The sequence below is a fragment of the Mobula birostris genome, chromosome 7 (genome assembly GCF_030028105.1).
Source record: "Mobula birostris isolate sMobBir1 chromosome 7, sMobBir1.hap1, whole genome shotgun sequence".
NCBI lineage: Eukaryota > Metazoa > Chordata > Chondrichthyes > Myliobatiformes > Myliobatidae > Mobula > Mobula birostris.
The window spans coordinates 8,532,511-8,604,599 of NC_092376.1; the positions used below are offsets into that span (position 1 = coordinate 8,532,511).

General features: G+C 42.6%; 1 protein-coding gene across 2 annotated transcripts; it reads right to left on the reverse strand.

Annotated features, from left to right (window-relative positions):
• Positions 1-20,194: 20,194 nt before the first annotated feature.
• LOC140199997 (52 kDa repressor of the inhibitor of the protein kinase-like) lies at positions 20,195-54,961 on the reverse strand. Of its 2 annotated transcripts, none has more exons than XM_072262588.1 (5): positions 54,719-54,961; positions 38,170-38,290; positions 27,166-27,279; positions 27,042-27,078; positions 20,195-23,822 (listed from the first exon to the last, which is right to left on the reverse strand). In XM_072262588.1, the coding sequence occupies exons 1-5, from the start codon at positions 54,808-54,810 to the stop codon at positions 20,212-20,214; spliced, it is 3,975 nt and encodes a 1,324-aa protein (XP_072118689.1). In that variant the 5' UTR covers positions 54,811-54,961; the 3' UTR covers positions 20,195-20,211. The 2 variants fall into 2 exon arrangements, with proteins under 2 accessions (XP_072118689.1, XP_072118690.1); XM_072262589.1 differs by lacking the exon at positions 54,719-54,961 and adding an exon at positions 42,712-42,835.
• Positions 54,962-72,089: the final 17,128 nt, after the last annotated feature.

Genomic DNA, 72,089 nt, shown 5'->3' on the forward strand with positions numbered 1-72,089 from the left:
GTTTTAATTGGCTTCAAGTTTATTAAAGGACCCAACACAACAGCATTGGTATAATTAATTCTAAAGACAAAAAAGGCATGAACAAGATATTTAGGAGCACATACACTTGATTAATGGCAGCAGATGGTATATCAATGATATCGTGGCACCCTCCTGTTCTAAGTATGGTCATGCATCCTTTAAGACACTTTGTCTCATGAACCTACCTCTTTAACCTTAATGACCAGCTTTAAAGTTTGAAGACTTTAACTTGTGTTTTCCATCTCTGCAGGCAGCCCCTCTCACCCTCAGCAGAGCAGAGTGCAATAGCTCCAACCTATTCCAGGTGTTGTGTGGTCTGAAACACAGTCTGCGTGCTGAGCCTATGCCGTCGTTGTATCATCTTTCTCTCCCACTGCGTAGGTGCTTTCAAAATGATACATGCAGCTTCCCTGCTGTCTAATGACAGTTGATATCAGCTGGGAGGCCAAAGGTTAATATTAAACAGCCCATCTCTCCAAATCCAATATCTATTTATTAAACACAGTAACTGCTTTTGGAAGAGAGGTTCAAGATTCAAGATTGTTTAATGTCATTTTCAGTACACAAGCACAAAGAAGAATGAAATAATTGTTACTCTGGATCAGATGTAGCACGCAAAAAAAAATCACAATAAGATAAAGAACACAATAGTAACTTTAAAAACACAACAAACATAAATACACACGGTAGTTTATCTACATAGATAGATTGTATCTGCATGAAGTAATGTTAGGCACAGGAGTATCTGTACACCCCTATGTCTATTTTCAGAGGAAAATGTTGTTGGAACTGTCCAGTAGATGGATCTGACACAATAATCAGGAACAAAAAAACCCTAACTTACAGAACAAACATTTATTCTCAGTTATGAAAATCAACACTTTCTTTAGTATCATCACAACAGAAGATCGTAGGCTTGAAGAAACCGTTTAGGATCACAGATTTTTTTTCAGGACACCCAATTTCTTGTGCAATAGATTTCAAAGTATAGGTTTAGACAACAGATAAGATTAGCTTTATTTGTCACTGAGTGTGGTAGAACGAAGGGAATCTGGGAATACAGGTCCATAATTCATTGAAAGTTGGTCACAGGTTGATAGGGTCGTAAAGAAAGCTTTCGGCACATTGGCCTTCATAAATCAAGGTACTGAGTACAGGAGATGGGAAATTATGTTGAAGTTGTTTCAGACATTGGTAGGGCCTAATTTGGAGTATTGTGTGCAGTTTTGATCACCTACTACAGGAAAGGTGTAAATAAGTTTAAAGAGTATAGAGAAAATTTACAAAGATTTTACAAGATCTGGAGGACCTAAGTTATAAGGAAGGATTAAAAAGGTTAGGACATTATTCCTCGGAATGTATAAGACTGAGAGGAGATTTGATAGAGGTATACAAAATTATAAGGTGTATAGATAGGGTAAATGCACGCAGGCTTTTTCCACTGAGGTTAGGTGGGACTACAAATAGAGGTCATGTATTAAGTATGAAGATTGAAAAGTTTAAGAGTAATATGAGGGTAAACTTCTTCACTCAGAGGGTTGTGAGAGTGTGGAACAAACTGCCAGCAGAAGTGGTACATGCGAGCTTGATTTCAATGTTTAAGAGAAGTTTGGATAGTTAACATGGATGATAGGGGTATGAAGGGCTAGTCCCGGTGAAGGTCGATGGGAGTAGGTAGTTTAAATAGCTCAGCATGAACTTGATGGGCTGAAGAGCCTATTTTCTGTGTTGTATTTTTCTATGACTCGATGCCCATTGAAACATGCACTGATAAGTGTCATTTGTGTCAAATCCAATCAGTGAGGATGTGCTGTTGGCAGCAGCAAGTGTTGCCATGCTTCTGTTGCCTATGTAGCATGCCCACAACTTACCAACTCAAACCAGTTGGAACGTGGGAGGAAACTGGAGCACCCAAAGGAAGTCCATGTGCTGATGGTGAGAAAGTACAATCTCCTTACAGATAATGCTGGAAGTGAACTCCGATGCCCTGAGCTGTAACAGCATCATGCTAACCACTATGCTACCGTAGCGCCCCAAACAATGGCATCTGAAGCATGTCGATACTTGTGGTCTGCCCCTGTACTACCCTCACTGATTTGACGCATATGACGAATTTCACTACGTGGTTTTGATATACAAGTGACACATAAAGTTAACATTTAATCTTTTAATTCTTTAAAAATCTGGAGCAACAATCCATTGGAGGAAGCCAGCAACTATAGAGAAAGGAACTGTCGGAAGTTTTAGCTTAAAACATTGAAGCAGGGCACTGGTGATCATGACCAACCCTTTCCAATTATGACATTAAAATTGAGCCAGTGTGATCATGCAAGCTCTCTGTAAAAGCAATTCACTTGTCCTGTCCTGTAGCCTTTCAAACCTTTGTTGTTTAAACCACATACTCAATGTAGAAGTTCACTTGTCAGCTTCAGGCTCTTGCGTGAGTGACGTGAGGAGAGTGCTGCATGCACGGAGAATTCTCCTCCAATCCACCATGCAGGCTATGCCTTCTTCTTGCTACTGTTGCCGCCATTGGGAAGGAGCTGCAGGAGCCTTAGGTCCTGAACTAGCCTGAATAACTTCACTCACCTCAACACAGAATTGATTCCACAACCTGTACACTCACTTTCAAGGACTCACAACTCATGTTCTTATTTGTTTGTTTAGTTCTGTATTTGTACAGTTTGTCTTATTTTGCACATTGGTTGTAAATCAGCCTGTGTGTGAAGTTTTTCACTGATTCTATCATATTTATTTATTTTACTGTGAATGCCTGCAAGAAAATGAATTTCACGGTAGTATATAGTGACCTACATACATGTACTTTGATAATAAATTTACTTTAAACCCCCCCCCCCCCCCACACACACACGCCTCTAAGACCAGGATTCTCAGATTTGCTCAATAGCAAGAGATGTCAGAGAATGGGGGCTTAATGACAGGGATAGTGAAGGGAGAGCACAGGAATTTGAGGAGGGGGAGGGTAGGGACAAAGAGGAGAGAGGAGAGGTGGAATAGAAGAGTGGTGAGATGGCTAGATTGTAGGTAAGAACATGCCCACATGTATATCCATCCACACATACACTAATTCCATGCTGCAGAGCCTAGTCACCAATCACTTTGGATCTCCTTGCTAAGAGACTAAAACCCTTGGGCATTTTTCCCCTCCCTTTCCAATCCAGTGAATGGTCTCAGCCCAAAACATCGAATGTTTAATTTCCATTGATGCTGCCTGTTCTGTTGAGTTCCTCCGGCACTTTGTGCATGTTGTTCATTCTGTTGAGACACATAACAATGTCTCCCACTGGCACGGTCAAGTCTCCAGCTGTTGTGAAGGTAGGTGTCCTATCTCTGAGGGTCTGACTAAGGGAGAAGTTGACAGTAACATTGTGGTCATGTCACTACACTAGTAATACGAAGGGTCCAGTTAAAAAAACTGGGGATATGAATTCAAATTCTCAACCTTTCAGGCCATTTAAATTCAGCTAATTAAATAAATTGAGCATAACCAGCCATCTGGTTCACTTTAGGAATGACCTACAGGGAAAGAAACCCCAAATCCTTACCTGGTCTGGACCATATGTGACCTTAGACCCTTAGCCTTCTGAATAGCCCAGCAAGCCATAATAAACTGCTGTAATTACTTCAGAAACATGGATCTAAAAAAGGTCACATTACCGTATTTCAAAGACAAGCACGGAAATTCTCTGTGGTGTACTTTACCCCTCAAATAGCAGCTCTAATCAGATCAATTTCACATTTTGTAAAACTTATTTACTGCACAGGATCAGAAAAGGCTGCAGTAAGTTGCAAACTCAGCCGGCTCCAACATGGGCACTAGCCTCCCCAGCGTTGAGGACATCTTCAAAAGGCGATGCCTTTTAAAAGACAACATCCATCATTAAGGACTCCCATCACCCAGGACATGCCGTCTTCTCATCACTACCGTCAAGGAGGTGTACAGGAACCTGAAGACACACACTCAATGTTTCAGGAGCAGCTTCTTCCCATCTCCCATCAGATTTCTGAATGAACAATGAATTACTGTAGACTACCTACTTTTTTCTCTTTTTACACTACTTATTGAACTTGAATTAATATATATTGCACTTACTGTAATTTATAGTTTTATTATGTATTACAATATACTACTGCTGCAAAAGAACATTTAATATCAGTGATATTAAAATGGATTCTGATTATTATATCCCATTTTGAGGGACATTACTGTGTGTAAATTGCCTGTCACATTTCCTGAAACATACCACTGGCCACACAAGACCAACGGTGCATTCGAAGGGGGTGCTGTTTTGTTTGAAAGTTTGTGGCAAGTGCTGTTCTGCAGGGTCTTTTGTGGTGTGTGATACACACTCAATGGCCACTTTATGAGTACCTCCCTGTACCTAATAAAGTGGCCACTGAGTATATGTCTGCATGTTCATGATCTTCCGCCACTCTGGCCTATCTGCTTCCAGATTTGACGTGTTGTGCATTCAGAGTTGTTCTTCTGCACACTACTGTTGTAACGCGATTACTTGAGATATTGTCACCTTCCTGTCGGCTTTGAGCATCACCTGGGTTTCATCACCTAAGTTACAGAGAAAGGTTGAACAAGTTCGGTTTTTATTCCTTGGAATGTAGAAGGTTGAGGGGGGACTTGATAGAGTTGATGTGGATAGGCCTTTTCAATTGAGAGTGGGGGAGATTCAAACAAGAGAACATGAGTTGAAAGTTAAAGGGCAAAAGTTTAGGGGGTAACATGAGGGAGAACTTCTTTACTCAGAGAGTGGTGGCTGTGTGGAACGAGCTTCCAGCAGAAGAGGTTGAGGCAGGTTCGATGTTGTCATTTAAAGTTAAACTGGACAGCTACAGGGACAGGAAAGGAATGGAGGGTTATGGGCTGAGTGCTGGTTGGTGGGATTAGGTGAGAGTAAGAATTCAGCACAGACTAGAAGGGCCAAGATGGCCTGTTTCTGTGCTGTAATTGTTATATGGTTATATTTTGGCTATTCTCCTCTGACCTCTCTATTAACAAAGCCCACAGAGCTGCTGCTCACTGGATTTTTCTCCTCAAATTTTCTACAAACACCAGAAACTGTTGTGCATGAAAATCCCAGGGGATCAGCAGTTTCTGAGATACTCAAACCACCCCCCTTCTGGCACCAACAATCATTCTGCAGTCAAAGTCACTTAGATTACATTTCTTCCACATTCTGATATTTGGCCTGGAAAAATTAAACCACTTGAATATCTCTGCATGCATTGAGTTGCTGTCATGTGATTGGCTAATTAGATATTTGCATTAAGGTGTAGAGGTGTACCTAATAGTGATGTCCAAGAGGCATTTAACAGAGAGGAGGGATATGGAACATGTGTAAGTACATAGGTTTGGTTTAATTTGGGATCATGGTTGAATAAACATCATGTACTGAGGGGCTGTACCTCAGCTGTACTGTTCTATGTTCTTCACTCTAGGTTATGCTGAAATTGAATTATTTAAGAGATAAAGTCTTTCTTCTTTACAGAATCCTGGATGGAAGGCTATTTGGCTATCTTGACTAATTATAGTCAGTCACTCCTCCCTCGCCCCATTTTCATTCCTCCACTATCAGTGCTTTCTTCTCCTCCTCCTTTCTTTCTCAGACAGCCACAAGTTTCCCCTGCTGTTAGCTCAATTGCATCTTGTGGGAACAAGTTTATACCTCTTTCTGAGCAAGGTTTCTTATCAATTCCTTGCATTTCTACATGTTTATTTGGTTACAATCCAACATCTTTGGGTAGTGTTGGTTGATAAATATATAAATCTGAAGTGGAAATATTTCTTTCCATGTCCATCCAATCAACACAAAGAGATTCTACAGATGCTGGAAATCCAGTGTAACACACACAGAATGCTGGATGAAGTCAGCACATCAAGTAACATCTATGAAAATGAATTAACAGTCAAAGTTTCAGGCCAAGACTCTTCATCAGGACTCAAAAGGAAGGGGGAAGGTATCAGAATAAAAAAGGTGGGGGCAGAGGGGAAGGAGGCAAATTTAGAAGGTGATAGGTGAAGCCAGATGGGTGGGGAAAAGTAAAGGGCTAGAGAAGAAGGAATCTTCTCTGGGAGAGGAGAGTGGACCATAGGAGAAAGGAAAGAAAGAGGCCACCGGGAGAGGGCGAGGGGGGTGATAAGCAGGTGGGGAGAAGAGGCAAGAGGGAGTGCAAATGGAAGCACAGGGAAGGGCGAGCGGAATAGGAAAAAGAAGAGAAGGAAAAACTACCTGGAGAAATTAACATTCTTGCCATCAGGTTTAAAGGCTACCTAGACAGAATACGAGTTGTTGCTCCTCATATTCCATAAGCAGCAGACATCCACCTTTCATCTCTTTAGTTGGAAGCAATAAAACTGCTATTCAAGCATTTTATGAAAAATGTATTAACAAATTCAATTTTTTTTGTTCCATAACCTCTCAGATTCAGCCAGGTGCATAGTCGTCATTCAAGAGACTAATCACAGATCCAGATTTTCAGAAGGGATTACAAGATCTCAGTCAAAAGCAGGAAGGAGATAAGGAGAGACTTTATCTTGGACCTCCAAAAAGTGTCCACAGCATGGGTGATTGGTAAGTTCGTGGCCTAGGGTAGAAGGAGATGAATTATACAGCTCTCCGTACATGCACTTGCAGGTCATATCGGAGTGATTATGCAGAAAGTTTGGTGTTAATAACTCATCAGTTAATAATGCATTGGGGTGATTGATAAGTTTGTGGCCTAAGGTAGAAGGAGATGAGTTATTAACTTCAAACTTTCTGCATAATCACTCAGAGTTGAACTGCATGTGCTTGTAACGAGAGTTGTATAACTCATCTCCTTCTACCTTAGGTCACGAACTTATCCATCACCCATGCTGCGGACACTTTCTAGAGGTCCAAGATCCGTATGCTCCACGACTGCTGCACTAAGTGTGTAAATGTAGGAGGGGGCTACATTGAAAAATAAATGTGCTAGGTTTTCTAAAATAGACTCCTTCTACCTTAGGCCACGAACCTATCAATCACCCCTCCTAGGAACAATGTGAAGGCTTTGGAGAGAGTGCAGAAGAGATGCTGCCTGGATTACAGGACAGATGCAATAAGGAGAGGTTGGGCAAAATACAGATCAGATAGAAGTTTATAATATTATGAGATGAATGGAAAGAAAGCTGATATTCTCTTGCCCATGCCTAGTCAGTACCACATTCCCCCCCACCCCTGCCAGAGTTAATGCCTAATGCTGGAGGACATGCATTTACAATAAGAGGGGAAAAGTGCAAGGCAAGTTTAAAAAAAAGCATTTTCTGTAGTGTGTGCCTGGAATGTGCTACCAAGGGTCGTGAAGGAAGCAGATACGAGAGGTGTTTATGAAGCTCTTAGGCACATGAATCTACAGAGAACAGGGAAATGTGGGCCAGGGTCAAGGCAGAAAGGATTAGGTAAATTTGTTCGGCACAACATTGTGAGGCATAGGCCTGTTCCTAATGTACTGTTCTGTGTTATGATTCAAAAGTAACTATTTAGCCATAAGGACATGGAATGCTGTTTTACATGTTACTAATACCTGTTTTAAAAATATATTAGCAAAATATATTTAATACCATTCAAAAACCTATGATGCGAGTTGTATTGTACACACGCTAGATTCACATATTTTTCAGTTGGCCAAATTTCACTCCACAGTTTATTAAAGGTGCTCTTTCAAAGTCACTGATTACACTTGAATTTTTTCTGTTTGCCTGTCAGTTCTGATGTTATGTCCTTCTTTGATCTGCTCCTGCACAAAGCTTGGTCAGAGAGAGGGTTGGTCCTGGAAACGTCAATGAGGAAAATAAACTGAGCAGATGGAACACTGAGAATAGCTTATACTAACCTCTAGACCTAGTGCAACTGTAGTTTTAGGGTAATAATATATGACTTTAGATGCAGAGAACCACAAGAGAGCAGCTGGATGGCAAATGACCACCTTAATCTTCCAGACACCATCATTGGGGTACCACTTTGTTCTTTCTTTTCAAATCTTTTTATTGTTATACACAGGAAAAAATAACATGAGTACATCGAAGTAAGAACACTTACAATGCCTCAAAAAAAAGCATTATCTTAAAGATTGAAAAAAAAATTTTGTGGTAACAAAAAAAACCTACTAAGCAGAAAAGTGAGAAAAAAGAAAAGACCGTCATTGGGTACCACTTTGTTGAGCACCTTCACTCCATCCACCACAGAGGGGAAGCTTTTCCAGTAGCCATTCGTTTTAATTCCTATCCCCATTCCCACATATCAATGCACAACCTCCTCTACTGCCACAATACCACTTTCAGGCTGCAGGCACAGCACCTCGTATTCTGTCTGGGTAGCTTCCAACCTGATGGCGTAAAGATCGATTTTTCTAACTTCTGGTAATTTGTCCCAACTTTCCCCTCGCTTTTAGCTCTCCTCTCACCCATTCTCTTCTCCTCACTTGCCCATCACCTCCCTCTGGTGCCCCTCCTCCCTCCCTTTTTCCCAGGTTCACTACTATTTTACTACTTCTTCAGCCTTTACCTCTTCCACCTATCCCCCTCCCCATCCACCTTTCTTCCTCCTCAACTTCCAGCTTGTACTCCTCACCACCCTTATTATTCTGGCCCCTCCCTTTCCAGTCCCAATGAAGGGCCTCAGCCCAATACATCGACTGTTCATTTTGCTCCATAGATGCTGCCAGACTTGCTGAGTTCCTCCAGCATTTACTGTGTGTTGCTCAGGATTTCTAGCATCTGCAAAATGTCTTGGGCGAAGATGTCTTTACTGATATATCAGAGAAAATCTATCAAATGAGCCATGTAAAATTCAGAGTAAGCTTAACAAGAGTAGATGCAGAGGATGACTAGAATCAAGATGCATACAGAAGGGATTTAGTCTCTTAAATACAATATGGGGGGGGGTTAATTTCTTCTCTCAGAAGACTGAATTCTTTAAATTTCTCACTTTCAAAAAGTTTGAATGAAGAATGAGTGAGGACATTCAAGGCCAAGATCAATGGATATTCTCACCTAAAGGAGAAATAAAGGGTGATAGGGTTGAGGATGGGAAATTAGTCTAAAGGCCCTGTTAAAGAGGTAAATAACAGATATAGGCAGGCAGGAATAAATGAGGGACTTAAGTATAAGTAATTCAAGAAAACACTTAGAAATCAGGGGGGCTAAAAGAAGACACGAAGGTGCTCTAGCAGATAAGGTGAAGGGGAATCTTAGGGCTTCTACAGATATCTACAGTGCCTGTAAAAAGTATTAACCCCACCCCTGGAAGTTTATTCTTTTATAACATTGAATCACAGTGGATTTAACACAGATTAACAGAAAGACGTTCATGTCAAAGTGAAAGTAGATCTCTACAAAGTGATTCAAATTAAATTACAAATACGAAACACAAAATAATTCACTGAATAAGTACTCACCCCTTTTAATATGACAAATTATCACTGGTGCAGCCAATTGGTTTTAGAAGTCACTTAATTAGTTAAATGGAGATCACCTGTGTGTTTCAATTGATTTCTGGGAGTTATATTTGATTCACGATTAACATGGGTAGACCATATCAGGAAAGTTGAGGAGAAATGTAAAAAGGTAATAAATGTGATGAGATGTTTGACTGGTAGGGAATGGGGAGCAAGTTGTTCAGCTTTGAAGAGAATGTATGTGGCTTTAGTGAGATCTGTGCTGGACTATGGAAATATAGCATATGGATCAGCAGCTAGGTCCCTTATAAGGAAACTGGATGTGATTCAGGCTCAGGCCTTGAGAGTGTGCAGTGGGGCTTTTAAAATGTGACCAGTATCAGCCCTACAGGTAGAAATGGGAATGATGCCTTTGGAACTAAGAAGGATACAACTGATGGCAAACTACTGGGCTAAATTGCAGGGACACAATGATTCTCACCCTGCTAAAGGAGTGTTGCAGGAGTGCTGGGAAAATGGGAGGTTTCAGAAGGATACCTTTAGTCGGGTAGGGAATGATATCACGAAAGAATGTGGAGTGTTTGATCCGAGGATAAGTCCTTCAGTAGTTTATCCGGTTGTAGCTCCATGAAAGCTTGTATGGCCTGACATAGACTGGCATTTATTATAGGTAAAAAGGAAAGAAAGATATAAAACAGATTTGATAAATGCATTTAACTGTCATGTGATGGAAAAGTATAGTGATTATACTCACATTTATACGGATGGTGCGAAGGAACCTGAAACAGGAGTGACAGGGTTTGGGGTGGTTATACCAGCAAAAGAAATTGGAATCAGTAGAAGAACATCTAATAAGTTAGGGGTGTTTACAGTGGAGATGCTGGCGGTGTTGGTTGCGTTGCAATGGGTGCAGAAAGCCAGACAAGTCAAAGCATCGATATGTTCAGATTCATCCTCAGTTCTAGCAAGTTTAAGATCTTTTCACACAAACAGTCGGCAAGATATACTTTATGAAGTCCTTCAGTTAGTTACAAGAATTGCAAATCAGGGAAGTCAGGTAAAATTTCTATGGGTTCCAGCACATGTAGGGGTGAAGGGGAATGAGAGGGTGGATGAGTTGGCAAAGAGGGCGTTAAAGAAAGGAAATGTGGAAATGCACATTAGTATCAGTAAAGCAGAGGTTAAGTGTGTAATCTGGGAAAAAGTCAACTGAATGTGGCAAGAAAGATGGGACAGGGAGGCATTTATATCAAATACAAAAGTGTTGTAGGTACTAGGGTAGGTAATGGAAACAGAAGAGAGGAAATTGTGTGGACTAGGTTAAGGCTGGGGCATTGTGCATTAAACAAAACATTGAAAATGATAGGGAAACACCAGACAGGATTGTGCGAGGAATGTCAGGAAGAGGAGTCAGTAGAACATGTAGTTTTGTGTTGCAGGAAGTATGGGAGACAGAGAGAGATGATGAGAATTAAACTAAGGGAGTTGGGGATGCAGGAATTCACATTAAAAGGGTTGCTGGGCATAGGTGAGAGAGCACGTCCGGGTATTTTTAGCGTTTTTAATGGGTACAGGGGTTTTTTATAGGATATGACGGATAAACAGGAATAGGGTACTAGGATGGTCAAAGATGGGAGGGTAAAGTGTAGGTTTGTGTGTGTGTGCGCGTGCGCGATTGGGTGAAGGGATTTAGAATATATGTCTAGTTTCAATTGATTGTAGTAAAAACTACAACATAAAGACAAAAGAACACTCCAAATAACTCTGTGAAAAGTTTATTGAAAAGCACATCAGGAGATAGAAACAAGGAAAGAATATGGAACGGAGACATCTCTTTCACGCTTGAGAGAGTGAGAATGAGAGAGAATCAGACAGAATCTGTGGTATGTTGAAGACCGGGTGAATGCGTAGTCTTTGGAGTACTGCAAGCCTGTGGCTTTGCTGTTGCTTTTGCTACATGAGTGCTCAGTGGTGGGTGCCGATGCTTTTTTTTGATGGGGGGGGGGGATTGTTGCTTGCTGCCGTTTATGCGCGGGAGGGGAGCTGGGGGGGGGGGTTCTTCAGGGTTCTAATGTTTAACTGTCATTCATTATTTGGGGCACTCCTCTGTTTTCGTGGATAGTTGTGAAGAAAAAGCAGGATGTATATTGTATACATTTCTCTGACATTAAATGTACCTTTGAATATGACACAGCTGTAAATCTGCCTAGAACAGGTCGTCCTCAAAAACTGAGTGACCGTGCAAGAAAGGGGACCAGTGAGGGAGGCACCAAGAGACCTATCACAACTCTGGGAGCTACAGGCAACAGTGGCTGAGATAGCAGACTGCGCATAAAACAACTGTTGCGCAGGTTATGTGAGAGTGGCAAAGAGGAAGCCACTGCTGGGGGGGAAAAAACTCATGAAGATCCCAGCTAGCTTGCCAGAAGGCATGTGGGAGACTATGAAATCAGCTGGAAGAAGGTTCTATGGTCTAATAAAACCAAAATTGAGCCTTCTGGCCATCAGACAAAATGGTATGTTTGGTATAAGCTAAACACTGCACATCATCAAAAACATGCCACCTCTACCATGAAGCATGATGGTGGCTGCATCATGCTGTGGGGATGCTTCACTGCAGCAGGCCCTGGAAGGCTTGAAGGTAGAAGGTAAAATAAATGCAGTAAAATACAGGGAAATCCTGGAGGAAACCCTGATGCAGTCTGCAAGAGAACTGCAACATGGGGGGGAAGATTTGTTTTCCAGCAAGACAATAACCCCAAGCATAAAGCCAAAGCTACACAGGAATGGCTTAAAAACAATACAGTTAATGTCCTGGAGTGGGCAAGTCAGAGTCCAGACCTCAATCCAATTGCGAATTTGTGGCTGGAATTGAAAAGGGCTGTTCACTCACAATCCCCATGCAATCTGACAGCAGTTGAGCAGTTTTGTAAAGAATTAGGAAAAATTGCAGTACCCAGATGTGCAAAGCTGATAGAGGTCTACCCACACAGACTCAAGGCTGTGATTCCTGCCAAAGGTGCATCAATTAAATACTGACTTGAAGGGGGTGAATACTTATGCAATCAATTATTGTTTTATATTCATAATTAATTTAGATCACTTTGACATGAGTTTTTCTGTTGTTCGGTGTCAAAAAAGCCAAATTAATGTGTGATTCAATGTTGTAAAACAGTTAAACATAACCGTTTCCAAGGGGAGGCAGGGAGGGTGAATACTTTTTATAGGCACTGTACGGGTATATTAGGAACAAAAGGATAGCAAGGGACAAAATTGGTCCTCTGGAAAATCAAAATGGTAAACTATATGCAGAACCAAACAAAAAAGATGAAGACCTTAAATGTTTTTTTTGGATTTGTATTTACTTGGGAAGCTATAGATGTGAGGCAATAAAGCAGTGAGGCCATGACCATATACAAATCACAGAAGAGGAGGTGTTTGCTGTCTTGAGGCAAATTAGGGTGGATAAATCTCCATGAACCCTGTGGGAGACTAATGCAGAAATTGCAGGGCTCTAGCAGAGATGTTTAAAACATCCTTAGCTACAGGTGAGAATTGGAGGATAGCTAATTTTGTTCCACTGTTTAAGGCTCTAAGAATAAGCCAGGAAATTATGGGCCAGTGAGCCTGATATCAGTGGTGGGTAAGTTATTCAAAGGTACTCTAAGGGACCAGATATACAAGTGTTTGGATACAGGGACTGATTAGGGATAGTCAATGTGGCATTGTGCACAGTAGGTTGTACCTAACCAATCCTGAAGCTTTTCAAGTTACCAGGAAAGTCAATGAAGGGAGAAGCTGATGAAAGGGATGAAGGTCCTCTCATGGGAGGTTGGTCAAGGTTCAGTCACTTGGAATTCAGGATGAAGTAGTAAATTGGATTTGACATTGGCTTCATGGGAGAAGCTACAGCGGTGGTAGATAGTTACCTCTCTGACTGGAAGCCAGTGACTAGTGAAGTGCCACAGGAATCAGTGTTGAGTCTGTTGCTTATCATCAATATTAATGGTTTTGATAATGTAGTAAACTGGATTAGCAAATTTGTGGATGACACCAAGATTGGGGGCATTGTTCTCAGTGAGGAAGACCATCAATGCTTGCAGTAGGATCTGGACCAAATGGAAAAATGGGCTAAGCAATGTCAGATGGAATTTGAGGTCTTGCACTTTGGGAGGACCAACCAGGGTAGGACTTGCACAGAACAGTAGGGCACTGAGGAGTGCAATAGAACAAAGGGATCTAGGAATAGAGATCCATAATTCCATAAAGTGGCATTACAGGTATGGTCATAAAATACACCTCTGACACATTAGCTTTCATAAATCAATGTACTGAGTACAGGAGTGGAATGTTGAATGTGACAAGATGTTGACAAGACCCAGTTTGGAGTATTGTATGTAGTTCTGGTCACCTACCTACAGGAAAGATGTCAATGAGATTGAAAGAAAAATATACAAGGATGTTACCAGGACCTGAGTTATAGGAAAGGATGAATAGTTTAGGACTTTATTCCGAAGAATATTGGAGAGGGGAGATTTTATTGAGATATACAAAATTATGAGGGGTGTAGATAGTCTGCTTGCATTTACCCTCCTCTTTCCCGCCCCCCCCCCCCCCCCACCGAGGTTGGGTGAGACTAGAATTAGAGGTCATGGCTTATGGGTGAAAGGTGAAATGTTTAAGGAGAACATGAGGGGGAATTTCCTCTCAGAGGGTGGTAAGAATATGAAACGAGCTGCCAACAGAAATGGTGGACACAGGTTCAATTTCAACATTTAAAAGAAATTTGGATTATCTATCCATAGGATGAGTATGGAGAGCTAAGGTCTAGGTGTGGCTCAATGAGACTAGGCAGATTAATAATTTAGCATGGAGTAGATGGGCTGAAAGGCCTGTTTCTGTGGCATAGTGTACTTGCATTGGACTACTGACCTCCAACATGGGAGGGGAAACAATCCAATATAGTCACATAGTCATTGAGTACTACAGCACAGAAACAGGCCCTTTGGCCCACCTAGACCATGCCAAACTGTTCTACTTCATCACTTCTACTGGCACCTGTAGGATAGGCCTCTATATAGCTCTCATCCATGTACCTAACTTCTCTAGAATGTTACAAATGAACCAGCATCCATCAATTCTCCTAGCAGCTCCCACCAAACTTGCATCATCCTGAGTGAAGAAAATCCCTCTCAGATTCCCCTTAAATATTTCTGCTTTCACCCCAAATGTATGATCTCTAGATCTTGACACATCCAAAAGAAGCAAGAATATGTTAACCCAAACCTGAACACCCAAATCTGGCTTTCATCTGCTGAGCTGGACCTTACTACCAGTTGACTACTCTGCCACTAAGATGGCAGGATTACAAAATCCACAGTTAGTGCAGAAAACATTCAAAAGTCACAAGGAGTTAATTCTTTGCCAATTCAGGGAAGGTGTCATTTGAGTTGAGACTTTCCAAATTTGATATTACAGATAGGAGGAAAGATCAAGGAGTGACTCTTTCATGGACCCAACAAGCAAATATAATGAAAGAGTAACGCCTATAAAGCGCTGGAGGAACTCAGCGGGTCAGGCAACATCCATGGAAAAGAATAAACAGTCAACATTTCAGGCTGAGACCCTTCATCGGGACTGGAAAGGAAGGGAGAAGCTAAATCATCATCAGTAAAATAACTATTACTGAGTTGTCTAGTGAAACACTTTAGGTATAGTATATGAAATGAAAAGGTTTGAAATCCTTTCACTTATGAACCAAACAGCAGTCTTGAACAAGTATGTATGCAGATTGGCCAGAACAGAATCAGGGTCATCAAGACTGGAGGTAATAACAATATGGATGAAGGTTAGAACAAAGATAAACCAAGGTGAGATAATGTGGTTGGAAGCTCAGAGGAAGGTCAATAGAATAGCAAGGAGGAAGCCTGTCATTTCAATTGGACGGTGGGTACGACTGGCCTTGTGAATATGATGCCATGTAACGACTTCTGAATTGTATATTCAACTGGAGTAGAGTTCCACTCAACCAATCCTCAAATCTATCAAGAAGGATGAAACGGGGGCAGTTAAGAGATAATGTTACATATACAGAACATTACAGCACAGAACATGTGCTTCAGCCCACAATGTTGTGCTGACCATTTAACATACTCCAAGGTCAATCTACTATTTTGGTCCTACATAGCCCTCCATTTTTTCTTTCGACCATGTGTTTATCTAACAGTCTCTTAAATGTCCGTAATGTATCTGGCTCTACTATGACCCTTGGCAGGGCTTTCCAGTCAACAACCACTTTTGTAGGGGAAAAAATTGCCTCTGACACCCCCCCCCCCACCCCCCATACGATCCTCCAATCAGTTTAAAATTATGTCCCCTTTTGTTGAATTTAGCACATCTGGATAGGGCAAGTTTCAAATCATTTAACAAACTACATCATGTGATAAAGGCCTCTTACAACAGAATAGAGTTCCATTATTTCTAGGAAAGGGGAAGATTGGGAGAGGGTGGTCATGGGAGGCATCTGAAAAGAAAACACATCAACCTTCTACATGTTCAATTTATTGTAAAATACAGTTGCACGTATTCAACATCTAGACAGCAGAAATAAGCCTAAGTAACAATAGTTTTTTGCAACACTGAACATAAGACAGAACACGAAAGTGTGACTTATTCCACCGTATTTACGTACCACAAATGGTAACAATTCTGACAAAGTTCTTAATAATTAATGGAAAAAAAGTTACAGGATTAAACAAGTGCAGGTTTTTCTCAAGTACTTGTAATGAGAGGGTCACTGGTGCACTGAAGTACAGAACGTGTAGCAAAGCATTTACAAGAAACGTCCCTCACAGTGTGTAAAAAAGTGATGAACTTGCTAGCTATTCTTAAGGAAAACATCAGTACCAACACAAATGATCACCGATACTTACACCAGGAGCTGTTAGTATGTTTCTGAAATATTTTCTTTTAAAAAGACAAAACGGACCAACAAACTTTACCAATAAGCTAACAAGCTTTGCAATTTGAAAATATAGGCTGTTTATTTTATTTCTGATGTAAAAAGCTAATTGTGTTGGTGCAAGGGAAAAAAAAAATCAGCCATTCTCAAAGGGAGCACAATGTGCTTGGGGGAAACGAATCCCATTCTAAAAACATCAGCAGAGATCAAATTCAATGCCTTTTTTGGAGGGGTGGGGGGAGAGGGAAATTTTATCCCCACCAGGATATTCCCTTTTTTTCCTGCTTGAAACTAAAAACAGCCTTATATTTATCAGAAGTGAACATGTCAATCTGTACTCTGCCACTAACTACTAACAATAAGCAAGAGAACCAGCATCATCACCACACCAAACCCAACCCTCCCCACCCCCACCACTAATCTTAACAGGGAATATTTACACACAAAAACTCATAAATGGCATCTTGTCCTGAAATTGACAAATTATACACCATTTAAATATTCCTTCCAGTACTTTTCACAAATGGCCTTCATTTAAGCAGAAGCCTTGACGGTATCTTAAGGCAGAATAACACCCACCATAATCAATAAGCAACTCCTAAACAACAAATGGAAAAACCTTAGCTAAACCAATTCCCCATGCAGAATGCAGGAGATAATTGGAGAACTCTTTGTTAGAACTATGGTCAATTAATCAGCTGAATGAAAAATACGATGAGCCTTCCTTGTCTGCTTCCATCACAAAGTGTTGCCTTACCTGCTAAGCCATTGTGGAAGTGCAGAGAATGCCCATGCCATTTATTTTAAAACATGTTTGACAAGTAGGCTGTAAAGAACATTACAAAGGAATCATTCCACATCACCAATCTGCTTAAGCAACTTGCAAATGGATCTTATTTTATAAATTTGACCTTGGATATGGGGAGCCTTTCAACTGTATTTCAATAGAGCGCAAGTCTAAGATTGAGGATCAACAAACTGTTTCACAGAAATTGATTTCTAGCTCTAATCAGTTAGTAGGCAAGCAGGGATTCATGAAACTAGCATTGTAACAAGTGAATGATAAGATGAATACCTTTAAACAGCAAATGGAATAGATTTCCAGAGCCCACTGATGAAGTGAACTGTTTATATGACAGAAAGAGGTTAATAAATTAAACCAAGCAGACCTGTGAAAGAATCAACCAACCCACTGAAAACTGCATTCAAAAGCCCAATCTACTGATTTATAATTCAATACTCAGAATTCACTGGATTGCGAAAGGAGCTCCCTCTTGTGGACTAGAATAAAACTGAACCGCACAAGACAATATTTGGTCCTAGGTTTAACATTTGTTCTCTGATCAGCCAATTGATTTCTATATGGGCAGACACTGAAGCTTTATAAATTGAATCAGTCAAGCTTCCTGCCCCCTAATAATAATAATGAGGTACACATGAACTAGTGGTAATAACAATCAAGGATAAGATCAAATTCAACGCTGACAAAACCGCAGCACAAAGTTCACATCAAGAAATGGGTACAGGGGCTTCCCAAAAGGACTTCTCTATGCACACTATCTGATCTCTTTACCTAATCTACCCTCTTCCAATATCAAACACTGAGGAAATAGGTCTGCTAAATTTGAAGTTTATTTGAAGCTTGTGTTTACAATCCTCCGAACACCCACCAAGGGACTAATTCAATATGGTGTATTTTTTTTTATTAAACCAGCAAGGGTCTCCCCACATTGCTGGTATATTTCTAAGGTCAATTGTCAAGATCTGAAAAACTAATGATCATGGGAAAACTCCAAGAGGAAAATATAATTTGACAAAAAATATTTTTGTTTTTTTTAAACTGTCAACAAGAATCATGCTAGGAATTAATCCCATAAATAGCAGCCCAATTTCAAGGTGTCACTTTTCACTGTGAGCTTACTGGTGTGAATGAATACATCAATGGTCCATGCGATCAGATGAGGAGAAATCACTGCAATGTCAATATCTACAGCAGACAGTGAACACCTCAGTTCCCATACTTCCTCACTATATCCCCTATTCTAACCTGGATCATAAACTGGGAAGTTGCATATAATCTTAGCTCAGCATAACAATGGTCATTAAGTGGGCTCAGTTGCTTACCCCACTTGCACCTGGACCATTGTAAAGAAAACCAAATATTTTAATTAAAGGAACATCAAAACAAGAAGAATAACATTTTCCCCAGATGGAAGAATTAAAGAAAAGTATTCAAGACGGAAAAAGACATTCAATTTGCAGAAATAATTTTTCAAATGAACTCCAAGGTGCAACTTCAAAATATAAGGGACACATTTTGAATATATTTGAATAATTAGCTGCAGATTCCCCCACTCCCCCACCAAACCCTTTGTTAAACAAATTCTTAATTTTGCATGAGAGCTGAATGTGTATTCATATAATTGTCAAGAGATATTTAAGCTAGGGAAGCTGAGGGAGCAAGAAGTACTTCTCCCAGTAACTATTTTAGCAAACCTTTCAGATCAATTCCCACTGCAATATGGAATTTAATTACATTCCAATCAATTAAAATACTGTGCAATTGCAGGAGATTCCTTCCTTCCCCAAATGCGCCATTCACCTCAAATAACCTAACATCAATAAATGGGTATAAAACCCATAATTCTCTAGGCTTTTTACAGTAATGAGAACACGTGCATGGAAAACAAATGCCAGTGACCAAGATTTTAAGTAACTCTTCTTGTCTTGATATATTATCCAGCACACAGATCTTCTCCAATGTTAAAAGGATAGGTCTTACAAGGATAAAAAAAAATTCTTCCTCCTCACATTTAACCTTTTTGATGATGTGTCAAACATCGCTGGTGGAAGGATGGAAAAGTAACAAATGTACCAGTCACTTCTGAAAATATCCACAAATTTCCAAAAAGTTTGAGGACATAGTGGTCCCACTCTGCATGGTCTATTTAATTATTATTCAAATATACAACGTAGAATGAATAAGATGTTTAAAGATAGTTATTGTTATAAAGTTTAAATAAACCTCATTGGGCAAGTCTGATTGAATATTGCAACATAGAGCTACAGTAACCAGGGTAACAAGACGTTCAGTCAAGTGGTCTGCACACTAACTGGGACATTCAGAGTTGGGAGAGGAGTACTTGGGGAGGAAGGACTAAAATCAAAGAAGCTCCCACCATTGCTCAGAACACAATGTATGACTGTGTAAGCCTGGTAATTCTTAGCATGAGCTGGTACAAAGCATTGAAGAAAAGTCACACAGCTCAAGGTGTTCGAATTCAACACTAAATGTACCTAGGCAGGGATGCTATATACTTAAAACACTGAGAATTTTACATAAACAAACACATTGTCCATGTGTCACTCAATAGTGTAGTTCCTTATCTGACATCAACTTTTTATAAACTTAATGATTACAGTATCAGTAGAGCACGGCACTCAATAATCACAGGGCAGGCCTTTATGTAAATGGGTCTTTGGCAAGATTCCCTCATTGTTTCTTTTGGCCCAGGGCACCAATGCTTAAAATCACAAGTAATTGTAGATGGACATTATGTTCTCTACTATTGTAAGGCAAAGCAAGAAGGAAAGGTGGGTGCAGAGAGATGTTAAGTAAATACGACAATGAATGACAGTACTCCAGAATTATGATATTTCCCTCTTAATGAACATCTCTGAGGAAAGCCATGCAAGAGTCTTCATTTAAACATGCCCAATCAGAGATTTTGATGCAGATTGTATTAAATTTACTCAAAGTAGAACAAGGAATCATTTTATTGTACAGCTACTTCAGACTTATTTACATTACTTACACTAGAAATGTTCGTTTCTGAATTGCTTTCTTCTGAATTTTTAACTTCCAGAATATTTATTCCTTCATGAACATCCTGAGTACAGGCACTCATACTGTCCACTTCCACTGTGCCTCCATCTGCCTCTGAACAGTTCTCCAGCTCCACCGTGCTGGATTCCACAACACCTGCGACCGAATGGTGCTCTAACTTCACTGTGCTTACCTGTGGACAGACCTCAACCACTTCACCAGATCCTAGATGTGACTGTAATTCCAGTGCATTAGGTCCTGGGTGATGGTGTACGTCTCTGACACCAGTCTCCGAATGGTGCTGTATCTCTGTAGTGATGGGCTTAGGGTGTTGCTGGATCAACAAGGCACTGGATGCAGGATCTGTGACTGTAGACCCTGGGCGGCTTTGGATTACCATTACAGTAGGCCCCGGATGCTGATGTATCTGCACAGTAACAGGCTCAGGATGCTGCCGTATCACTGTGGTGACAGGCTCAGGATAGTTCTGGATTACAGCGGCATTAGATCCTGCAGTGACAGATTCAGTATAGTGCTCTATCTCTTCAGCAACAACCTCTGGGTGGCTCTGAATTACTATGGCACTGGGCTCAGAATGCTGTTGTATCTCTGAAGAGGTGGACTTGAAGTGGTGCTCTCTCACTGTAGTGACAGGTTTTGAGGGGTGCTGGGTGACCATGGCAACAGGTTCAGAATGGTGTTGTGTATTTGTACCAGCAGGCTCTGGATGTCTTGGCTCCGGATGGTGCTGCGACTCTGCCTCACTGGGACTGGGGGGATGCTGAACCTCCACAGTGACAGGTTCCAGGCTGTGCTGTGCTTCTCCCTCTCGGGTCTCCGCATGGCATAAGATCTCTGTGGTTATGGGCTCTGGTTGGATTTGGTGTCGCAGTTCTATGGCACTGGGCGCCAGATGCTGCTGCAAGCCCGCGGTGCTGGACTCTGGGTAATGATCAACCTCCATAGCACTCACTTCTGTGTGGTGGCTCAGCTCTACGGCACTTGCTTCAGGACGATGCATCTCCACTGTGTTGCTTTCAGGCTGTAGCTCCACTGTACTTCCGTCGACCTGGTGCTGTAGTGTCACAGTGACACCTTGTACGTGGTGCTCCAGTTCCACCATACCACCCTCCTCCAACGTTGGTTCAAATTCTACAGCTCTCATCTCCGAATGATGGCTCACCTCAATAACCTCCTCCTGATGGTCCTCTAGCTCCACACCGTTCACCTCTGAGCGATGCTGCAGCTCTGACCCATTCACTTCCGGATGGTGGATGACCTCCACCACCCTTCCCTCGATGTGATGTTGCTGCACCTCCACGTTGCTCCCCACCTGCTGGACCCCTTCAGGGTGGTGTTCTGTCGAATGCTGGGTCACTATCATAGTGCCACTGACGGGAAGCTGTTGCAGCTCCACAGTGCTCCCCACTGGGTGCTGGGTCACTTCTATGACATTCTTGCCTGGGTTCTGGCAGGCCTCCAGGATCGTTCCTGGCGACTGGTGATGCAACACTATGCCGCTCACCAGTGCCACACAGTCACCATCAACCTCGTACAACGGAGCAGCACCTGTACCCAAATTGTTTATTTCTACTCTGTTGCCACCATGATTGTTTACCTCCACGTTATCCGAATCTGTCACATGCGGCAGCTGCATTTTCTCTGGGTACAACTTTGCGAAGGTATCCACCATCATGTCGTAGTCATGCTTTGCATCGTAATTGATGTGGATCAGTGCCAGACTGCCCGTTCGCTCCTCAACCGGAGTGACTTTCAAGTAGGATTTAAGCCGCTTCCTGCCAACATCACACTTGTCAGTTTCAAGTTTGATGATCGGAAGGTTAGAGACAATTTTGAGCAGAGTGTACACGTTCGGAAAGAACTTGATGTCCGGGTGACGAAGAGTCTCGAAGATTGTGCTGGGTAACTCGACGTCGCGGCTACGGTGCTTCCATTTTATCTTCCAACAGTGCAATTCTGCTGAAAGGGTGTCTGGATTTGGGAGGTCATCTTTATACAGATCAGCCATGTTTTCCTCTCCGGTGTTATACTTAAGCTGTGCCATAACAGAGGGCACCAACGACAGGCACTTGAGGGCCTTTAACTGCTGCTCTGAGAACATATCCTCAATTTCTAAAATTACGTGATCTAGAAATGGTGCAGTGATGGCCTCCTTGTAGTAATTTTCCGGGGTCTCCTCGGACACCTCTTCATTTTGAGGTTGCCGACGGCACCTCCATGGCAACTTTACTTCAATCCCCATTTTCAAGGACAGGTTGGTGGCTTCCTCCAGCCAGAACTCATGGTATACTTCAATATTGTCCCTCATTTCATTCAACGAATGGAGGACAGCAGTCAAAGTGCTTGAGGCGAAATAGGTGTCTGAAGCTTGACCCTGGAGGTTTTTGCCAAAGGCTCTTGTGTAGGAGAGGACATTCTTCAAGACCATCAGAGACACAACAATTTCAAAATCTCGCATGGTGGATGACAGCATACTGGCCTGGGTTGATATCTCAGAATTCCACCTACCGCATGTATCATAGCTGATCTCGTCCAGGCAGGTCACCAACACTTCGTAAAGATCTGCCAGAATCTCAAAAGTGTCATGCCTTTCATACCAATTGATTTGGAAAAGCTTTTTCAGCTCTTTTGCCAATTTCTCATTCGTTTGATAGACACTGTTGATGCTAACTTCAAAAACTTTTTGGAGCTGAGGTGATAAACTGAAAAATGAGACAATATTTTCCATCAAGCTTAACACCAGGTTTATACCAAATATCAGGCTGGACTTTGCCATCCATATATTTAGTGGGTAGGAGGAGCAGGGAGTGCACAAAGCCTTTGGACACTGTTGTAAGATGCTAGCTACGACGACTTGCTTTTTGTAAGCCATATTCCCAGAGCCATTATAGGCTTGTCCACGACAGTAATACAAATTCAGTCCCCATTTTTCTGTGAGGGTCTCGTGGATCCGGCTGGCTAAAAACTCTCCATCTAACTCGCATGGTATGAACCCAACAAACTCTTGCCTTAGTGAATCGGATTCATCTACAAACCTAATCAACAGAGAGACATGGTTAACCCCTGCTATATTGATCACATCGTCAGTTATGATGGAGAAGAAATTGCTGTCACGTACTTCTCTGAGCACCTCTTCCCGTATGCACATTTCACAAATATCCAGAAGGTCTTTTTGCAGGCTCTTTGGGCAATAGACTGCATTCACTGCAGTGGTCTCAAATCTCTTGCGTAGAATTTCATCACCTGCATTCATTCTGAACTCCAACAGTGCTTGAACGTTATCGGGAGTATTGCACAAATTATGTGCGTTTTCAGCAGCAGAGCCTCCCAATGGAACATTTTGCCGCCCCAATAGCAGTACAGTTTCAAATAAAACTTTGAGAAATTCTTTATTCCCTTTCTCTTCAGGTGTTAAGTTCAAAGATTCTTCCATTAGAGTAGATTCCTCAATGTTTTCTGTTGCACCTTCCAGGTCTGTTTTTTCCATTTCGTTGATTGCCTCCTGTTTGCACTGTAGACCTCTCAGGACATCACCATCAGCTTAAAGAAGAAAAAGGAAATGTGAAATCTTTACTACAAACATCTAAATTTACACAATAAAATCCAGAGTAACACACAAAATGCTGGAGGAACTCACAAGCAGTACCTAAGGAGAGGACAAAACAGTTGATGTTTTGGGCTGAGACCCTTCATCAGGATCATGAATTCGGAGCTGGTACTGGTCACTCAGACCCCAAGTCAGTTCTGCCTTTTAATAAAATCATGGCTGATCTGCTTGTAACCTCAAGCTCTCACCCATCATTGACAAACCACTGCTTGTTAAGAATTTATCCATCTCTGCTTCAAAAGTATTCATTGATTCTGTTTCCACTGTTGTTGAGGAATATTCTAAGATTCACTCAAAAGAAACTTCCTCACTCCTTTTTTCCTGTGAAGATGGAAAATTACGAATTTTTCTCACATTATATACTCCATCTGCCAAGTCTTTACACAATCTCTTTTTCCTTTATAGAAAACAGAACAGACCCTTGGATCCACAATGTCGGTTCCAACCATGAGAACAAACTAAACCAATTACGCACACTATCTGTATCTCTCATTCCTGACACGTTCATGTGTCGGTTTATTTACCTTTTAAACTCCATTATATTATTTGCTTTGAGCACCATCTCTGGCAGCACATTCCAGACACCCAGCAACACCAGTGTAAAAAACCACCACCACCACCTGCCCTGCACATCTCTTTTAAACTTCCCACCTCACCTCAAAGCCATGACCTTGTTATTATTTAAGTTATCAACATGGAACTAAAAATACAAGACAGTATTAATGGGACCTGCAGATTTTTCATTGATAAGGTAGCTATTAATTTAAACTCTAGAGCTAGATGCACTCCCCTGGCACTTTTTAAAACTTACTTGAGTGTGGCACAGTTGCCAAACTCAATTAAATTTTTTGTCTGAATTTCAATTTGTCAACTTTAATTTCTAAACTCAACTGTGCTGCAAGAAAAACTAAACTGCTATTATTTCAAAGCTGTGAAATTCTGCACAGTTCAACATCTGCAGGTGGTTTCAAAAATCAAAACCACAGGGTTTATTGTTACATTTATGCGATTTAATGTCAGTAAATACTTCAGTGAATGAAGAAACAAGACGAAGGAGAATTTCTTAGAATAGAAAATCTATGAAACTCTCTAATGAGTCATTAAGACTGGGATAGCTTTATTTATCACATGGAAATCAGAAACTATAGAAATCAGACAGGAAAATCAAGCTGCTGGGTGAACTCACCAGGCCAAGAATTGCTTAACCCACTGAGATCCTCCAGTAGTTTGTCCTTTTTTAGATCCAGACTGTGCTTGAGTCACTGTTCCTCCAGCAGTCTGTTTTTAGCTCCAGGTTCCAGCATCAGCAGAATCTTGTGCCTTCAAGCACAATGTTTATTTATTTATGTATTTAGAGACAGTACGGAACAGACCCTTCCAACCCAACGAGCCGCACCATCCAGCAAACCACTCATGTAACCCTAGCCTAATCATGGTTCAATTTACAATGACCAATTAACCTACTAATTGGTAGGTCTTTGAACCGTGGGAGCACTTAAAGGAAACCCACACACTCATGGGACGGACATACAAACTTTCTTACAGACAACATCGGAATTGAGCTCCAGTGCCCTGAGCTGTAATAGTGACATGCTAACCGCTATGTTACCATCATGCCTTTGCTCAGGCATGATCTTACTAAGTGGCAGCAGGTCTGAGGAGAGAGGTGTGTGTTCTACTCGTGCATATGTCCTTAAATTTTAAAACAATTACTACTGAAATCAATGAATATTAAGTACTGATTTTAAAACAGTAATTGGAAGTTTGACAATGGAAAAAAGCATTCACTGCAGTTGTAGCAGTAAAAGACAATGGTGCATGTAAAATATTTAAACTTTGTGACAAGTATGCTTAAAATGGTATTTCTGGTAGTACATATATTTTCAGCATCTGGACTATTAAACTGTTAGAGAAGATCAGACTGAATAGCTCAAAGCAATAAAATTTTGACATCAAGAAATATAGCACATAGTTTGCACATCTAGATATGGTCCATAGAGGGGAAAAACAATAGAATTCATGATCCAAAAATGGTTGTCACATTAGCAGTTTAACATCTTTGGGAATGTATTCAGATAGAGCAAATGGTCTCTATTTTCTCAAATTATTCAGCGTGACTTGCTATTTATGGCAGTGGGATTTAAGGTCAAAATGCAAAGGAGACACCATGGATCCTTTTAAAAGATCTTTTATAGAAAAAAATCGTGTGCTTTATTATCAAGGCAATCAACAGAGAGGGCCAACCCATAAAACAAACACTTGGAGCTATGTATCAAATCATTTCCTACACTTTATGCATAATGATCATAATCACACTGTACCCATAATTATTTTTCTAGTCATCTTCAATCACTTCACTTTTAACATTCCCAAGCCATATTATTATAAACTAGACTCAAACCTCGGAATACTTCATTATTTTTATTTTAAAAAATTGCTACAAAATAAAGGCTTTTTGCTTATGGTTCAGTCACAAGTAAGCAGAAATGAACATCTGAAAAACAAGTAAATAGTACAGAAAAATTGTAATATTCCAACAAAATGTTAAACACCACAAAAATTCTAGCTCCAGAAGCACTTGTTTGAAAATATAATTTAACCACATTACTGCCCGAGACGTATATCTACATTACAGCACAAGACATAAAAGCAATCAAATCAACTCCATCATTCCAGTATGGCTGATTTATTAGCTGTCTCAACCCCATTCTCCTACCATCTCCCCGTAATCTTTGACACCTTTACTAATCTAGAACCTATCAACCTCTGCTTTAAATATATCCATTGACAGCCTCCACAATAGTTTGTGGCAAAGGAATTCATTACCCTCTTGACTAAAGAAATTCCTCCTCATCTCTGTCCTGAGGCTGTGCCTTCTGGTCCTAAACTCCCCCACCATAGGAAACACCCTCTCCACATTCAGGGCTTTCAATTTTCGATAGGTTTCAATGAGATCCCCTCTCAATCTTCTCACTCCAGCGAGTACAAGCCCAGAGCTATCAATTGCTCATATGCTAACCCTTTCATTCCTAGAATCATTTTAATGAACCTCCTCTGGACCCTCCCCAGTGCCAGCACAACTTTTCTTATATAAGGGGCCCAAAATTGCTCAAAATACTCAGTGTGCTCTGACCATGTGATGTTGTACTTACTTCTTGGTGCCTTCACCCTTAGCAGATCTTCCTCACTCTATAAGGGAAGAAAAGACAATTAGTTATCCCAACAAGTTTAAAGGTTAACTTTACAAGATACGCCAACTACATAGCAACAACTTACCAGCTCTTTTATCATCTTGTGCTTTCTGTGTTTGCCTTCTGGTTTATTGAGATGACTTGTCAAGTCAAACAAGGTTGGCACAGCATTATCCTTGAGGACTGTTCTGTAAGGGCTCTAGGGAGAGAAGTGTTTAAACTTTAACTCATGTCATATATTTCCTTTATGTCAAGCAACAACTTATTTTCTCCACTCTTTTACCACACACTTGAGCAGCTCCACCATATCTTCAGTTAGTTCTTCATTTTGCAGCCAAAATAATGAGAACTACAAGCTATTCAGTAGCTGCAGGCACTATAATTATAACGCATATAGTGATTATACTGCTCACCAGAAGAAAAACATTTCAAATCCTAGATTCACTAAAATGCTAGTACAGTGGATTCCAGTTAATTGGGCCATTGGTTAATCAGGACAGACGTCTGTTTTGGACATGTCGCTTAATTGGGTCAGGAGACTTACTGAACATTTTCAAACTCATACAGCTGTTTGACACTAAACCATGCTTAGAGCGAACAGTTTTTAAAATAGCGTCAGTTGAGTGTGCTTGTGTTTATGTTATCTATTTGGGCCGACAGATGCAATTCAAAAATCAGTGATTTTTGATCACGTGATGAAGATGTAGTCACAGCTGAACCAAAGCTAGTAACTTCACAGGATGCCAGAAAATTTATTGTTTCATTATGATGCTATTTCATGCAGGAAAGCAATGAAGACAGTCCATTATCTGCACTGATTTCTTCACTTACAGTCAATCAAATGAACACAGCAGCACAAAGTGGATGAATTCCTCTGTCGATAACTGTATTACAATACTATATATTGTATTGGTATACTCATATAGGTAGTGTTCTAATATATTCTGCATTTTATTTAAATTCGCAATTTGCTATTCAGTTAAATAGGAGCTTGTCTTTTTTTATACCTTTTTAACTACTTAATTTAAACTACAGCTAATTGGGACAGCCACTTATTTAGGCCAAATGCACTGGCTCCAAAGTGTCCACAATTAACTGGAATCCAATATATTTGGTCATGCGTTTCTAAATGACAATAAACGAGGACTGAGTGTCCTCATAATCTAATCTAAATAGTTTACTGGCTCTACTAACATGCTATTGATCTCTCTTCACACAGAATTATGTACAAAGTCACTGCAATATGAACTAAGCAGCATTTGGATGGATATAAAAGCAAGCAAGCAAAAAAGGTTGAATAGATGGAGGAATCAGATTAAAGACAGCTGCGGCATCATAGGTTCACAACAGAAAAATAAAGTTTCATGTGTTACACCAGTTACTTCATAAATAACAGAAATTAATAACAGTAGAACAAGTCAGGTTGCTTTATTTTTATCCACGGCAGCAGACCCAGAAAATGAGCACTTTCATATATTTCCTGGTTGCACAGCATTTATTGTAATGCTTTTAACAACGCCACAGGTCGGAAGATCAGAGTTCAATTCCCGCCGTCTGTAAGGAGTTTATACGTTTTCCCCATGACCTAGTTGGATTCCTGCAAATGCTCCAATTTCCTTCCACAGTCGAAAGATATATGGGTTAGGGTTAGTAAGTTTTGGATAGGCTATGTTGGCACCCGAAGTGTGGTGACACTTGCAGGCTGACATAGTAAACAGTGATCCAACAATGCATTTCCTGGGATGTTTCAATGTACCTATGACATATAAAGCTAACCTTTATGATATGACATAGAAGCAGGGCATTTCAGCTCATTGAAGATAGGCCAGCTCCAACTCCCTCCATGATTTTCCTTGTAATCTCTTCTTCCCACGTTCCTAGTTTCTGCTATCCATCCACATTAGAAGCAATTTATAGTTGCACATAAATCTACCAACCAGTGAAGATTTGTGATCTGAGAGGAAACCAAAGCACCAAAGGGAAACCCACAGTTATAGGGAAAACATATAAACTCTATACTGTCAGCATCAAACCAGTGTCATATGAATTGATTGTAGACTTCAGGAAGGGGAAATCAAAGAAGATACATCAGACCTCTTTGAGGGATCAGCAGTGGAAAGGATGAGCATTTTCATGTTCCTGGCTGTCAACATCTCTGAAGGTTGATCCTGGGTCCAACATATTGAAGTAACATTCCCTAATATTGATTGGCACCTAATTAGTTCCAAGGGTTTAGATGGGGCAAAGTTTAAGTGTGTCCAGGACGGATTTCTGTCACAGTATGTGGACAGGACGACTAGGGGGAATGCCATACTAGATCTAGTACTAGGTAATGAACCGGGTCAGGTCACAGATCTCTCAGTGGGTGAGCATCTGGGGGACAGTGGCCACCGCTCCCTGGCCTTTAGCATTATCATGGAAAAGGATAGAATCAGAGAGGACAGGAAATTTTTTAATTGGGGAAGGGCAAATTATGAGGCTATAAGGCTAGAAATTGCGGGTGTGAATTGGGATGATGTTTTTGCAGGGAAATGTACTATGGACATGTGGTCGATGTTTAGAGATCCCTTGCAGGATGTTAGGGATAAATTTGTCCCCGTGAGGAAGATAAAGAATGGTAGGGTGAAGGAACCATGGGTGACAAGTGAGGTGGAAAATCTAGTCAGGTGGAAGAAGGCAGCATACATGAGGTTTAGGAAGCAAGGATCAGATAGGTCTATTGAGGAATATAGGGAAGCAAGAAAGGAGCTTAAGAAGGGGCTGAGAAGAGCAAGAAGGGGGCATGAGAAGGCCTTGGCGAGTAGCGTAAAGGAAAACCCCAAGGCATTCTTCAATTATGTGAAGAAAAAAAGGATGACAGGAGTGAAGGTAGGACTGGTTAGAGATAAAGGTGGGAAGATGTGCCTGGAGGCTGTGGAAGTGAGCGAGGTCCTCAATGAATACTTCTCTTCGGTATTCACCAATGAGAGGGAACTTGATAATGGTGAGGACAATACGAGTGAGGTTGATGTTCTAGAGCATGTGATATTAAGGGAGAGGAGATGTTGGAGTTGTTAAAACACATTAGGACGGATAAGTCCCCGGGGCTTGACGGAATATTCCCAAGGCTGTTCCATGAGGCGAGGGAAGAGATTGCTGAGCCTCTGGCTAGGATCTTTATGTCCTCGTTGTCCACGGGAATGGTACCAGAGGATTGGAGGGAGGCGAATGTTGTCCCCTTGTTCAAAAAAGGCAGTAGGGATAGTCCGGGTAATTATAGACCAGTGAGCCTTACGTCTGTGGTGGGAAAGCTGTTGGAAAAGATTCTTAGAGATAGGATCTATGGGCATTTAGAGAATCATGGTCTGATCAGGGACAGTCAGCATGGCTTTGTGAAGGGCAGATCGTGTCTAACAAGCCTGATAGAGTTCTTTGAGGAGGTGACCAGGCAAAGAGATGAGGGTAATGCAGTGGATGTGATCTATATGGATTTTAGTAAGGCATATGACAGGGTTTCACATGGTAGGCTTATTCAGAAAGTCAGAAGGCATGGGATCCAGGGAAGTTTGGCCAGGTGGGTTCAGAATTGGCTTGCCTGCAGAAGGCAGAGGGTCGTGGTGGAGGGAGTACATCCAGATTGGAGGATTGTGACTAGTTGTGTCCCACAAGGATCTGTTCTGGGACCTATACTTTTCGTGATTTTTATTAACGACCTGGATGTGGGGGTAGAAGGGTGGGTTGGCAAGTTTGCAGATGACACAAAAGTTGGTGGTGTTGTAGGTAGTGTAGAGGATTGTTGAAGACTGCAGAGAGACATTGATAGGATGCAGAAGTGGGCTGAGAAGTGGCAGATGGAGTTCAATCCGGAGAAGTGTGAGGTGGCACACTTTGGAAGGACAAACTCCAAGGCAGAGTACAAAGTAAATGGCAGGATACTTGGTAGTGTGGAGGAGCAGAGGGATCTGGGGGTACATGTCCACAGATCCCTGAAAGTTGCCACACAGGTAGATGGGGTAGTTAAGAAAGCTTATGGGGTGATAGCTTTCATAAGTTGAAGGATAGAGTTTAAGAGTCGCGATGTAATGATGCAGCTCTATAAAACTCTGGTCAGGCCACACTTGGGAGTACTGTGTCCAGTTCTGGTCGCCTCACTATAGGAAGGATATGGAAGCATTGGAAAGGGTACAGAGGAGATTTACCAGGATGCTGCCTGGTTTAGAGAGTATACATTATGATCAGAGATTAAGGGAGCTAGGGCTTTACTCTTTGGAGAGGAGGAGGATGAGAGGAGACATGATAGAGGTGTACAAGATATTAAAAGGAATAGATAGAGTGGATAGCTAGCACCTCTTCCCCAGGGCACCACTGCTCAATACAAGAGGACATGGCTTTAAGGTAAGGAGTGGGAAGTTCAAGGGGGATATTAGAGGAAGGTTTTTTACTCAGAGAGTGGTTGGTGTGTGGAATGCACTGCCTGAGTCAGATACCCTAGTGAAGTTTAAGAGACTACTAGACAGGTATATGGAGGAATTTAAGGTGGGGGCTTATATGGGAGTCAAGGTTTGAGGGTCGGCACAACATTGTGGGCCGAAGGGCCTGTAACATGCTGTACAGTTCTATGTTCTATGTAATTACAAAGAAGTCATGACTACAGCTACATTTCATTAGGAGTTTGAGGGAATTGGTATCTCATCAAAGACACCTTACAAATTTCTACAGATGTATTGTGGAGAGCATTCCAACTGGTTGTATCACCATCTAGTATGAAGGGATGGCTGTTGGGGATTGGAAAAAGCTGTTAAGAAACTGTGAACTTGGCCAGCAACTGTGAACTTGGCCAGCTCCATCATGGGCAAAAGTTGCTGCAATGAGGACAGCTGCAAAAGGCGATGCCTAAAAACAACAACAACAACAAAAGCAAGCAGCATTTGTCATTAAGGACCCCCAATCCCAGGACATGCCCTTTTCATTGCTACCATTAAGCTGGTGGTACAGGAGTGTGAAGATGCAGGGTTGACCTGAAATGTCAACTTACACTTGGTATCTGCATTGATGGTACTCAATTGCTGAGTACTTCCAGCATTTTTTTAAAACTAGATTCCAGCATCTAGAAAATTTACAAGGGCGTTGTCCAGACTTGAGGACCTGAGTTATAGGGAAAGGTTGGATTGGTTAGAACTTTTATCCCCTTGAGCATAGTAGAATGAGGGTAGATTTGATAATGGTGTACAAAATTATGAGGGCTATAAACAGGTTAAATGCAAGCAGGCATTTTTCCATAGGTTGGGTGAGACTAGAACTAGAGGTCATGGGTTAAGGGTTAAAGGCGAACTGTTTAAGGAGAACATGAGGGGAACTTCTTCACTCAGAAGGTGGTGAGAGTGTGGAGTGAGATGCTAATGGAAATTATGGTATATAGCAAACATGAGAGATGAAGCCAAGAGCTGGACAGGTGATTGGCAAAAGGGATACGAGAGGATCATGGGACGGGAAGCCTAGAGAGAAAGAAATGGGGGGGTGGGGGGAAGCCCAGAGGATGGGCAAGGAGTATAGTGAGAGGGACAGAGGGAGAAAAAGGAGAGAGAAAAAAATATATAATAATGAATAAATAAATAAATAACAGATGGGGTACAAAGGGGAGGAGGGGCATTAACAGAAGTTGGAGAAGTCAATGGCCATGCCATCAAGTTGGAGGCTACCCAGACGGAATATAAGGTGTTGTTCCTCCAACCTCAGTGTTGCTTCATCTTGACAGTAGAGGAGGCCGTGGATAGACATATCAGAATGGGAATGGGACGTGGAATTAAAATGTGTGGCCACTGGGAGATCCTGCTTTCTCTGGCGGACAGAGCGTAGGTGTTCAGCGAAGCGGTCTCTCAGCCTGCATCGGGTCTCGCCAATATATAGAAGGCTGCATCGGACGCAGTACATCAGCCCAGCCAACTCACAGGTGAAGTGTCGCCTCACCTGGAAGGACTGTCTCGGGCCCTGAATGGTGGTAAGGGAGGAAGTGTAAGGGCATGTGTAGCACTTGTTCCGCTTACAAGGATAAGTGCCAGGAGGGAGATCAGTGGGGAGAGATGGGGGGGACAAATGGACAAGGGAATCATGTAGGGAGCAATCCCTGCTGAAAGCGGGGGGGGGGGGGATGTGCTTAGTGGTGAGATCCCGTTGGAGGTAGCGGAAGTTACGGAGAATATGGTGGACCCGGAGGCTAGTGGGGTGGTAGGTGAGGACAAGGGGAACCCTATTCCTCTTGGAGTAGTGGGAGGATGGGGTGAGAACAGATGTGCGTGAAATGGGCGACACTTCACCTGTGAGTCGGCTGGGGTGATATACTGCATCCCGTGCTCCCAATGCAGCCTTCTATATATTGGCGAGACCTGACGCAGGCTGGGAGACCGTTTTGCTGAACACCTATGCCCTGTCCGCCAGAGAAAGCAGGATCTCTCAATGGCCACACGTTTTAATTCCACGTCCCATTCCCATTCTGATATGTCTATCCACGGCCTCCTCTACTGTCAAGATGAAGCCACACTCAGGTTGGAGGAACACCTTATATTCCGTCTGGGTAGCCTCCAACCTGATGGCATGAACATTGACTTCTCTAACTTCCATTAATGCTCCCCTTCGTACCCCATCTGTTATTTATTTGTTGTTATGATATATATTTTTTCTCTCTCTCTCTCTCCTTTTTCTCCCTCTGTCCCTCTCACTATACCCCTTGCCCATCCTCTGGGCTTCCCCCTCCCCCTTTCTCCCTAGGCCTCCCGTCCCATGATCCTCTCATATCCCTTTTGCCAATCAACCCTCCAGCTCTTTGCTCCATCCCTCCCCCTCCTGTCTTCTCCTATCATTTCGGATCTTCCCCTTCCCCCTCCCACTTTCAAATCTCTTACTATAATCTCTCCCTGTAATCCAGGGAGCGGGAAGTGCAGAATCAAATATCGCTGTGATGATTGTATGTTCTAGTATCAATTGTTTGGCAACAATAAAGTATAAAGTATCTTTTCTTTCAGTTAGTCCTGACGAAGGATCTCGGCCCGAAACATTGACTGTACCTCTTCCTATAGACGCTGCCAGGCCTGCTGTGTTCACCAGCAATTTTTATGTGTGTTGACGGCATATAGGTTCAATTTTAACATTTAAGTGAATTTAAGATAGACACATGGATGGGAGAGGTACAGCTGGGTGCAGGTTGATGGGACTACACAGAATAATAGCTTGGCACGAGTCTATGACTATCTGGAATTATTTTGTCTTCCTGAAACATCGAGTGGTCATATCAAATCCAAATCAAAAGTCTAAGAGGTCAGTATGGATAGAAAAATTACTAGTAATTGTAGGACTTGATACCAGCATCCTAAAGTACTAAAAGTAACCACAGAAATACTAATTGTATGGACTGTCATTTTCAAAATTTCTGTAGATAAAGTGTAACAAATGTAATCACAGTAATTAGAGAAAAATCAGGGAAGTACAAACCAGTCAACCCAAATTGAACAAAAAGGGAAACAGCTAATGCCTATGACCACAGCATATTTTAAAAAATTGTTGATGTGTATTTATGAAAGGGAATTGGAACGAACAAACAAACCTATGTTTTAACTTTTGAGATGATAATAGATAAGAGAATCAATGAACGTGGTGTATTTGGATTTTCAGATCTTTAAAAGTTCATGATGTTACCGGTCAAAATTAAAGCACTGAAGGAAACATACTGGTATGGATTGAAAGACAATCATTGGCAGATAGGAAACAGTAGGAATAAAAGGGTCTTTTTTGTTTAGAAGTGGCAGTGATAACCTGTTAAGCAGCATAGCCATCAGTGACTTGGCCTCAACCATTCACAATATTTATCAGCAATCTGGATGAGGGAATAGAATGTAATTCTTTAAATTTTCCAGTGACACAGAACTGGATGGAAATGGAAGTTCAAAGGATGCAAATGGGGTTCAAGACAAGGAATAGGCCCTCCTAGTCCAATGAGCAACCTACCTATTTTAACCCTAGCCTAATCTCAGGGCAATTTAAATGACCAATTAACCTACTAACCAACATATCTCTGGACTGTGGGAGGAAATGCAGCATCGAGAAGAAATCCACAGGCTGAGGAGAAGGATGTACAAACATCTTACAGACATCAGCACTGAACTCCAAAGTTACTGTAATAGCATCACACAAATCCCTAGGACCACAGACAAGTTAAACAAGTAAGTAGGCATATACAGTAGCCCAATTATCCAATGGTAAGAAAAGCACAGAGGCATATTATTTGTGTCATACTATTTAGATAGAAAAATGTTGATGGACAAAAGGACCTGGCTATCTCCACCCATCAGTCATTGAAAGTAAATGTTCAGGAGCAGTAAGCATTTAAGGTGATAAATGGAGGAAGGATAACTGCTACAATTATGTAGAGCCAGAGTGAGGCCAACCTGGAGAACTGCATGCAGTGTTGGTTTAATAACCTAAAAGAGTGATTGAATACAGTACAAGGTTGTTCACTTGTCTGACATTGGGCCTACTGGGCCTGTAATCACCAGATTTAATTTTGTTTAATTAGGCCATTCAGCCCATCTAGTCTGCTCTGCTATTCCATGATGGCTGATGTAGTATCCACCAAAAGCCCATTATCTTGACCTCGTCCTACAACCTTTGGTTGCCTGATTAATCAAGAACCTGTCAATCTGTTTTAAATATAACCAATAAGAAAAAATCAGCAGATGCTGGAAATCCAAGTAACACACACAAAATGCTGGAGAAACTCAGAAGGCAGGCAGGCAGCATCTATGGAAAAAGAGTTTAGTCGACATTTCGTGCAGAATCCCTTCAGTTGACTATGTTGTTCGTCCATCGTTGACGTCGATGAGGACCTCGACACCATAATGATGGTGTTGAGACTAGCACGTGATTTGGATTTAAGTGAGGGAGAGTTGCGCAGCGTCAGCCTCACTCGCTCTTCCCACTTCCCATCTGGGTCCAGTGGCAAGACAGAGTAGAGACGGCTGGAGATGGGACTAGGTGCAGTGGATGACCAGGACGTCTTCTGTGTCTTGTCCTGCTCTACACGTTCCACGACGCTTGCAGAGACCGCCTTCTTGACTGTTGGACCTTCCATTGGTCTCGTCCGCTCAATCCGCCGGAGTCTGTCTTCACATGCTGGGATAGACAACTCCCTATCTCACCGAGGGTTTGAGACCCGTCGGCTACCCTCACCTGGTTTAGCCGGCTTGTCGAAGCCGTTGCCAGGGGTGTGGCCGCTGTCGCATGCAAACAGCTACGGGGAGCCACAGGTGAGAGCTGAGTGCCAGGTGGGGACCAAAGGTTGACTATACTCTTTTCCACAGATGCTGCCTGGCCTGCTGAGTTCTTCATGTTTTGAGTGTGTTACTTTAAATATAGCCATGACTACAGCCATCTGTAACAATGAATTCTGCAGATTCACCACCCTTTAGTTAAATAATTTTTTCCTCATCTCTGTTCTAAATGGATGTCCCTCAATTTTAAGGCTTTCCCCTAATCCAAGACTCCCCCACTATAGGAAACATCCTCTCCACATCCACCTTATACAGATCTTTCAATATTCCATACGTTTCAATGAGATCCCTCCCCTCCCCCAACCATTCTTCTAAATTCCAGTGAGTACAGGCCCAGAGCTAACAAACATTCGCACATGTTAACCTTTTTATTCCCGAGGTTATTCTTCTGAACCTCCTCTGCACCCCCTCCAATGTTACCACATAACTTCTTAGATAAGGAGCCAAAAACTGCTCACAATACTCCAAATGCAGTCTGACCAATGCCTTATAAAGCCTCAGCATTACATCCTTGCTTTTGTATTCTACTCCTCTTAAAATGAATGCTAACATTGCATTTGCCTTCCTCACCACTGACTCAACCTGCAAGTTAATGTTTAGGGAATCCTTCACGAGGACCTCCAAGTCGCTCTGCACCTCTGATTTCTGAATTTTTTTCATTTAGAAAATATTACACACCTTTATTCTTTCCACCAAAGTGCAAAGCCATGCACTTCCCTACATTATATTCTATCTGCCTCTTCTTTGTCCATTGCCCCAATCTGTCTAAGTCCTACACCTTGCCTCCTCAACCCTACCTGCCCCTTCACCCATCTTTGCATCGTCTGCAAACTTGGCCATATAGCCATCAATTCCTTCATCCAAATCACTGACATACGAAAAAAAAGACAAAATCTCACTGAAGGATACAAAATTCTGACAAGTCTTGACAAGCTTGAATGGAGGATACTTCCCACAGCTGGGGGGGGGGGGGGGGGAGAGGGCAGAGGGTCCAGAAATGAGGATCACAGTTTTAGGATATCAGGTAGGCCATTTAAGACTGAAGAGGAGGAATTTCTTCTTTCAAAGATGGTGACGTTGTAGTATTTCCTACCACATTCAAGGAGACAGATTGATTGCTAGGCATAAAAGAGGGAGAGATGATCTTTAGGATTGAGATAAAGAATCACTATGACAGTATTGAATGGTGGAGCAGGCAAGACGGGCCGAATAGCTTTAAGAGTAAGAATCACTATGATCATATTGAATGATGGAACAGACCAGAAGGGCCGAACAGCTCACTGCTGACCATTTTCCTATGATAACTAGTGCTTTTTTCTACTTCCTGAAATAACGAGGAAGAATGCTGTGCATCCTTTCTGACTCTCCATTTTCTTTCCCTGCTAACTCAGGTCACTTTTGGTTTACTTGATTCTGTCCAAAACTGAGAGTATAGATTACTACGAAAGTTAGTGGTCATCGCCATCAGAGAAATTAATAGTAATCAATAGTTTCTTTTATTATTAGGTAACCCAAAGGCACAAGCAGAATGCGATGAATTGCATTATGATATTCTATTTGCATTTCTGTGTCAACTGTAAAACAGAACAAAGTATGAGAATATATCTTCCCAATAATCTGCTCTCCTAAATTTCTGTAAACTTAATCATTCCCACTGATGGATCAGAAGACGATACACAAACATGATAAAATTAGAACATCAAGTCTTGGGTATCTTTGTTAGGTCTGCACAATTAAATCCAAATATCTGTGGCAATTTTCAAAAGCTCAAAGTACAAATTCCAACTTACATTTGTGCATATTAGAGATTCTTCAAAATGTCTCGCACACAGCCTGTATTGTTTGTGAAGCTGCTCAGCAGAACGGTTTTCTAAATCTGCTCTCCGACAGTTCTCCACCCATTTCTGACACCTACATCAAACAAGAGCAACATTTCATATTACCCAACATCTGACAGCTCTCAAATTTTAAATTATTCATACTAAATAACCACATCAAAAGCATTTCCTTTTCTCAAATTTAGCAAACGGAATTGTTTCAAGGAGTGTCCCTGTACATGTGAAAAGGTGCAAGCCTATAGCTCTAGAATTCAGATTATTATTAGTTAAAATCTAATTATAGATTAGCTTTATTATTGACTGGAAAACCTTATAATTATGGAAAGCGATATATACTGCTCCCAGGATAGACTGAAACAACTATAAAGAGCAGTACAACACAGATACAGGTCCTTCTGCCCTACCAATCCATGCTGATCACAGTACCCACCCAGCCAATCATGATTTCTTGCTTTGGCCCATATACCTCCAAGCCTTTGCTATTCCATGTACTTATCTATGTATTTCTTAAATGATACTTTGTACCTGCTTCAATCCACTTTCTCTGGAAGCTCATTCCATATAATCACCAACCTCTGTGTGAAAAGATCCCTTTAAAAATCTTTCTCCTCACCCTAAATCTATGCTCACTTGTTTGGTCTCTCCCACCTTGGAGGGTAAAGGATACTATTGTCCACGTTATCTATGCCTCGCATTTCTAAACATTTCTATAAGGTCACCCCTCGTTTCTCTGCTTTCCAAGTAATGCTGTGTAACTCTCTGATTTTGAGCTTACAAGTAAAGATCTGAGAATTTGTTCAGCCTGTTATCTCTGAAAGGTGTCCAAATCATGCCCCCTACTTTAAAATCCATCCATTACCAATGACCTTACATGAAAAGTCCAAACAAGGATGAATATGTAACCCACTTTTGGAAATCATGAGCATCTTGGAACATCTTCCTATCCTAAAGGCAGTAAGCAAACCCAGGTTTCTACTACTGGCTTCTATTAGGATTGAACACCATCTTGGAGAACAGGATCAATCCTTTCCCTCCATCTGTCTCCTTGCTTACCAGCACATTCCCACATACACCGATGATATATGGATATCTACCAACAAACTCAAATAGATCATGGGTAGGGGTAGAAAGGGAGAAAAGGAAGCAGCAATTGTGTGAATGAAATGCAAGATGACACAAGAACATAAGAAATAGAAGCAGGAGTAGGCCATGTAGCCCATCGAGCCTGCCCCGCCATTCAATAAGATCATGGCTGATCTGTCCGTAAACTCAGCTCCATCTACCTGCCTTTTCCCCATAATCCTTAATTCCCTCACTATGTAAAAATCTATCTAATTGTATCTTAAATATTTTTAGTGAAGAAGCTTCAACTGCTTCCCCGCTCATTGACAGGTGGAGCATGCCCCATTGCCTCCAGCAGCCTAAATGCAATAGCCTAATTGAACTTCAGAGAGACTACGTTGCCCTCCGAGCAAGGAAGCTTTAATCGATCAATGCCAGTCTGAGATTCTTTGTAACAGACAGCTCCAAACAAAACTTTTGGTCTATAGAGCAGTCTTCCTTCCTAAATTACTGCATGGAATTCAATCATGGACCACCTTCACCAGGCACCTAAAGGCCCTGGAGTAATACCACCAAAGAAAGATTTGAGGACCAGCCGGAAGGTGCACTAACACCTGGAGGAGTGAACTGGAGGAGGTCAACACAAACAGCATCTCTGGTGATAAAGCAGCACTAACTCTGATGAATAGGTCATGTCATCCAGATACCTAACTCACATCTCCCCAAACAGATCCTTTACTCCCAGTTGAAGCAAGGTCAGCAAGCCCGTGGTAGACAAAAGAAACATTCAAAGATAGAATCAAAATCAGTCTGAAGAAATTCAACTTAACATCAAAAAACTGGGAAGACATTGCACACAATAGATATACCTGGAGCAGATCTGTTCAAGGGGGAGCTGTGCTACATGAGAATAAACAGCTGCAAAAGGACAGACTGAACAACCAAGACAAACCACTAACCACATCCACCACTTATTCTTGCCTACACTGCACCAGAATGTGTGTATCCTGGATTAGCCCCAACAGCCACCAGAGAACATCATACACAACTCAAGAGGTCACAGTACTACTTAACTGGGATCAGTGAATTCACTTTAGTACACAAAGCATTGGCCAACATGTTCTCCAGCCACAAATATGACATTAAAGTAAATTGCAATACTTTCAAGATGCCAACCCCAATCAATGGAACAGCATTATCCCAAAGAAAAGGACCCTTTTCAATTGTGTCCAGGATTTGCATGACAATGCACCATGTTCATTCAGATTTATTTATCACATATGCATCAAAACAGTTCATTTGCCTTAACAACCAACATATCCAAGGATGTGTTGACACACATAGCATTGCATGCCCACAGAGCTTAGAACACAGAAATGTCAATGGAAATGTCAGGGAAAATTCATAACAGTTCAAATGTTAATATACATTGTGCATTAAGGATGAAGATTCTATAGGGAAAGCGGAGAGAGTAATTCCCACAGTATAGAGAATTTGGACTTGAACGACCTCATCAGGTGTAACTCAGTGGTTTATAATACCATCTCAATGTCAGAAGGTTGTGGGTCCAGGTCCATTTCAGATTCTTGTACTGTACATGGTAAATGTGGAACTGAGGGCAAGCTATAGAGCTCGAAGTGCTGTTTGCTCACTTGGTTGGAGGAAGAGAGCTTGCTGCATGAGTGAATACAACGGGAGCTATCCTTGATATCTTGACCAACATTCATTGCACATGCAGAATTTAATACAGACAACTCTTGTTTTGATGTATACACGGGCAATTAAGAGAATGGTAATAAATTCTGGCTCTGCCACTGCGGTTCAGATCCTTAAAAATAAATTAAAACTTATACCAAAATTCCTGCATCACAACAGATGGAATGCACCCCTTAGGTGGAGAGTATCTTGGAAAACCCAGCAACTTAAATATCCTTTCTTAATGGCAGAATTTATTCATTACAGGATGTTAGTCTCAAGAATCAGATTTAATATCACATGCATATATTGTGAAATTTGTTGTTTTGTAGCAGTCATGCACTGCAATACATAATAAAAAACAACTACAAATCACAAAACTAAATAAATAAACATAACAATTAAATAAGTAGTGCTGGCTGGTGGTGTAGTGGCATCAGCGCTGGACTTCGGAGCAAAGGCTCCCGAGTTCGAATCCAGCCGGCTCCCTTGCACGCTTTCCATCCGTGCTGGGTTGAGTGTCGAGCTAGCAACTTGGCCTCGTAAAACTAAGAAAGCCTGCTAAAAAAAACTGTCATGACGGCGCCCCGATGACTCCACTCGGAGTTAAGGGCTTTCTTCTTCTTCTTTAAATAAGTAACGCAAGAAAAGAGCAAAAGAAAAACTGAGGTACATTGTCCATTCAGAAATCTGGTGGCTGTGAGGAAGAAGCTGTTCCAAAAATGTTGGGTTTGTCTTCAAGTTTCTGTACCACCTCCTTGAAAATAGCAATCAGAAGAGGGCATGACCTGGGGTGATGGGGGTCTTTAATGAGAGATGCCACTTTTCTGAAATACCACCTTTTGAAGATTAAGGCGAGGATTTATTGCCCATTATCAAATGGTCTTAAGAATAGCTGCACACCATTTTCTCAAACTACTTCAGCATACTGGCAAAGGCCTCCCACAGTTTTGTTAGGTAGGGAGTGACAGGATTTAAACCACAACAAGAAATTTCCATGTCAGGATGTGCAAGTCACAGGTCTTGCAGTTTCAATGGGGCTGCTGGGCTAGTATCTCTAGATGGTAGGGTTTGCTGATTTGGCAGATGTTGTCAAAGTGTAACAGCAGTGTATTTTTAGGCTGTTTGCACTGTAGTTACAATGGGCTGAAGTGAAAGGAGTCCTGATGAAGGGTCTCAGACTGAAACATTGACTTTTTTTATTCCTTTTCTGACTGACCTGCAGAGTTCCTCCAGCATTATGTTTGGGTTACTCTAATATTTTAGCTAAACAGGATGCTGATGAAGTGGATTGTTTGTCCTGGATGGTTTTAAACTTGATGAGCTTCATTCATCCAGGCAGAGGAAAGTATTTCATCTAATTCACAAAAATATGTGAAAATAAAAATACTGCCCCAAAATGATCAGCATTTCTCGTTGCAAATATATACTGTTTTAATAGTCTACTTCCAGTATCAGCAAAATTTGCTGCATTTTACTTTGATGGGTTGAATGACGAGGGACTGAGGGAAATGGGTGGTCGCCTCTGCGCATGCGTTCTTCGATCCCGTCCGCCTTGGACGGCGAGGCCTAGCGTCGGAAAGTGGAAACACAGGCCCGAAAAGCAGTCGCCATCCCCGCTTACTGAGCTCGAAATCCGCAGCTTCCCCCCACTGCGTGCACCCTCCCTGCACCAGGTCATGACCTTTCCGGGAGCTGGGTGCCTTGGATGAAACCAAAGCAAGTCTCATTTCTCACCTTTTGGGATCCCTGGGGAACCTGAAGAAAGGTAGGTCCGGGTAATTAGTGCTGCCCCGGCTGCAATTCGGGGCCGCGCAGAAATTCGGCATGTTTTATTTTAAATTATTATCCTCCTCCACCCCCACCCCCTTCTAGCTTTACCTCCCCAAAACGGGGAACAGGATTCTGAAGCAAGCACGGGCGTCTTTCCTATCGCCGCGTCGCCCGCTAGATGCTGGCTGGGAGGTCTGGTCGGTCCTCCGATAGACCACAATCCGCCACGATTACGCGCCAACAAATGTACATTCAATTGCAACTCACCGAAACAGAGCGCTATTTTGCGAACAGCTGCAATGTCAACAGGGAATAAACATCGAGTGTTTATTCCCCTCCTTAGATGGTACCTGACCTGCTCTGGATTTACAACATCTGCAGAATCTCGTGTTCAGAGGATTCACAGACACACTCAGATAAAAGAGAAAATCTACAGATGCCGGAAATGCAAAGCAAAACACATAGTGCTGGAGGAACTCAGCAGGCCTGGCAGCATCTATGGCAAACGGTAAACAGTCAACGGTCGACGTTTCGGGCTGAGACCCTTCAACAATCCTGAACTGACAGAAACAGAACTTCAAGTATAAAATAAATTATTATTGAAGTTGCAGAATTGATACTTAAAAGTTGTGAACAACAGGAATTCTGCAGATGCTGGAAATTCAAGCAACACACATCAAAGTTGCTGGTGAACGCAGTAGCCAGGCAGCATCTCTAGCAAGCGGTGCAGTCGACGTTTCAGGCCGAGACACTTAAAAGTTGTGGACTGGTATAACACCATAATTAATGCTCTGTTCATCAATATTTTGTATTACACCAGATAATTTTATATGCTGATGTATCATGTCTGCACAATCAATTTAATGTAAAGCAGCTTGCACTAGAGGTCTGCCCAAGCAAAGGGATATGAGTGTTTGATGTGATGCTCCAGGAGCCCTCAATGAAGAATGGTGTGTGGGAGACAGTGGTATTCAGCGGGTTGAAGCAATCATCACAGATTATAAGACACAAGGTGCCAGAGGAATTCACTCAGCAGACTGGCAGCATCTATGCAGAGGTGATGTTCTGGTCCAAGACCCTTTATCAGAACTGGAAGGGGAAGAAGCCAGAATAAGGGGGGGGGGGGGGGAAGAAGAGTACAAGCTGCCAACTAATAAGTGCAAAGAGTCAGGTAACAGCAGAGGCCACAGAGGGGAGTAGCGAGAGAGGGTCTCATTGAACTCCCAAAGAAGAGAAGGATTAAATGCCTTCAGGATATACATATCTTAAAGAGATTTCACAGTGGAACAGCAAATCATAGACACAAGAAATTATACAGATGCTGGAAATCTTGGGGAACACTTTTTCATATGCAAAGTACTTCAGAATATAAGAAATTGGTGTATAGTCTTAAGCAACTCCTTGAAGTGACTACTCAGGAGGTGGTTAATGGTCTCGTAAAATGCTCTGAGAATGTTAAAATAAGCAAGGAGCTTGTTAACAACTAATCAAAGGAGTCTCCCAGAATGATCAATACTGACAAATGTAAGCACAGACTGAAGCCAGATGAACATAAGCTAAGGGACAACTCTCCACTGTAACATAAAAGCAGCAGGCATAAATTGGGAAATTAGCTCCCTCAGCCAAGACACAAAATCTCAAAAGTAAAGAATTAGTAAGTGAGCAATTAGTTGTAACAGACAAGAGCCAATTGGGGTTTGATTCCTGCCTTTGTCTGTAAGGAGTCTGTATGTTCTTCCTGTGGCTGTGTGGGGTTCCTCTGGGTGCTCTAGTTTCCTCCCACATTCTAAAGATATATGGTTAAGGTTAGTGAGTTGTGGGCATGGTATGTTGGTGCCGGAAGCGTGGTAACGCTTGCCGGCTGCCCCCAGCACATCCTCAGGCTATGTTGATTGTTGATGCAAAGACAATGCATTTCACTGTGTGTTTTGATGTACATATGACATAAAACTAAACTTAAATTTTAAAAATCTTTAATCTGTGACAGGACTCAGCAAACACTGGGTAATTCAAGTATTGACTAACATTGATCACCTTGTCTCTTGACAGGTAATAGACTGTGCAAGCTGCAAGTACCTGTATTCAGTCTTTGCAAAGTACAATGGTGGTTAAGATTCCAGATTGTTTCTCTTGAAGTTGTACCAAATTTACATAAAAATACTGGTTTATGATTATCCATACTTGACCAGTATAGCCTCTATGCAACTCCACAATGAGACTCCCTTCTAATGATCTGAAGTATACTGACACTCGAGTCAAGGACAATTCCAATGAACAACTAATGCTAACTTTGTTAGAATGTTCTTTCACAAGTTTCAGTGAATGATTCAACATGGCATTCATTTTGAGAGGAGTAGAATATTAAAGCAAGGATGTAATGCTGAGGCTTTATAAGAGATTGGTCAGACCTCTCTTAGGATATTGCAAACCATTTTAGGCCCATTATCTAAGATAGGCTTAACGTATGAGAAATGTTTGATGGCCCTGGGCCTGCACATCATTCCCTCCCCACCCCCACTTTCTGCTTTCAGCAGGGATCGCTCACAAAGTGACTCCTGAAACAGATGCTGTTCTCAGCTCTAACACAGAAGATCAGAAAGAGATTTCCAGACAAATCAAGCAACAGACTGAGCTCGTAATTTCCTGGAAATGCAACATCCTCACTGATATCCCTTAACCATCAGGCTCTTGAACCAAAGGGGATAACTTCACTCAACTTCACTTGCCCCAACACTGAACTGTTCCCACAACCTATAGACTCACTTTCAAGGACTCTTCATCTCATGTTCTCGATATTTATTTATTCTTTGCACAGTTTATTGTCTTCTGCATGCTGGCTGAATGCCCTAGATTAATGGTCTTTCATTGATTCCATTATTCTATAGATGCACTGAATATGCCCTCAAGAAAATGAATATCAAGGTTGTGTATGGTGACACATGTACTTTGATAATAAAATTTACTTTGAACTTTGTGTGGTTGTGAGCCAGCAGTTCCCAGGTATCAAAGTGGAGAAGGAACATTGGAGGTAGTGTTGAAAATCAAGGCCATGCATCAGAAGCCCATAGAAACTTTGCATCGGCTACGGAAGGACAGCTTAACCTCACAAACTAACTAACTGCCCGGTCTGTCTTGCCTTGCCTCAACTGTGAGATCCCTGTAATTCCCACATCGGTCTCATCATTCCCATATAGCTTTGAACAAAAAACGTTTGAGTGGAAGCAAGTCATCATTGATCTAAGGGACTCCCAAAGTAGTAACTCTTACCCATATCTGCAAAAAAAATACTCCTCTTCATGTATGTTTTACAAATTTCATGTGTTAAAAGTTACTATTGAACCCTTCCCACTGCTTTCTCAGCTTTGAAGACGAGATTTCTTTCTCAGGAATACAGCACAGTCTCAGGCCCTCCAACCACCCAATTACACCTATGTGAGCAATTATCTACTAATCCGTACGTCTTTGCAATGTGGCAGGAAACCAGAGCATCCGTTGGAAATCCATGTAGTCATGGGAAGAACATACAAACTCCTTATAGATAACAGTGAAATTGAACCCAGGTCAGTGGTGCTCCATGATATTCTGGATTTTGCCTAAAGAAGGAATATTACCCAAGTGGTGCAGTAAGCAGGAAGTGAATTAAACCCAAACTTTAAAGTAAATTTCTTGAGGATCACTCCTTACTTGGCCTCAGTTCATACTTCGGAAAATATTTAAAATGAGAGAAAGTAAGGTGTGAATGAATCAGGATGTATGGGGGGGGGGGAGAGAGAGAGAGAGAGGCTGTGGTATGTCGAATTACTGGGTGAACAAGTAGTCTTTAGGGTACTGCAAATCTGTGCCTTTACTGATGTTTTGGCAGCATGCTTGTGCGCTTGGAGGGTGCAGATTTTTTTTGCTTGTAGGGGAGGTGCGTCACTTTGCTGCTGCTTATGCGTGGGAGGGAGTAGCTGGGGAGGGGTCTACAGGGTTCTAACATTTAACTTATTCATTCTTTGGGGTACTCCTCTGTTTGCGAAGAAAAAGAATTTCAGTATGTATATTGTATACATTTCTCTAAAATTAAATTGAACCTATTGAAGGGGGAGGAGGCATGGAAGCACAAGAAAGCATAGCCAGGTGGTTGGCTAATTTACCCAGGAGAGGAGAGAATAGAACAGGCTGGGTTGAGAATAGTCAGAGTGGGAAAAAAAAACAGCACAAGACAAATTCACGAAATGTTGAGTAGGTGGCAATTAGCTGGAGGAATGAAGTTTCCTGATTTTGTGGTTTTGATAAAGAATCACGTTTATTCAAATATTTGATAACAGAAAGTCCATATCAGCCTGTGAAAGGGCAAGTTCAACTGTTTAATATAAAAAAGGAATGATTCTGATCAAAACTCTTAATATTGCTAAACATTAATAAAATTTGCTTCAGTATTTTTTCAGGTCCTTAAAGATATAATACTGAAAAGTACAGCACAGGAATTGACCTTCTGGCCTACATGTCCATGCCAAACACCACTAAACTCTCCTCTGTCTGCATATTCATATTCCTTCATTCATTGCATATTCATGTATCTATCAAATAGCCTCTAAATGTCGCTATCAGATCTGCTTTCACTACTACCCCCTGGAAATGGGTTCTAAATGCAAACCTATTTTTATCTCCTCTTGCCTTAAATGCACGTCCTCTATACTTGATACTTCTATCCAGAGAGAAAAAAAACTGTCTACTCTATTAATGTCTCTTATTTTTAACAAGTCTCCCCTCAGCTTCTGACCCTACAGAGAAACCTACTCATATTTAACCAAACTCTCCAGAAAGGTCATACTCTCTAATCCAGGCAGAACTCTAGTAAACTCTTCTGAACACTTTCCAAGGTCTCCACATCCTTTCTGTAACAGGGTGACCAGAACAACAAGTTTTTCTAGCCTAACCCCAAAATTTGAAATAGCTGCAACATGACTTCCTCACTCGTATACTCAACTGTCCTAATCAATAAGCTAATACAGTTCATTAATATTTAAGTTCCTCCTAAATATTTAACCTTTCATCAGCTCTAGTCCACCCTATCCTCAGGGGAAACCCACAACATGTATAAAGCCTATCTATACCCCTCAATTTTGTATGGCTCTATAAGGTCTCCCTTCATTCTCCTGTGTTAAAGGGAATAAAGTCCTAACCTGTTTAACTTTTCCCTTTAACTCAGGTCCTCAAGGCCAGACAACATCTCTGTAATATTTTCCCCCACATTTTTTCAAAACTTATTGATCATCTTTTCTGTAGTTATGGTGACCTAAACATATCATACCAAACCCGGTACACAAGGTTCTGATTTACGAAGACTAATGTGCCACACTTTAGTTAAAGTTTGATTGTCATTTAGTCATACATGAATACAGTCAAACAAAACAGCGTTCCTCCAGGGCCAAAATGCGAAACACAGTATCAACAAGTCATATACAGCACAAGGCGCATATAGCACATACAAGATAGCAAGTTAACATACAGTCACAAAATATATAACCCAAGTCCCTGAGTGACATGTCCCGCAAATTAATGTTGCATGCTTGTTATTGGAAGAACAAGCAGATCTCAGCAGTCTGCAGAGGAGCGTACACACACAATCCTCAAACCTCTCTTTCCAACCCCAACCACCTGTGACGCCAACTTCAAAGAATTATGGATCTGTATTCCAGGTCCCCGTTCTACTGCACATCTCAGTGCCATACCATTTAATGTATCAGTCCTACCCTTAGCTTGTCCTGTCAAAGTGCAACACTTCGTATTTGTCTACATTAAATGTCCTCTGCCATTTTTCAGCCTATTTTCCCAGCTGGTCCAGATCAAGCTGCAGCTTTGATATCCTTCCTTGCTGTTGACAATGCTCACAATCTTGGTGTCATCTGTAAATTTGCTGATCCAGTTTACCACAATATCATCTAAATCATTAATATAGATCAGGAGTTCCCAACCTTGGTTAATGGCAGTGGTCCATGGCAAAAAACGGTTGGGAACTCCTGATGTAGACGATAAACAATAACAGACCCAACACCGATTCCTACAGCACACTACTAGAGTCACAGACCTCCAGTTAGAGAGGTAACCAACTACTACCATTCTCTGGCTTCTCCATGGAACATTGAGCTGCCAGTCCTGTCCTTCCTGCAACCAAGTTTTATTAATGGCTACAACATCATAAATCTATGCGCTTATCCATGCTCTAAGTTCATCTGCATTACCTACAATACTCTGCGGTGAATTATATGCAACCCAAAATATCAATCGCACCATGCTCAGCCTTTCAGTTTGTCTTTGCATGTAAACTTAACATTTATTTTCTCCAGCCACTTCACTTGCTGACCTGCCACTCTGGTTCCCACCCCAACAACTCTAGTTTACTAGCCTGCCATTGTGCAGCATGAGAAAAGCTTTCCGTAAGGATATTGGCACCTCCCCTTCATTTCAGGTGCAAACCATCCAGTTTGTACAAGTCCCACCTACCTTGGAAGGGAGCCCATAAGAACCAAAAATCTGAAGCCCTTCCTCCTGCACCATTTCCTTTGCCACATATTAAACTGCATTATCTTCCTATTTCTGGCCTCATTGGCAAGTACCAAGGGTAACAATCCTGAGATCACTTTAACTTAGCACCTAATTCCCTGAACTCTCTTTGCAGGACCTCATCACACTTCCTACCCATGTCATTGGTACTGACATGGACCATGAACTCTGCTTACCTGTCCCCTTAAGAATTCTATTGGCATGATCTCACCCTAGCACTTGGGAGGCAGCATACCATCTTGGAGTCTCGTCCTCATCCACTGAATCTCCTGTTTGTCCCCCTAACTAGCAAATACCTTAACACTACTGCTCGCCTCTTCTCCCTCATCCCTTCTGAACCATAAAACCAGACTCAATACCAGAGACCTGAATGCTGTGGCTGTTCCCCGCTATGTAGTCTCCCCCAACAGTACCCAACTGATGTTTGAGAGGAACGCCCACAGAGTTACCTTGCACTACTGCTTATTTTCTTTCCCTCTCCTGATAGTCACCCAGTTATCTGCATCCTGCAATCTGGGAGTAATTGCTTCCATGTAACTCTTGGAAGTCAACCTGTCTCCCAAATCATCCAGCTGCAGTTCCCAACACAGCAGCTGGATGCACTTGTCACAGGTGTGGTCATCAGGAATACTGGAGGTTTCCCTGACTTCACACTTTGTATAGGAGAAGCATACCAATGGCCTGGGTTCCAATTCTGCTGCTCTACCTGTGCAATAAAAAAGAAAGGAAGAGAACTTAATAGAAATCTCACCTTAGCCTCCATCTCTTCTTGCTGAAGCCTCAATACCTTTTGTGCTTGAGTTCCTCAAGCTATTTGTTTTCGCCCCAACAATTTCTCCTCTTGCTTCCTTCAACAGTATGTCCAATGCTGATAAAATTATACCCTTCCACATCCTTGTTCAATGATTCCAACTTATGATCCACATATCACAGGGAACAATTTTCCCTCACCTAGCTTACCGAAGACTCTCACCACCTATGAAACTTTAAACAGGTAACCTCTAAACTTTCTGTTCTCCAAGGAAGAAGTTATTACCTTTTCCAACCCCTCCTTATCCCTCACCAAAAAAAAAGGCATCAACCAACCCACTTCCATATTACCAAATCCCAGATTTCTTGCTTGGCTGTTTATCAACTCCAAAAGTGATCCAGTATAAAGTTCAAAGCTCAAAGTAAACTTTATTATCAAAGTACATTTACATCATCATATACAACCATGAGATCCATTCTCTTGTGTGCATACTCAATAAACCTACAGAAAAATAACCAAAACAGAATCTATGAAAATCTGCCTAACTAGGGCATTCAACCAGTGTGTAAAAGACAACGAACTGTGCGAATACAAAAGAAATAAAGATTTTAAAATGTAACTAACATCGAGAACATGAGATGCAGAATCCTAGAAAATGAATGAATTGATGGGAGGGCTTTGCCCGTGATGGGCTGGACTGTATCCACTACCTTTTGTTGGATTGTCAATTCAAAGGTATTGGTGTTTCATACCTGGTTGTGATGCAGTCAATATACTCTTCGCTACCCATCTATAGAAATTTTGTCAAAGTTTTAGATGTCATGCTGAATCTCCACAAACTCCTAAGGAAGTACTTTCTTCATAACTGCACATGTGCTGGGCCCAGGATAGGTCCTCAGAAATAATAACACATGGGAATTTAAACTTGCCAACCCTCTCCACTTCTGATAGGATTGGCTTATGGACCTCTGGTTTCCTTCTCCTAAGTCCTTGAGATCAGTTCCTTGGTCTTGCTGACACTGAGTAAGAGGTACTCAGCCAGATTTTCAATCTCATTCCTAGATGCTGATTCATCACCTTTGATTCAGTCTACAACAGTAGTGTCATCAGCAAATTTGAAATTTGGTTTTGTAGCTGTATTTAGCCACACAGTCATAAGTATAAAGTGAGTAGAGCAGGGGATTTGTGGTGCACCTAAGCTGATAGATTATGGAGATGTTGTTGCCAATCGAACTGACTGGGGTCTTCAAGTGAGGAAATCCAGGATCCAACTGATCACCTGTTGGAGAATATGTTCTCCAATGGGTGGCTTCCTGCATTTTTCTCATATCTCTGCAAGCCATCTTTACTCTATGTACAGTTGCTCTCATAGAAGGTCAGTGACAAATTATGGATGAATTTTCATTCCATTTTTTTAAATATACAAATACTCTTATCCCCACAAACTGGAAACAATTTCCAGCAACACACATAAAAGTTGCTGATGAACGCAGCAGGCCAGGCAGCATCTACAGCAAGAGGTACAGTCGACGTTTCAGGCCGAGACCCTTCGTCAGGACTAACTGAAAGAAGAGCTAGTAAGAGATTTCCATCTGCTTTGGAAAAACATTTAGAAGCCAAAAAAAACTTAAAAGAAATATCAAAAGAGTTGGCATAATGGGTCATTTCCACATTCACAGCAGAGATCATGGGCCTCTGAAGAAGGGAAAGAATGATAGGGTCGTAAAGAAAGCATTTGGCAAATTGGAGTCACTTTAATCTGATAGATGCCTTTCATTAACCTGGTCTGACACCATGTGGCTTAATGAACTGGGTGTGCACTGGGACACATCATCAGTAATGCAACCTGGGGTCATTACGTGTTTCGGGTCTTTAATCGTCAGACACCTTCACCCAGGTATCCCAGCCAGTGTTGATCAGGCCCAGCTTGTGTTTATCCCATGGACCAAGATAATGAGAGGCAGGTAATTCTAAGGGTTATGGCATTTTTAGACCTCATTGCCTGGCACACTTTGAAAGGGAGAATACAACTACAGCTCTGAAGATCCCTGAAACACCTGATGAACCTGTGATCTCTGTCTCAGAGCGAATGTTAGGCTATCTTTAAAGAGAGTGAACCATAGCAAGGCAGAGGTCCCGATGGAGTACCTGGTAAGGCTCTGAAAACCTGAACCAAGCAACTGGCGGGAGTATTCAAGGACATTTTCAACCTCTCACGGCTAAGGGTGGAAGTTCCCACCTGCTTCAAAAAGGCAACAATTATACCAGTGCCTAAGAAGAATAATGTGAGCTTCAGTGATGAAATGCTGAGAGTTTGGTCATGACTAGAATGAACTGCTGCCTCAACAAGGACCTGGACCCAATACAATTTGCCTATCTCCGCAACTGGTCAACGGCAGATGCAATCTCAATGGCTCTTCGATGGCTTTAGACCACCTGGACAACACAAACATCTATGTCAGGATGCTGTTCATTGATTATAGCTCAGCATTTAATACCATCATTTGCACAATCCTGATTGAGGAGTTGCAGAACCTGGGCCTCTGTACCTCCTTCTGCAATTGGATCCTCGACTTCCTAACCGGAAGACCACAATCCGTGCAGATTGGTGATAACATCTCCTCCTCGCTGACAATCAACACTGCTCACTGGTGCACCTCAGGGGTGTGTGCTTAGCCCACTGCTCTACTCTCGATATACACATGACTGCGTGGCTACGCGTAGCTCAAATACCATCTATAAATTTGCTGACGACACAACAATTGTTGGTAGAATCTCAGATGGTGAGAGGGCGTACAGGAGTGATATGCCAACTAGTGGAGTGGTGTTGCAGCAACAAACTGGCACTCAACATCAGTAAGATGAAAGAGCTGATTATGGACTTCCGGAAGGGCAAGACGAAGGAACACATATCATTCTGACAGGCTACATTACTGTCTGGTATGTCGGGGTGGGGGAGGGGACCGAAAGAAGCTGCCCAGGGTTGTAAATTTAGTTGGTTCCACCTTGGACACTACCTCACATTTATAATATATAGTATTTCTGTTTTTGCACAATTTTTAATCTATTCAATAAGTATACTGTAATTATTTATTACTATTATTTTATTTCTTCTCTATCATATTGCATTGAACTGCTGCTGCTAAGTTAACAAATTTCATGTCACATGGTGGTGATAATAAACACGATTCTGATGCTCTTGTCTAGCTGGTGCCATTGGGAAAAAGGTGCGGGTGCCTCAGGACTCACACCACCACGTTCAAGAACAGTTATTACCCCTCACCCATGCGGCTTTTAAACCAAAAGGGACAACTTCACTTGCCCCATCATTGAAATGTTCCCACAGCTTATGGAGTCACTTTCAATGACTCCTCATCTTGTGTTCTCAATAGTTATTATTTGTGGATTTGCACAGTTTATTGTGTTTAGCAAACTGGTTGAACGCCTAAGTTGTTGAGGTTTTTCATTGGTTGTACTATAGTTATTATTCTATTATGGATTTACTGAGTGTGCCCACAAGGAAATGAATCTCAACATTGTATATGGTGACATATGTACTTTGAACTTCTGAACAAGCAGGCTTTTTACCACTGAGTTTGGGTGAGACTAGAACTAGGGTTAAGGCTGAAATATTTAAAGGGAACCAGAGGAGGATCTTTTTCACACAGAGGGTGATGTGGCTGTGGAACAAGCTGTCTGTGGAAGTGGGTTTGATTACAGCACTTAAGAGAAGTTTGGTTAGGTACCTGGAATGGAGGGCTACAGTCCGGGTGCAGGTCAATGGGACTAGGCAGAAAAAGTTTGGCATGGACCAGATGGGCTGAATGGCCTGTTTATATGCTGAAGTGTTCTATGATTCTAATGAACCTAAATGGATTGTTGCAACTTATGAAAAAAACAGCCATGGGAGAGCCAGTGGATTAAATACCCTCCCTCTATACCTTAAAAAATGACATGAAAGTGCAGGAATGTGCAAGGAAATGGAAGACGTGGTGACAGGGCAGAGGGGGGAGCAGACACGAGAAGGGATGGGGTGACCAAGTAAGGCATGGGGTACAGGAGCGGAAATGGGTTGGAATCATAGGAATCTACAACACATTACAGGGCCTTCGGCCCAAAAGCTGTGCCGACTATGTAACCTACTCTAGAAACTGCCTAGAATTTCCCTACCACATAGCCCTCTATTTTTCTAAGCTCCATGTACCTAAGTCTCTTAAAAGACCCTATTGTATCCACCTCTATCACTGTCGCTGACAGTGCATTCCACACACCCAATTATCTGTGTGCGAAAAACTTACCTCTGACATCCCCCTGATATTTGCCTGAATGGCAACAGGCAATATAGGGGCAGGGGCATGGTTAGAAAATGGCACGGGCATAAAAGTGGTTGGAGAACGGCACGGGCATATAAGTGGGACAGCGTCAGGCAGAGTTAGCGGAACAGGCGGCGAAAGAGAGACAGCACTGCGCATGCGCACCTCTCTCCTTGGACTCAGGCCTGCGGGCGGAGGTAAAGAAATCGGAGGCGAGCTCAGGCTCTAAGATCAACAGTCGAACTGGAGAAACACCACAGCCTTTCGTCAACCTTCCCCATCTTTTCTCCACTCAGCCGCGGCAGCGGAACATTCCAGAAACAAGGCAGACACCACCCTCCCAACCCACCGCGCTCACCTCGCGGGGTCTTTGGGGAACCTGAAGAAAGGGATCTCCGGGCAGTTGGTGCTCTTCCTGCTGCAGTTGGGCGCCGCGCAGAAGTTCGGCATTGTCTTCGCTAGGCGTTTTACCCGACACTGAACAAAACAATGGTTTTGTTTGTTTTAACGCCGCCGCTTTGGGCTCAATGTGAAGTGATTAAAGGCCGTAACTCCAACCGTCGAACACCGTGCGTACTCCAACGCGCTTACGTCATCGCGTACGCTGGCTGTGATCCCATCCAGCGCTTTGACGTCGCCTGCTCGAGTTTCTCTGTTATCTTCCGGCAACAACACTTTCGGCCTCCACTCTCCAGACACATTCCCACTCTTCGCCCCTTCTCCCTTCCCCACACATTGCCTGACCTGTTTCTGTTCTTTCAGGTTTCAAACATCCTGCAATATTTCATCACACCTATGATCAAGCTCATTTCTTTGAATTGGTGTAACTCAAGATGGTTTAATGTCATTCGCAGTACGTAAGTGTAAAGGACAATGAAATAATCGGTACTCTGGATCCGATGTAGCACAATAAGATAAAGAACATAATAATAAACGTAATAAATATAAAAGCAAAAATAACATATACATAGATTGATTATATGTCCATGAAGTGATGCTAGGCACAGTAGTGTCTGTACACAAGGTGACTGACGAGAAGTGATAAAGCAGTGGCGGTTGTGGGTGTGGAGAGGTGGGTCAGTGGGTGGAAGTGTTTTTGAATCTGGTAGTCTTGGTGTGGATGCTATTCTCTGATGTGAGTGGGTCAAACAGTATAAGATAGGTGGATTGGATCCTTCATGATATTACTGGCCCTTTCCAGGCACCTTTCTGTATATATGTCCTTGATGGCGGGTAGGTTGGTGTCGGTGATGCGTTGAGCAGTTTTAACTACCCATTGTAGAGCACTCCAGGCTGCAGCAGTGCAGTTTCCATACCATACAGTGATGCAGCTTATTAGGATGCTCTCTACTGCACATCTGTAGAATGAAATGAGTATAGATGTGCACAGTCTAGCTATCTTCATCCCTGTCAAAATATGGATTGTGCTACTGTCTTAGATTTTAATGAATATCTCATTAAAGAGGAGGAGGGAGGAGAAGATGGCGATGCGACGCAGCGCGCGCAGCCGTTTCAAATGATATCGTATGTGTTAACTAGGGGGCCGTGCAGAATCCTGATTTGATGGAGACAGCCGTGAGAAGCACGGAGGAACACCTGGAGAAATTTCTGAAATGCCCGCTTCGCTGCCGCTGCTACTGTGCGATCGAGAATCTCCGGAGGGGAAGGCCCCAAATCCTCGGCTTTGCCTGTTGCCGGGGCCGGGGTCGAAGTGCTCAGCAGAGATGGTGCTGGGTGCTCAGTGTCAGAGAGCTGGTTGGAGGTTCAGAGTTTTTGGACGTACTCGGAGTCAGACTGTGGTCAGACGCCTCCAGGATGCTGCATCGGCAAGTTTGTGGCGCTGGAGGTTCACCGTCTGCGTGAGATGATGGGACTTTCGAGAGACTTTGAGACTTTTACCACGCCCATGGTCTGTTCTTTATCATCAAAAACAACTGTCCAACCCAACACTTCATCATTTCAGGCAAGCTCTCTCTCTCACAACCGAGGGAGAGAGAGATATCACTCCTGCAACAACGAAAGGGGAGGCCAACAGCTCACTGTTTTGATGTTGCAATCTGCTGCGCCGCTTGTCCAAGTTCCCTACCTTGAGGACCAACAGACTCTCGTTCACCATTGAGAGAGGGATAGAGATATCACTCGAGTGTAGGGGCTTTCTTTCGACAACATTGTACACCATCTGATGTCTCAAAGTTTCAATCTCCCACAATGCTTCAGTCAGCAAAATCGGCAAGAAATTGGCTCATCCTCCAGGCCACACCTGCTGGCATGCCAATAGCCTCTGACAACCAAGTCCAATTCCTGACCTTCATGTATGGCTTGGATACTAAGCCTGGATGAACCATTTCTACTGACAGGAGAAGGGCAAAGGCAGATTACTGGTGCCTTAAAACTAGTTGCTTTGGACAGATGGGGTACATCAGCTGTGGTTGGCATCTCACTGAGGAGAAGGAGACCTCTGATCTCAAACCTCACTACCATGCAGCTACACCCTTTCATAGGAAAGTCTTCGGGAGTAAATCCTGAGCTGGAGTTCCTAAGGCAGTCCTATGTTGAGTTCAACCCTGACTGGTAACTTCCTAGCCAGATTCACCATCTTCTTTATCCAGAAGGTGATGAACCTGTGGGACTCATTACTACAAGTAGCCGTGGAGGCCAAGTCGTTCGGTGTATTTAAGGTGAAGGTGGATAAATGGGTTGAATGGCCTAATTCTGCTCCTTTGTCTTATGGTAGATTCTTTCTCTTAAACGTTGACATTGAACCCGCATCCATCATTTGTGCTCTCAGCTCGGTCGGCGCTCATACCACCTTGTGAGTGAAGAAGTTCCCATTACGTTCCCTGTAACATCAGTGGAAAAAGCCTGATTGCATTTATGATATCCATACCCCTCATAATTGTGTATACCTCTATCAAATCTCCCCTCATTCTCCTACACTCTAGGGAATAAAGTTCTAACCTATTCAACCCCTCCCTAGTCAAAGGAGAAGATAAACAACCGTGGCTAACAGGAGAAGTCAAAGCCAACATAAAAGCCAAAGAGAGGACATAAAACAGAGCAAAAATTAGTAGGAAGTTAGAGGATTGGGAAGCTTTTAAAAACCAATGGAAGGCAACCAAAAAAAGTTATAAAGAAGGTAAAGATGGAATACAAAAGTAAGCTAGCCAGTAATAATAAAGAGGATACCAAAGGTTTCTTCAGATCCATAAAGTGTAAAAGAGAGGCGAAAGTGGATATCAGACTGCTGGAAAACGATGCTGGAGCGGTAGTAATAGGGGACAACAAAATGGTGGTTGAACTGAATAAGTATTTTGCATCAGTCTTCACTGTGGAAGACACTAGCAGTATGGTGGAAGTTCCAGTGTCAGGGGGGCATGAAGTGTGTGAAGTTACCATAGCTACAAAGAAGGTTCTTGGGTAAATGAAAGGCATAAAGGTAGATAAGTCGCCTGGACCAGATGATGTACACCCCAGAGTTCTGAAAGAGGTCTTGGAGGGATTTGTGATGATCTTTCAAGAATCACTAGATTCTGTAAATGGTTCCAGAAGACTGGAAAATTGCAAATATTACTCTCTCCTCAAGGAGAGAGGCAGAAGAAAGGAAACTATGGGTCAGTTAGTCTGACCTCAGTGGTTGAGAAGATGTTGGAGTCTGTGATGAAGGATGAAGTCTCAGGATACTTGCAGGCACATAATAAAATATGGCCGTAGTCAGCATGGTTTCCTCAAAGGAAAATCATGCCTGATAAATCTGTAGGAAATTAGAACACAGAAAAATAGAAAACCTACAGCCAGCACAATAAAGGCCCTTCGGTCCACAAAGCTATGCTGAACATATCCTTACCTAGGGTTACCCATAGCCCTCTATTTTTCTAAGCTCCATGTACCTGTCCAGGAGTCTCCTATCATTTCCACCTCCACCACCGTCACCGGCAGCCCATTCCACGCTCTCACCACTCTCTGCATAAGAAAACTTACCCCTGACATCTCCTCTATACCTTCTTCCAAGCACCTTAAAACTGTGCTCTCTCGTGCTAGCCATTTCAGCCTTGGGGAGAAGTCTCTGACTATCCACATGATCATTGCCTCTCATCATCTTGTACACCTCTATCAGGTCACCTCTCATCCTCCGTCACTCCAAGGAGAAAAGGCTGAGTTCAATCAACCTTTTCTCATAAGGCACGCTTCCCAATCCAGGCAACATCTTTGTAAATCTCCTCTGCATCCTTTCTATGGCTTCCACATCCTTCCTGTAGTGAGGCGACCAAAACTGAGCACAGTACTCCAAGTGGGGTCTGACTAGGGTCCTATATAGCTGCAACATTACCTCTCGGCCCTTAAACTCAATCCCATGATTGGTGAAGGCCAATGCACCGTATGCGTTCTTAACCACAGAGTCAACCTGCGCAGCTACTTTGAGCATCCTATGGACTCGGACCCCAGATCCCTCTGACCCTCCACGCTGCCAAGACTCTTATCATTAATACTATATTCTGCCATCATATTTGACCTACCAAAATGAACCACCTCATACTGATCTGGGTTGAACTCCATCTGCCACTGCTCAGCCCAGTTTTGCATCCTATCAATGTCCCGCTGTAACCTCTGACAGCCCTCCACACCATCCACAACACCCCCAACCTTTGTGTCTTCAGCAAATTTACTAACCCTGTATAAGATGACAGGCATTAACCATGTGGATAGTCAGAGGCTTTTTCCCAGGGCTGAAATGGCTAGCACGAGAGGGCACAGTTTTAAGGTGCTTGGAAGTAGGTACAGAGGAGATATCGGGGTAAGTTTTTTACGCAGAGAGTGGTGAGTGCGTGGAATGGGCTGCCGGCGACAGTGGTGGAGGTGGATACGATAGGGTCTTTTAAGAGACTCTTGGACAGGTATACGGAGCTCAGAAAAATAGAGCGCTATGGGTAACCCTAGGTAATTTCTCATGTAAGGACATGTTCGGCACAGCTTTGTGGGCCGAAGGGCCTGTATTGTGCTGTAGGTTTTCTATGTTTCTAACCTATCCGTCCACTTCCTCATCCAGGTCATTTATAAAAATCATGAAGAGTAGAGGTCCCAGAACAGATCCCTGAAGCACACCACCGGTCACTGACCTCCATGCAGAATATGACCCGTCTACAACCACTCTTTGCCTTCCATGGGCAAGCCAGTTCTGGATCCACAAAGCAATGTCCCCTTGGATCCCATGCCTCCTTACTTTCTCAATAAGCCTTGCATGGGGTACCTTATCAAATGCCTTGCTGAAATCCATTTACATTACATCTACTGCTCTACCTTCACCAATGTGTTTAGTCACATCCTCAAGAAATTCAATCAGGCTCGTAAGGCACGACCTGCCTTTCACAAAGCCATGCTGACTATTCCTAATCATATTATGCCGATCCAAATGTTCATAAATCCTGCCTCTCAGGATCTTCTCCATCATCTTACCAACCACTGAAGTAAGACTCACTGGTCTATAATTTCCTGGGCTATCTCTATGCCCTTTCTTGAATAAGGGAACAACATCTGCAACCCTCCAATCCTCTGGAACCTCTCTTGTCCACATTGATGATGCAAAGATCATCACCAGAGGCTCAGCAATCTCCTCCCTCGCCTCCCATAGTAGCCTGGGGTACATCTCGTCTGGTCCCGGTGACTTATCCAGCTTGATGCTTTCCAAAAATTCCAGCACATCCTCTTTCTCAATATCTACGTCCTCAAGCTTTTCAGTCCGCTGTAAGTCATCCCTACAATCGCTAATATCCTTTTCTGTAGTAAATACTGAAGCAAAGTACTCATTAAGTACCTCTGGTATCTCCTCCAGTTCCATACACGCTTTTCCACTGTCACACTTGATTGGTCCTATTCTCTCATGTCTTATCCTCTTGCTCATCACATACTTGTAGAATTCCTTGGGGTTATCCTTCATCCTGTCTGCAAAGGCCTTCTCATGGCCCCTTCTAGCTCTCCTAATTTCATTCTTAAGTTCCTTCCTGCAAGCCTTATATTCTTCTAGATCTCTATCAATTACCTAGTTTTTGAACCTTATGTAAGCTCTTCTTTTCTTCTTCACTAGATTTACAACAGCCTTTGTTCTTTGAAGAAATGGCGAGCAGGATAGACAAAGGAGAATTGGTTGAAGTTGTGTACTTTGATTTTCAGAAGGCCTTTGACTAGGTGCCACACATGAGGCTGCTTAACAAGCTATGAGCCCATGGTATTACAGGAAAGATTCAAGGATTGATGAAGCACTGGCTGATTGACAGGAGGCAAAGAATGGGAATAAAAGAAGCCTTTTCTGCCTGGCTTCTGATGACTAGTAGTGTTCCACAGGGAACACACATAAAAATTGCTGGTGAACACAGCAGACCAGGCAGCATCTATAGGAAGGGGTACAGTCGACGTTTTGGGCTGAGACCCTTCGTCAGGACTAACTGAAAGAAGAAATAGTAAGAGATTTGAAAGTGGGGAGAAGACAGGAGGGGGTGGGATGGAGTTAAGAGCTGGAAAATTGATTGGCAAAAGGGATATACCTGCCTGCCCAGGTAGACCCATTGTCTCATCTTCCTCCTGCCTCACCGAACTCATTTCTGCATCCCCCCCCTCCTTGTTCAACTCCTTCCTACCTATGTTCGTGACACTTCTCATGCTCTGAATTTTTTTGATGATTTTAAGTTCCCTGGCCCCCACCGCTTTATTTTCGTCATGGATGTCCAGTCCCTGTATACTTCCAACCCCACCAGGAAGGTCTGAAAGCTCTCCATTTCTTTTTGGATTCCAGACCTAACCAGTTCCCTCTACCACCACTCTGCTCCGTCTAGCAGAATTAGTCCTTACCCTGAATAATTTCTCCTTTGGCTCCTCCCACTTCCTCCAGACTAAAGGTGTAGCCATGGGCACTCGTATGGGTCCCAGCTATGTCTGCCTTTTTGTTGGCTTTGTGGAACAATCCATGTTCCAAGCCTATACTGGTATCTGTCCCCCACTTTTCCTTCGCTACATCAACGACTGCATTGGCGCTGCTTCCTGCACGCATGCTGAGCTCGTTGACTTCATTAACTTTGCCTCCAATTTTCACCCTGCCCTCAAGTTTACCTGGTCTATTTCTGACACCTCGCTCCCCTTTCTTGATCTTTCCGTCTCTATCTCTGGAGACAGCTTATCTAATGATGTTTACTATAAGTCAATGGACTCTCACAGCTACCTGGACTACTCCTCTTCCTACCCTGTCTCTTGTAAAAATGCCATCCCCTTCTCGTAATTCCTCCTTCTCCACCGCATCTGCTCTCAGGATGAGGCTTTTCATTTCAGAACGAAGGAGATGTCCTCCTTTTTTAAAGAAAGGGGCTTCCCTTCCTCCACCATCAACTCTGCTCTCAAACGCATCTCTCCTATTTCACACACATCTGCTCTCACCCCATCCTCTCACCACCCCACTAGGAATAGGTTTCCCTTTGTCCTCACCTACCACCCCACCAGCCTCCGGGTCCAACATGTAACTCTCCGTAACTTCCGCCACCTCCAATGGGATCCCACCACTAAGCACATCTTCCCCCCCCCCCCCCCCCGGCTTTCCGCAGGGATTGCTCCCTACGCGACTCCCTTGTCCATTCGTTCCCCCCCCCATCCCTTCCCACCGATCTCCCTCCCGGCACTTGTCCTTGTAAGCAGAACAAGTGCTACACATGCCCTTACACTTCCTCCCTCACTACCATTCAGGGCCCCAGACAGTCCTTCCAGGTGAGGCGACACTTCACCTGTGAGTCGGCTGAGGTGATATTCTGCGTCCGGTGCTCCGGATGTGGCCTTCTATATACTGGCGAAACCTGACGCAGGCTGGGAGACCATTTCGCTGAACACCTACGCTCCGTCCACTAGAGAAAGCAAGATCTCCCAGTGGCCACACATTTTAATTCCACATCCCATTCCCATTCTGATATGTCTATCCACGGCCTCCTCTACTGTCAAGATGAAGCCACACTCAGGTTGGAGGAACAACACCTTATATTCCGTCTGGGTAGCCTCCAACCTGATGGCATGAACATTGACTTCTCTAACTTCCGTTAATGCCCCACCTCCCCTTCGTACCCCATCTGTTATTTATTTATGTATTATTATTATTAATTTTTTTTTCTCTCTTCCTTTTCTCCGTCTGTGCCTCTCACTATACTCCTTGCCCATCCTCTGGGCTTCCCCCCTCCCCCTTTCTTTCTCCCTATGATCCTTTCATATCCCTTTTGCCAATCACCTGTCCAGCTCTTGGCTCCATCCCTCCCCCTCCTGTCTTCTCCTGTCATTTTGGATCTCCCCCTCCCCCTCCCACTTTCAAATCTCTTACTATCTCTTCTTTCAGTTAGTCCTGACGAAGGGTCTCGGCCTGAAATGTCGACTGTACCTCTTCCTATAGATGCTGCCTGGCCTGCTGCGTTCACCAGCATTTTTTATGTGTGTTGCTTGAAATTCCAGCATCTGCAGATTTCCTCATGGTAGTGTTCCACAGGGGTCTGTGTTGGGGTCAATTCTTCTTACATTCTATGTCAATGATTTGGATGATGGAATTGATGGCTCCGTTGCAAATTTTTGCAGATGATATGAAGATAGTTGGAGGGACAGGTAGTTTTGAGGAAGTAAAGAGGCTACAGGAGGACTTTGACAGATTAGGAGAATGGCGAGGAAATAGCAGATGGAATACAACGTCGGGAAGTGTATGGTCATGCACTTTGGTAGAAGAAATGGAAGGGCTTACCATTTTCTAAATGGAGAGTAAATACAAAAAAACTGAGGTGCAAGGGGACTTGGGAGCCCTTGTACAGGATTCCCTAAATTTAACTTGCAGTTTGAGTCTGTGGTGAGGAAGGCAAGTGCAATGATAGCATTCATTTCAAGAGGACTGGAATATAAAATAAAGGATGTAATGTTGGAAACTTTATAAAGCACTGGCAGACATCCCACCCTGCAAAAACTCATTTCAGGGAGGTAGCACCCCCACCCCCCGCAACCCCATTCCCCCCACCCCACCGTCGACCTCCAAGGGTGTATGTAATACTTTGTTTAGTGATTTTGTCTAATCTGTAAACCAAGTTGGGTATATGCAGAAAATGTGGCATTAAAATATGTACTTATATTGTATTATATTATCATGTTTACTCTATTACAACTTTCAGCAAGTCTACTGGGAGTTTGGCCTCATCACGTAGGACATCAATAGCATAGCTCCTTAGCAGCCAGCCAGCTAGTTTAAATGACGTTAGCTATGCTAATGAATGAATGACACCTGTTAATCTCACTTTAACATGTCTTTTACATTTTAATCCACCATGGGCAATAGAAAAGTCACTGTTGCAAACAGTGCAGCGAGCAACACTGTCATTATTTTTGAGGTCGACTGTAAAGCCTGCCCACAGAGAAAACTGATACGTCTTCTTAGCTGGGGTCCCCAACCTTTTTTGCACCGCAGACCAGTTTAATATTGACAATATTCTTGCAGACCAGCCGATCGGGAGCCGGGGTGTTAACCACGACCGGAATATTGGTGATACGTCAACTATAAGTCAATAGCATCATAACATTTTAAGTAACATTTGGATATTAAGCACACAGCACATATTTTCCCCGTATGAATATATAAAATCATTGCAACACACCAATATCGCTGAATCAGTGGGAGCCCTGGGCTTATTTTCCTGCAACAAGATGGTGCCATCGAGGGGTGATGGGAGACAGCGATACTCGAAGGGGGTTCCTTGTGTCCAGTCTATTCTGCAATTTAGTTTTCGTTGCATTCATTGCAGGAAACCCCGCTTCACAGCGATATGATGTTGGAAATGGAAGCAACGTTTTCAGTGCTTTCGTGACTATCTCAGGATATTCAGCTTTGACTTTGATCCAGAATGCCGGCAGAGATGTTATGTCAAACATACTTTTCAGCCCGCCGTCATTTGCAAGCTCAAGGAGTTGGTCTTCCCGCGCTGACATAGATGACGCGCGGGTAATGACCTCGCGTGCGTTCAAGTTCAACAGTGAGTGACAGGGAATGAGGAAAGGTACAGCTGACTCATATCGCCAAATCATATCATTTCCTCGCGGTCCGGTGGTTGGGGACCACCGTTAGCACGAAGAGAGACCAATCAGGATGCTCGCTCTCCCTCTCCCTCTCAAAAAAATCTATTTCCGGGATATTGTATATAATTTCCGGGCGTCAGGGAGCCACTATCAATATGTGGGAGACTCCCGGAACTTCCGGGAGAGGTGGGATGTCTACACCGGTGATGACTCACTTGGAGTATTGTGAGCAGGTTTGGGCCCCTTATCTTAGAAAGGATGTGCTGAAAATGGAGAGGGTTCAAAGGAGATTCATGAAAATGATTCCAGGATGGAATGGCTTGTCCTATGAAGAGCTCTGAGCCTGTATTTACTAGAATTCAGAAGCAGAGGGGTGACCTAATTGAAATGTATAGAATGGTGAAAAGCCTTGATACAGTGGATGTGGAGAGGATGTTTCCTATGATGGGAGAGTCCAAGACCAAAGGGCACAGCCTCAGAATAGAAGGGTGTTCTTCTAGAATGGAGATGAAGGAGGAATTTCTTTAGCCAGAGAGTGGTTAATCTGAGGAATTCTTTACCACAGGCAGCTGTGGAGGCCGAGGTTGATCGGGTCTTGATTGGCCAGGGCATGAAGGGATATGGAGAGAGGGCAGAAGATTGAAGCTGAGAGGAAAATTGCATCAGCCTTGCTGAAATGGCAGAGCAGAGCTGATGGGCCAAATGGCCTAATTCTGCTCCAATACCTTATGGTTATATGTTATAACTTGGATCCTCAAATCCTGGGAACATCCTTGTAAATGTTTTCTGCATTCTTTAAATGTTGCTGAAATCTTTCCTGTAGATAAGTGACCAAAACTGCACTCCATACTCCAAATTAGGCCTCACCAACTTCTTATAAAACATCAACAAAACATGCCAACCCTTGTCCTCATTACTTTGATTTATGAAGACCAACGTGCCAAAAGCTTTCTTTATGACCCTATCTATATGTGATGCCACTTTCAAAAACTTATGGATCTGCATTCCCTAATCTCTCTGTTCTACTGCCAACATTCCTTCTTTTCTTACAGCTGTGTGGACCAACTATTCCTCTGAGCAGGAAATTTTTATACGGCCTGAAAACAATGCAGCACTTTAAGTGTGTTTTTGAAATGTACACATCAAACACAAACCACAGCTCACAACACAAGTACATAAGAACATAAGAAATAGGAGCGGGAGTAGGCCATCTGGCCTGTGGAGCCTGCTCCACCATTCAGTAAGCTCATGGCTGATCTGGCCATGGACTCATCTCCATCTTCCTGCCTTTTCTCCATAACCCTTAATTTCCCTACTATGCAAAAATCTACACAACCTTGTCTCAAATATGTAAACCTTAGGTTCTGTCGGCTGTGTAAGTCTAGGGAAGACTATCTCTATGTAATGCCAAAAGGGCGAGATTGCCAAACGCTCCCTGTTTGTGTGGATGCTACATGATGTGTTACCCTGTTACAAATCAGTACCACAAAATAACAGACAGCACACCACATACAATTAAACGATTTAGTGTTATAAGTCTTAATCTGACTACAGGGTTAGTGAAGAAAAACAAGTTGGAGCTCACGGTTTCCTCTTCGCCGATCCTCCTTCAATCTTCCCAGCCTTCGTCAGATCATGGCTCCACTCCGGCATCTTCTCTCTTCATCTCCCCCTGAACAAAAGACTCAGATCACCCTAGTGTCAGGCACATGGCACGAAAACACCCCCCAATCATTGGACGGCTCACATTCCAAAGCACCCGTTATCTCTGACCATAACCCAAACACTGCTTCTACAGAAAGACCATTACATTAGCAGTGAAACCTTTCCCAGGGTGTTAAAAATATATTTACTGGGGTAGCCTCTACTGTTTTATTGGACAAAGAATTCCACAGATTCACCAGTCTCTGGGAAAAGAAGTTCCTCCTCATCTCCGTCAAAATCTACTCCCCCAAATCTTGCGTCTATGTCCCCTAGTTCTATTCTCACCTACCAGTGGAAACAACTTTCCTACTTCTATCTTATCTATCCCTTTCATAATTTTATGTTTCTATAAGACCTCCTGTCATTCTTCTGAATTCCAGCGAGTATAGTCCCAGGCAACTCAATCTCTCCTCATAGTCTAACCCCCTCATTTCTGGAACCAACCTGGTGAACCTCCTCTGCACTGCCTCCAACGCCAGTATATCCTTCCTTGATTAAGGAGACCAGAACTGCATGCAGTACTCCAGGTGCGGCCTCACCAGTACTCTGTACAGTTGCAGCATAACTTCCCTGCTCGTAAATTCAATCCTTCCCGCAATGAAGGCCAACAGCCCATTTGCCTATTAATAGCCTGCTGCACCTGCAAACCAACCTTTTGTGATTCATGCACAAGCACTCCCAAGTCCCTCTACACAGTAGCAAGCAGCAATTTTTTACCATTTAAATAATAATCTGCTCTTTCATTTTTCCTTCCAAAGTGGATGACGTTGCATTTACCAATATTGTACTCCATCTGCCAGACCCTTGCCCCACTCACTTAACCTATCAACCTATCTCTCTCTCTCTCTGCAGACTCTCTGTACCTTCTGCACAATTTGCTTCTCCACTTAGTTTAGTACCATCAGCAAACTACACTCTGTCCCCTCTTCTAGATCGTTAATGTATATCATGAACAGTTGCAGGCCCAGCACCGACCCCTGTGGCACCCCACTCACTGATTTCCAACCAGAGTAGCACCCATGTACCCCAATTCTCTTCTATTAGTGAAGCAATCCTCTATCTATGCTAATATATCACCCCAACTCTATGCATCCTTAACTTATGAATAAGTCTTTTATGCAGCACCTTATCGAGCACCTTCTGAAATTCCAAGTAAATAATGTCCATCTGTTCCTCTCTATACTCTGCTCTTGTTACATCCTTTAAGAACTCCAGTAAATTTGTCAAACAGGAATCCATGCTGCATCTGCCTGATGGATCCGTTTCTTTCCAGATGCCTCGCTATTTCTTCTTTAGTGATGGCTTCAAGCATTTTCCCAACTACAGATGTTAAACTAACCAGCCTATAGTTACCTGCCTTTTGCCTACATATGTTTTGAACAATGGCGTGACATTCACCGCCTCCCAATCCTCCGGGACCTGCCCAGAGTCCAGGGAATTTTGGTAAATTATCACCAAAGCCTCTATTATAACTTCTGCCATTTCTTTCAGTACCACGGGATGCATTCCATCAGGACCAGAAGACTTACCTACCTTCAGACCCACAAGTTTGCTCAGCACTACCTCTTTAGTGATAGATATTGTATTGTGGTCCTCACCTCCCTTCACATCCATAACATCTCCCTTTGGCATGTTAGACATGTCCTCCACTGTGAAGACCTACACAAAATAGTCATGCAAACCCTCTTCCTTTTCCTCATTACCCAATGTCATTTTCCCCTTCTCGTCCTCCAAGGGGCCTATGTTCACTTTTAGTCACCTTTCTGCTTTATATAATTATTAAAACTTTTACAATCTGTTTTTATATTTTGTGCTAGTTTATTTTCATAATCTAGCTTCCCTTTCTTTATTGCTCACTTAGTGGTTCTTTGTTGCTTTTTAAAGTTTTCCCAATCATCCAGTTTCCCTCTACTCTTGGTGACTTTGTATGCACGAGATTTTAGCTTGATGCCTTTTTTTTTATTTCCTTAGTTATCCAAGGCTGGCCTCCCCAAACTTACTGTCCTTGCTTTTAACTGGAACGTACATTTGTTCAGCACCATGAAAAATCTCTTTGTAAGTCCTCCACTGTTCCTCAATCGTCCCACCATATAGCCTGTGTTCCCAGTCTACCCTAGCCAAATAATCCCTCATCATATTGTAGTCTCCATTGTTTAGGCATATTACACTGGTTTTCGATGAACTATTGCACCCTCCTTTTGTATGAGAAACTCAATCATACTGTGATCACTTTTTCCAAGAGGGTCCCTAACTACAAGATTACTAATTTTACCTGTCTCTTTGCACAGGACCAGATCTAAGCATGTTCCCTTGTAGTTTCAGTAACATGTTGTTCAAGAAAGCCATCATGGATGCATTCTATGAAGTTCTCCTCAAGACGGCCTCGATCAACTTGATTTATCCAATCTGTATGCAAGTTAAAGTGCCCCATGATAAATGTTCTATTCTTACATGCCCCAGAAATTTCTTTATTTATTGCCTGTGCCACTGAAATGTTATTATTCGGCGGCTGATAGACAAACCCCACCAGTGATTTTTTCCCTTTACTACTTCTAACGCTAACCAGATGGATTTGGCATTCTGCTCCTTAGATCTTATATCATCTCTCACTATCACCTTGATCTCGTCTTTAATTAAGAGCGCTACGCCACCTCCCTTACCTTCCTGCCTATCCTTCCCTTCCTGCCTATCCTTCCCTATTACCTGATATCCTTGGATATTTAATTCCCAATCCTCTCCACCCTGTGACCACACCTCTGTAACGGCCACTAAATCATACTTGCGATTTGGGTCACAAGTTCACTGACCTTGTTTTGAACACGATGGGCATTCAAATAAAGTGCCCTTACACTCATTGTGCTTTTAAAATCTTGTAACCTTTTACTCTTTTTCACTTGACTTTTCTTTACTCCACTCTTACTTTTCTCTTTTTAGCTTTTGCTTTTTCTTTATCTTTATCCATGCTTTTCTTTTTTCTTTATCCATACTTCTCCAATCTGATGAACCCACTCCCCTACTATTTAGTTTAAAGTTCTGTCTACAGTCCTAGTTATGCAATTCACTAGGATCCAGGTCCCATCATGGTTCAGATGGAGCCCATCCCATTGGTGCAGATCCTTTCTTCCTCAATACTGGTGCCATGAATTCAAACCCACTTCTCCCACACTAAACCTTGAGCCATGCATTTAACTCTCTAATCTTATTGACCCTATGCCAATTAGCATGTGGCTCCGGTAGTAATCCAAAGAGGACCACCATTTTGGTTCTGCTTTTTAATCTAGTCCCAACTGCTCAAATTTCCTCAGAAGAACCTCTTTCCTTGTTCTACCTATGTTGTTGGTATCCACATGGATCATGGCAACTGAATCTTTCCCCTCCCTCTGCAAATTCCTCTCCAGGTCAGATAAGATGTCCCAAACCTGGGCACCAGGCAGGCAACACAGCCTTCAGGATGCTCTATCCCCAATTACCACTACATTTCTCTTCTCTCTCCCCTCCTGAATGGCTCCCTGAACGATGTTGCCATGGTTAGGTTGCTCATCCTTCCTATAGCCCTCACTCTCATCCACACAGGGAGCAGGAATCTCAGACCTGTTGGACAAGCTTAGGGGCTGAAGCTCCTCCAGCACTGTCTCTTGGACCCCACTACCCACCTCACTCGCAGTCACACCCTCTTGTCCCTGATCACAGACCAAATTTGAGGCAGCTAATCTAGTAGGTGAGACAACCTCCTGAAACAAAGAAACCAGGTAACTCTCCCCTCCCTGATGTGCCACATTATTTGTTTCCATGTCATCAACTTTGAGCCTGAGTTGCTTGAGTAGCCAACACTTGCTGCAGATGTGGTCACCAGGAAACACTTTGGGGTCCACCAGCTGCCACATCATGCAGCTACAGCACGTCACCTGATCCTGCATCATCCCTACTTTATTTAATTAGCTGTGATTTAGTGACTTTATATTAAAAACCTTACCTGTTACTTACCTGTGCCTCCTTGCCAAAGCCTCCTACACTGGTCCACTCACACAATGGCCGCTCTGCTTTGACACTGCTTTACTTTTATTTGCTCCTGCTAATGAAACACAAATTGATTGTTCTGCCACTAATGTGCTGAGCCCCATGAAACACTCCTTTTTTGAACTCTTCTCCCCAACCTGTGCGAAGCCCTCGCTCTCTGCGAATCGATTGATCCGCCACTAATACAACACGCCCCACGAACACTCTTTTTTTAAACTCTTCTCCTGACCTGTGCAACACTTCCTCTCTCCAATGTCAGGTAGTGAAAAAAATCTTAAACACAAAATAATCTGCAGATGCTGGGGTCAAAGCAACACTCACAACACGCTGGAGGAACTCAGCAGGTCGGGCAGCATCAGTGGAAAAGATCGGTCGACGTTCCGGCCCGGAACCCTTCATCCGATCTTTTCCACTGATGCTGCCTGACCTGCTGAGTTCCTCCAGCGTGTTGTGAGTGTTGCAGTGAAAAAAATTTGACAGGCACAATGGCAGAAAAAAAGGTTTTGGCTAGATCATGTCTGCATTCAGTGGACTTGCGGTTGATTAACAATGAGCTACCAACTTCCATTCCACGTTTATTGTTACAACTTGTTAGTGTTATAACTTGAAATGCTGACAATGTAAACACATTTGAAGCTCTAAAGTATTTCAAAGTAAAGGTGCATTTATTATTTTGAAAATGTAAGGATTATATTTATTAACATAATTAATTTTAGAGTGTTACACAATTATATTAACAAAGATTTCAAGATGTTAGCATAATTTCAAAATTATATTAACTTAATTTCAAAGTTGAAAGTACAGTTATTATCAAAGTATATATACTATATATAACCTTGAGATATACAATCCAATAGAACCCATTATAAAAAGACCGTCAAACACTCAGTATACAGAAAACAAACTAATTGATCAAACGATGAAAGTAAGCAACTAACATGCAGAACTAAAGTAAGTCCACAACCACAAAGCCAGTTATCACTGCAACCGATCCAGGAGCCTGTTAGTTGCAAGGCACAGACTCAGATCAGTGCGGAGATGAGTAAACCTCGTGGAGCAGCGAGCTGAACATCAGCCCGTCCTGCTCCTCTGGCCCGAACAAATTGTAACAATAAACACACAATGGAAGTTGGTAGCTCATTGTTAATCAAATTCTAGAGGTGGCTGTGTGTGAAAATCCCAAGTGATCAGCAGTTTCTGAGATACTCAAACCACCCTGTTTGGCACCAACAATCATTCTACCATGAAAGTCACATTTCTTCCCTATTCTGATGTTTGGCCTGAAGAATAACTGAACCTCTTGGCCATGTCTGCATGCTTTTATGCATTGAGTTGCTGCCACATGATTGGCTGATTAGATATCTGCATTAATGAGCAGGTGTACTTACTAAAGTGGCCATTGAGTATATGGTACTGAATCTTAAACTCAATAACTTGACCAATAAAGGCAAACATGTCATATGCCATTTTTACCACCCTATCAACTTGTTTATTATTTTCCCCAAACAGTGAATTAATAAGGGTGATGAGACCAGTACTCGTCGTCGTGGCTATCCCTCAAGGTCGAGGATGATGGACTTCATTCTGTTGATCTACTTATGGCCTCTTAAGTGGCTTATGAGTCCAATCTTGGCTTTGAAAGTTCTTCCGCATTCAGGACAGGTAGTTCCAGATGGCAGATGGGGCTTTGGTTGTTGCTGCCTCTCTTTCCATTTTCTTCTCTTTTCTTCTAATTCTGCACATCTGTTGGCTTTGAAAGTTGCTGTTCCCTCTCAGATGATGGCTTGCCAGAGTTTCCTGTCCTTGGCACTGGTTTCCCAATTGATGATGTCAATGCTCGTCGTCGTGGCTATCCCTCAAGGTCGAGGATGATGGTCTTCGTTCTGAAGAAGTGGCCCACAGAGTGAAGACACTTGTGCGTGTGTTTGTTTAACGTGTACTTG

What these genes read in the sequence shown, in the direction of transcription:
- LOC140199997 (XM_072262588.1), bottom strand. Translation starts at nt 54,810, where the DNA reads ATGCCGAACTTCTGCGCGGCGCCCAACTGCAGCAGGAAGAGCACCAAC. An exon ending in TTCCCCAAAGACCCCGCGAG is followed by an intron (nt 38,291 to 54,718) that starts GTGAGCGCGGTG and finishes TGTTTGATGTAG; the next exon opens with GTGTCAGAAATGGGTGGAGA. An exon ending in ACAAGATGATAAAAGAGCTG is followed by an intron (nt 27,079 to 27,165) that starts GTAAGTTGTTGC and finishes CTTCCCTTATAG; the next exon opens with AGTGAGGAAGATCTGCTAAG.